General features: G+C 33.3%; 1 protein-coding gene across 6 annotated transcripts; it reads right to left on the bottom strand.

Annotated features, from left to right (window-relative positions):
• Positions 1-26,093: 26,093 nt before the first annotated feature.
• LOC149542874 (eukaryotic peptide chain release factor subunit 1-1-like) lies at positions 26,094-33,243 on the bottom strand. Of its 6 annotated transcripts, XR_016355543.1 has the most exons (6): positions 32,859-33,243; positions 31,451-31,538; positions 30,805-31,246; positions 30,445-30,503; positions 30,249-30,339; positions 26,094-26,571 (listed from the first exon to the last, which is right to left on the bottom strand). XR_016355543.1 is itself a non-coding variant. In XM_089797789.1 (5 exons), exons 3-4 carry the CDS (start codon positions 30,933-30,935, stop codon positions 30,252-30,254), a joined length of 219 nt encoding a protein of 72 aa, XP_089653915.1. In that variant the 5' UTR covers positions 30,936-31,246; positions 31,451-31,549; positions 32,859-33,243; the 3' UTR covers positions 26,094-26,571; positions 30,249-30,251. The 6 variants fall into 6 exon arrangements, 3 of the variants coding, with proteins under 3 accessions (XP_089653915.1, XP_089653914.1, XP_089653913.1); XM_089797789.1 differs by lacking the exon at positions 30,445-30,503 and having other exon boundaries at positions 31,451-31,549; XR_016355544.1 differs by lacking the exons at positions 30,805-31,246; positions 31,451-31,538.
• Positions 33,244-72,089: the final 38,846 nt, after the last annotated feature.

The following is a 72,089-nucleotide window of genomic DNA, read 5'->3' as shown; positions in this document are numbered from 1 at the left end:
CACCACCCTCCCGCCACTCGGCCGCTGCTCCACCGGTGGTGGAGAGTTTTTTTTATTAAAAAAAAAAAATTCATGCATTCCGGAGGCCCTGGTGGTTTTTTCTCTATAACTTGAGCATACGAACGTATTTTTTCAATCTGAAAAATGCGTCGAAAAGCTGGTTCCAAGACGAAGATGCTAGTATATGTGTTTTTGGGTTTTGATACAATTTGGTTGCCTATTTTGGTAGTCAAAGCTAGATGTTCTGTTTTGCACTTCGAGAGGCGTATCTTGAGCATCTGATCTCTGATTTTGGACTTCTTTATATCGCTAGAAATCTCTTTCTGTGCTCTTTCCAGTGATGCTAGTTGTTGTTCTAGATTTTGTTCCAGGCACATCCTATTTATTCTTTTGCATTTTAGCATTCTGGTGGATATCCTATTTGTTTCAAGTTTGGGGATCGATTTTGTTGCTTCAGATATTTCGTTTTGGGCTCTACCTTCTGTTGTTTCAGCCTTTTTTTTTATATCATTGTTGATTTTCATTGTAAGCATCTTTATGCAACGCACTAAGATAAAGTGCTACTCTTGCATTTTGGGATCATTTTCATCATTGTGGTTTGTTGTACTCGCACTATTTTGTAAAGTGCCATGGGGAGGTTAGTTGTTTTCCGCTTATAGGCCCTCTTTCTCTTTTGCCTCATGCAATGTCGATGACATGTGCCTTTATTGGTGTCTGTACCTCACTCTCGATGTGTCTGGTTCCTGTGTTGTAGGAGATTTTTTGGCCCACCTTTTCAGTTGCCTATCACCTCACCTGCATTAAGGGGGGGTTATATTATTGTTCTATGCTACTTTGGTTGATGGTTCATTGGTGTGAGCTATGTATTTAGTACCTGATCCTACATACTAGGCGATTGCAATGGCTAGCTACCTATGCATTTCGGTGAGATGGATCATCTACCATATAGACACGCTCGGTTCATGCCTTCTATTTCCATGGAGGTTCTACAGATCAACATTTTGACAGAGTTTTGTGGTTCTTCATGCTTCAGTGATTCTCTTCTGATCTCTTTGTTCCTTCTTCTGGAACATTCTTTGCTATCTCTTTTTGGAGTAGGGTTTTTCCCATGTGGTTTTCTCTATTTCTCCTCTTTATAGAGATTTTGTTGTGATTGGGTACCTGATCAGGCCTTGTTGTTGGGACCCAATTTTCCTGCTTTCATAGCTGTGCTAGGTTAGCTTACCTCCTGAGCTTCGCTTAAGGGGGGGTGTTAGAGTAATTATTTGTTCGCACTTATTAATTAAATCACTTTGATTTAATTAATTAAGTTGCCTATTACTCTAGTTTTCTTAAGCTATCTTGTAGGTGCATATAATTAATATTTTATTAATTATATTGTGCAACCTAGCTTTTTTAGGCTTTAGGTTACCCTTTTCGGGTTTCGATCTCCTTTATAAGGATTGATCTCTTTGTATTTTTTATTATGAAGATCCGTTGAATAATATTTTCTTCATCTAAGTTTTTCAAATCAAACCCTTGCCTCTTCTTTTCTTTTTCTTCTCCATGACAGGTTTTCTGCAAGCAGATTTTCTTGGGCTTTGTGGATTTGTTGTGCGCTTTTTCTCAAATCCTACAATGGGACCTAGTTGACAGGGGCACAATACACCCATGATGGTCCAATTAGAGGTGCAGTGTGCCCCTGATGGGCCAATCAGGGGTGCAGTGTGCCCCTGATGAGCTAATCAAGGGTGCAATGCACCCCTGATTGGAAACTATTTTGTGTCTATTCTTCGAGTCCCATGTCTAGGTATGTTTGGAGTGTTAATTCGTAGACAGGTCGACATGCAAGATTTAGTAAATTATAAGCCCTTTATAAACCCTTTCATTTTCTCTTTTTCACATAAGACATCCATAATTTCAAGCACTCACACTCAAGATCTCAAGTGTTCAAGTATTCTTCAAGCATTCAAGGCATCCAAGCAAACTCTTTATTAAAGATAAAGTATTCATGCATTCAAGCTATTGAAGGAGTTTACACTAGATCTTCCATAGCATTTCAACATTCAAGATCTCCCTTCATACATTCAAGATTCTTTCTTGCATCTTCCACATTCATCCTCTCAAGATCTACATTCATCTACATGCATTCCTAAGGTGGATTTCAAGCACATTTATTCATGAAGGTTTTGATGTCACTTAATTTTCTTTCTAGGGTTTTGAAGTTGAGTCAAAGCTATTACATCTACACACTTTATTACATTCCAAATTCAAGAGCATATTTATAGATTTACATTGCTTTTATATTAGATCTATCACTACTACTTGCTAGCATTCTATCTTTCTTTCAATTGAAGGTTAATTTCTAAATTAAGGTTTGATTGAGGCAACCCCCCCCCCCCCCCCAAAAAAAAAAAAACAACCAACAAACAAACCCTTTAGTTTGCAAGTTTCAGATCTCGGATCGGCGAATAGGTTGCGAATTTGGATACCCTTTTTTGCTCTCCATAGAATTGTGAAACTAGAATCAACATCATACATAATCAATCAGGGGCGCATTGCACCCCCAATGCTCCATTTTCCCCTCAATTATCTAAGTTGCCCCTGATAGGTCACCCAATGATTTCTAAGTTTTGTCGGTAGCGTAGTTTTCAATCCAAAAGTAAAGGAATCAACCAGGTTTTGGAGGTTGTTAAATAATCCATTTTCAGGTTTGTATTCACAAGGTATATCATCTTCCTCTCTTTCATTTCTACATACTTTATCATTTTGCCATATCCTTATATCTTTGCTCTACATTGCATATCATCTTGCTCAAACCCTCTTAAGGTGGAGGTGAGAAGGAAATAAATTTGAGTTATTCATCCCTTTTACATTAGGGTTTGCATTGATACTTCCTTGTGTATTAATCAAACCTAATATAAGGGGTGGATCTTGGTCTTCCCCCTTCATTAATGTATGGTTGGATTGCTTCCATTTTCCTACCCTACAATAAGATTTACCTTTCATTTGTTGGCACAAATTCTTCACATGTTCCAAATTGTGGGTGTGGGTGTGGATGCATATATGGTGTACCTATTTTGTTGGGTATTCACAAATGGGTGTGGATATGAGTTGGAAAATCCATTTGCAATCACTTGTTGGTGTGAGTATGATGTGGTCTTCCTCATCAATGACATTGAAAGCTAGTTGTGTAACTTGAAAATGTTGACTTTGAAGTTGTGTCATGAGCCCAAATTGATAAAAATATTTCATTAATCATGTATCAAGTAATAAGCATATCAAATAATATGATTATTAATATTTGAATATAATAATTATCACAATTTATGAATGTACAAATAAGAATACATTTGTTGTTATTGAGTATCTAAATGATATTCATTTAATCAATTATAATCACATATGTTTACAAATGAATTATAAAAATACTCTAATTAAATATATTACTTAATTAAATGACTAAATCATATTAAAACATTCATAAGGAGGAATATCGATCTACTCAACATTAAAAGATAAATTATTCCAACCTAGGGTTGCGACCCATAGTCTTATCACATATATAAATGGGATAGCATAACAAAAAGAGGGACATTCCTTGCCACCTATGCATAGATCCACATACTTAGAAGAGCATACATAAACCGCCCACGTCATCGGGAAGGATAGGAGGACATCAAAGGAAGGCTATAAAAAGAATAGCAACCCACTTAGAAAGTATCTCCATTTATATATATGTGGTGATCAACTCGTTGAAGGGGAGTATTCAAACTATTGTTGAGAAACGTGCTTCCAAGCTAGTCATCATACATGTTGAATGAGGAAAGCGTCAGCTATACCATGCACATAGAAAGGAAACACTAATATGTCATACCTTGCCACACATTTTTATAGACCAAGGTAAAGGTGATTATATTCCATAAAAGGGCAAGACAACAAAATCAAGACCCACATCAACATCACGTGAGGTAAGTGGAAACAAAGGTCATTTCCTTTATTATAAAGTAATAGTATTTTTAATTTAGTTTGTATATTATATAAGGATTTCTAAAGGATCAAAATTGGGATTTATTAAACATAGAACATTCTAATTATAGGGAATGGTCTTAAATTATATTTAATATAATATGATTCTAGTCAAGTGAAATGTAGCAGATTTGATAAGAAACTTTGTAGATCTTTAGGGATGATCTTTAAGGATGATGGCTAACTAATCAAGGGTCATTCTAAGAAACACAGGGGGTCCTCTAAGAAGGTTATGAAGCTCGACTTGAAAGGTAGTTTATGCTAGAAACAATAGTCCAAAAATATAACTGAGAGGAAGGGGGGGGAGGGGGGGTGTGAATCAGTTATATGACAATTTATAATCTTGACCATTCAACCAAAGTAAAAAAAAATCATAAAGAGATGCACATAAACAATTACACCAGATATGTTGATTAGGGAAACCCTTGATCAGAGGGAAAACCCCGATGGAAATGATGCCCACAAAATGATGCACTAATATGAATATTCCTTGTTAGAGGATAGACCCTGTTAGGAGTCTATTACAACATTTAGTACAATGAGTCCCTGTTAGGAGACTTTGAATCCCTGTTAGGAGATTCCAACCCTGTTAGGAGTTGTAGAAGGCAATTGATCCCACTATCCAAACAACTTCAAGATTAGATCAATGAACCCACTATCCAATTGACCTCGGTACTGTTCCTTTCAGAATAATAGATGTGTAACAAGATTTTACTTCTTCCACTATCCAGTATGTTGAACTCCTTCACCTTTAGATCATGCAATTAGATCTGGAACTTTGAGCTCAATAACAATAACCCTTAAGGTCACTTACACACATAGGTAGGTTACTTTTCTTTTGTATCGCTTTGCTGCTTAGTAATTCGCAAGTCTTCTCTACTTTCTATATGTAAAACATAGAAAATGTCTTTCCTTTATACCATGCTCAATAATAAATTGCTGAGTTAGCTTTCCACATGTTGATTAAATGAAATACACATTTAATTAATGTTGCCAACTCACAGTTATATAGAAACTTTCACATGTGTGACTTTCGTACATGCACACTCTCTAACATCATCAACAATCATTATACTATCTCCACTTAACTACGAAACCCTTCACTACAATTGTAATGAACTATAGCAATCATACAATAGGAACTACTTTCCTAATACTCTATTTCCATATAGTTCTTTGTAGATCAACCATATCTTTCGTACATTGTTACATTAGGTTTTGTGTACTTACCCTTGTAACAAATACACACTGTGGTATGTGCTAGTAATTGCACATCATCAGATAAGTAATATAATGTTCTCAATACATAAATCATAGTTTGTTGCTCTATCAATATTTTATAAACTTATTACTATGTTGTCATCAATGACAAACACAATCATGAAAACATCACATCAATGTTCAACAATGCTCCCCCATAGCATCAACATTCATGCTAATAGTTTCAAAGAGGAAGGCCAAATAAAGGATTGTTCCTAAGAATACAAGGGATGAGCTCATAGAGGGTTAGGAAGCTTGATTGAAGGAACCCTTAAGGATGTGTAGAAATAATAGGGTTTCTTGATTATAAATCACTAAATTGATTTTTATAGTCTATGTTGCTAATAAAATTTTATAGGTAAAGCTGTCCCAAGGAATGGGGACATTACAAGTTGTCCATCCAGCATGGCATGAGTTGGATCTAAAATGAAATTATTATAATTGTTGCTATTGATCTTCCACTCCATGATGCTTCTAATGTTGGAAATGCCACTAATTTTTTTTTTTGCAAAATCAGAATTTTATTTCTTACTTATTTTTTCGTACACACCAAACTATAAATTCAACGATTATGTTGACATCAAAAGTTGAAAAGAAAGTCATAATCTATTTATTTATTAGAAACTAAATTTTCAATATCATTTCTCTTTGTAATAAAAATATATATCTTCAAAATATCAAGAGTACATGTATGATTTTAAAAGTTTTATTATGGAGATGAGTAATTCATGTACACAAAACTAACTTCTTTAATTTCCCTCCAATACAATCACCTTCAAAATTAAATTATCTTTTATTGAAATAAAATTTATAAGAATATAACACATTTTTTCTCATATAAAATGTATTAATATAAAGAAATGCGAGCAATTCTATGGAAAAAATAATATTGGAGTGGACAAAACAAGTTGTACAAATAAGTCTTCAACATTAATGTTAAAAAAAAAGGTTCAATTTCATTTTATAAATAGCAAATATGAGATTTTTTTTTAACAAGTTAAAATTTTGGCAAGTCAAATTTCATGGTGAATATTTTTTCTTTCTTCCTTAACGAAATCTATTAATGTTGACTTTTGAGTGAATATTTGTAAAAGTTTTGGTGAATTTTAAAAGAAGCCAAAGAGATGATAGAGAAAAAATTGAATATTTTAATTATATTGGTTGTCAGCGAAAAAATGACAATTCTAGAATTGTCATTGCTAATGATTTGAAGAAAGAAAATCAACATATCATTGATCCCCCTTTTATTTTGTTAAAAAATAATAAAAGAAGTTGGCCAGAATAGATGTTATGCTAATGCTAATATGATGTGGTGATTGTTGAGGGTAAAGAGATTAGGGAACAAGTGGCAGTTAGAGCTGTTAAAAATACAAATATGGTCATTACAATAGTTGTAAACACCCTACAAACATACAAGAGAAAACAAGTAGCTCATCTTTGAAGGAAGACGAAGAGGAACACCATAGCAAGGGGTAGCTAGTTTCCTATTTGTAGTATTTCTTAATTTTATGCTTTAAATTTATTGCAATTAAAAGATATTTGTTTTATTAGGTTGGAACATTTGCTTTCTAGGGGAAGTTGAAAAGACTATTTAAAAAGAAATGAATGACAAAAGAAAAGGAAAAAATGAGTTAATGGTGCTGAATAAATTAGCTTAATTTTAAAAGTTGTTTGTTCACATTGTGATGTTTTTTCTTGTTATTCATTTTATTGCTATTGTTGGTAGACTTAATTTATTTACAATGGAGATTAATAGAGAACTAATTAGAACTTTGGTCAAGGAGAATAAAGAGGGTAAAATCCAAATGGAGGAGTTGATTGATCGAACCCTTGTGATTTTTAGTGACACCACTAAGGAAAATCCTCAAATGGATGTTCTCAACAATGCTAAAAACAACATGGTAGATAGCTTTCACACCACAAATGGATTTTCCATGAAATAAAAGAGCTCAAATATAGGGTGAACAACTTGGAGAGGGAGAACTACAACTTGAAGAACATGAAAATGGAGGAAGAAAAGAACATGGATAATAGAGTGGAGGAAGTGAAGAGTAGGGTCCAAACTATGGAGAGCTCAATGCATAATATTGTTCAACAAAGCTATCACATTCTCAAAGAGGCTAATGAGAACATAAAGGTGCTCATTAACAAAGTGGAAGAACATAGGGCCAGCAAGGAGGATGATATTTCCCCCAACAACGCCAAGGATAAGTCTCTTGAGGACAGCTTGAGGAAGTGAATCAGATCCAACATGAAGAAGAAGGATATCCAGGAACCTGACAAAGATCTATCTGACATAAAAGGAGGCGGCTGGAGGAATGTCAGAGCTGGAAATCCGTGCAGCAGAAATACTCAGAGAAATCACCTGAGTTGCCTTCTTGGCTTTTTTAGCCGCTCTTGGTTTTATGTCCTCCTCCCCTAGTTTTATCAAGTTTATTTCTTTTATTTGTGGGGGGTTGTTTCAGTTGGTTGCTTTAAGTTAAACTATTACTTTAAGCGTTCCTTTTATGTCTGACTTTTGTTGTGTTTGGGTTTTAGGGCCCTGTTAAACCCTGTTTTCCTTAATCAAAAACTTATTTAAATTTTAGAACCAACATTATAATTTCATCTTTGTGTGGGAATAACAATGATAAATCTTGTTAAGATTATTAGATATAGGCGGAGACTTATATTTTCACATCAATGTTTTTCATTTTTCTATTCTAAAATTCTAAAACTATTTCATTAATGAAAAATTAGCACAAGAAAATATATATGTTAAATTTCTATTGTTTTGAAAAAGAAAAAATTATGTACATCTTGTTATCTATGATTTTATTATAAACTTAATTATTTTCGATTTTGACAAGCTTAATTTTCTTTAAAATTTTGCAAACATTTGACAAACTTCACAGTCTATTTATTCATTAGGCAAGACTCTAGTTCTAGAGGGCTCTTGTTATTATGACTGAACTAAGTAGCTTTTGAGTCAACCTCATTTACATAATAATTGTTCATAAGAACTCATCTCTCATGAAAATGAATGAAATATTTGATATTCATTGCTAAATGACGCTATGAGAAATCCACATATAATTTTGGAAAAGGTCCACATAGAATGACACGTGACCTAAAAAATAAGAAACAAAATTGCCCATCTAATGTAGACCCTACATCGCCACCCATAAGATTCTAAAAATGCGGACTATGTTGGCTTAAGCGGGCTGGAACACTTCACCGTAGGATATGGAAGAGTGAATGAAGCCATGTTAATATAAGTCGTTGGGTTTACCACGTTTACCTAGTTGCATGGGACTGTAAAGAGCTTATCGCCACCCTAGCTACACTTTAAAATTCTCCACTATTTTGCATTTCACGTTGAATACGTTCTCCATGTTCTCCCTCCCAAGGAGTTGATCGCCATTTCTATCATGCTTCATCATTTCCACCTATTTTTAGCTCAATTGAACCTTCTTTTTGGATTCATTTTGTGAAGCTCGTGCTTTCGTTTGTGGTGTTACTACCAAACATTCGGAAGGATCGTGGGTGGAGGTCTTTGATGCTTTGTTTTCTATCTCATTTTCCATTCGTGGTCGGCTATTTTGATTGTTTTTTTATTAAAGCTTTGTTTGATTTTGTCGTTTGCATCTATGTTGAGGAGAACATCTATATGTATTCATAAACACAATAATTTTTGAGGCGAATGTACACCTTTGTTCAAGTTTCGTTGCGATCTTTTTATGGTCTTTTTAAAAAATTCACATTTTGCATCACTGCTCAAACTATTCATTCTTAACATGTATTAAATGGTTCTATTAGAACTTTCCCACGACTATTTTTAATGTTAAATAGTAATGTTAGGCTTTTTTTGCGACTTTTCATAGATGTCATCCTATCATACCAGCTAGAGATGAACAATTCTAGCATCTACGTACGTGTAAATATATATAATAGTTTAATTGACAAAATGTACATATTGTACCATTAATATTATAGTTTTTTGGTAGAATTCTAGCATAATTTCAATGGTTGTGTTAGGGTTCATTTGTTCCTCCTTGTATTTAATGTTTTTGTTATAGTTTTCATGCAACACATTTAAATGTTCAAATAGTTTTTTAGGGGTTGGATTTTCATGTGGCACTTTCATAGATATTTTGGTTCATTTTATACTCTTCTATATCAAGTGAGACACACACAACAAAATTATTTGCTAGCTTCAACATGTGCACGCGCGCGCACGCGCGCGCACACACACACACACACACACACACACACTCTAAAGGGGGTAGTTCCCTTACACATATTTGATTAGTACATATATTTCATGTGGTTAGATAGTCATCTATCAATTCATGGAACCTCTCCAAGTAAGAGGTAGAGAGAAGGTTGCCATTCTTTGCCAACATGTTTAAAAATTTAGGTCTTTCAACAAAACCTTGTTTGTTTTTGGTGTTGGATTATGAGCATATCTATATGTATTTGTAAACATAATAGATTTTGAGGGAAATGTGCACCTTTGTTTAAGTCTTGTTGTGATTTTTTTATGGTCATTTAAGAAAAATCAGATTTTGCATCACTCAAATTATTCATTCTTGGCATGTATGGTTGAATATTAAATGGTTTTGTTAGGGCTTTCATGTGACAATTTTTTAGTGTTAAATGGTTATGTTAGGATTTTCTAGTGACAATTTTCATAGATGTTACTATGTAATACTAGCTAGATAAACAACTCCAACATATACATATATATATATATATATATATGTGTGTGTGTGTGTGTGTGTGTGTGTGTGTGTGTGTGTGTGTGTGTGTAAATGTCTATATTAGTTTGATTGACAAAGTGTACGATTCATATTACAGTTTTTCTTTGTCGAATTGTAGCATAATTTTAATGCTTATGTTAGGGCTCATGTGTTCGTTCTTATATTTAATATTTTTATTATAGTTTTCATGTGACTCTTTCATAAATATTTTGGTTCATTTTATACTCTTGTACATCAAGTGAGACACACACAATAGAGTTATTTGTTATCTTAAACGTGATCTCTCTCTCTCTCTCTCTCTCTCTCTCTCTCTCTCTCTCTCTCTCTCTCTCTCTCTCCACACACACACACACACACACACCCAAACCATTTCCACAAATATAAGTATCTACCAAAGGGGGTAGTTCCATTAAACACACATTTGACTAGTACATATATATGGCTATGGTTAGATAGTCATCTATCAATTCATAGAGCCTCTCCAAGTTAGAGGTAGAGAGGAGGTTGCCATTCTTTGCTAACATGTTTGAAAATTTGGCAATGTCCAAATCAACAAGGCCCTCCTTATAGTGTGCAAGAGCTTCAAATATCTTCTTAGTCTTCTTTATTACAACTTGAGCATCAAAACCTCCTATAATAAGGCCATTCTTCTTGTCGATGGTAAAACCAATCATAGATATGGTTATAATTGTACTGTCTTAAAATGGATGCACTTTCCTTTTAAGATAGTTGAGCTTCCTCCTCTTCATGATTCCCTCTTCAAACCATGGATATGCTTGTGATCTCTCTTTTTTACCTCTTCTTTCTTCCATATTTCCACCTCATCTCTCTGGCATCTACCCTAGCTCTTTGTGGCACCCAAGACTTGTCCTCTTAGACCAAGTTGACCCAAGTCGACCTAGTCCCCAATAGTTTTTAGTTTCAGGGAACAAAAGTCCTCGAGGGTTTAATTAGTTTATGACCATTATCCAGTCAACCTGAATTGTTTTCCCACTCAAAAAATCTTATATAAGGAGACTTGGAGGCTTCATTTTCATATCTCATCTCATTTTCAATCTCTTCTCTCTAGTGAATGTTTCCAATCTTTTGCATTCAATAGTTTGAGTATTCAAGCCTTTTTCAAGCATTAAAGCAAGGATATTTTATCTAGCATTGGATAATCCTCTAAGAGCATTTCCTCTTTGAGATCTAGTATATCGTTGGCCATTAAGGGAGGAGATCCACATTGAAGTATTCATCCTCTTCATTGATGAATATTCATATCCATGACACCGTGATGGAGTTATGATAGATCCATTACAGAGTGTGGAGATATCCTACACCCTAATTCAAGATCTACATTGCATACACATTACATACACATGGGCAAGGTGAATCCTAACATTTATCTTGTTCTTTATAGTCCTTTACATTTACATTTCTCATATGGTTAATTCTTTAACCTAGGGCTTGACCAAGGCAAGCCCTCATCAAACCCCAACTCCCAAACCTTTCTTTATGTGGTGATTTGCAGGTTGAGAGCGAAAATAATTATAGATATGGAACCTACAATCTGCAAGATTTCTGGAGTCATCAGTTTTGGAGTCGTGGACTACATCAACTTGGTTGTAGGACATCCTTCCATGTCGATCTTGTCCTTCAGTCTCAGATTCCAGGGAGATTTCTAGATTTTTTTCATTTTGTCATTTCATTCCAAGATTCATAGAAGATTTAGATCTAAAAGTTCTTGAGTCATAATACATCTTCCTCTATGCATTTCAAGGTGAGACTTTCATATTTTATTTCCCTTTTCATTTCTTTACCCCATAAATTTGCATCTTAATTAGGCTGATTGTATTCACATAACCTAGATACATTTCCTAAATAATTAGTTCAATTTCACATTGACATTATCCTATCAAGAGCCTAAGAGAGTATATTTCTTGGTATTGCATTCCTCTTTACAACCTGGATTTAGTATTAGTACCCTTCTTCCTTTGGGTCCTAACTAATCTAATTCAGATCATAATTGGAATCATTCTTAGAAATTACCCTATTTCCCTAACATACACATTTGAATGGCTCAGTGCCCCATAAAGTAGAGGTCTACGTCCTATTAAGGTGCTTTCATTTTACCATTGAACAACAACATGCTTATATTCATCTTTGGGGAGTGTTTTAGTCATTCTAGGGGTTATCACACAAAACATGTATGTCTATAACATAATAATTTAAAACATATCTCTAGAAATACACCATTGTGGCAATGGGTTGAATAAATGGGCCCAATAACCTTCTTGATTTTCTTAAATAGATGAGGGATCTTGTATTTTGAACAACATACCTAATTGGTTATCTACATTGGTCTCTCTACAACTATAATAAATTCTAAAGTGCATTGAGGCGGCCATACCATCACTTCCAAATCCACGTCTTCTCTTCTTTAAGAAACCTCACCAATATGTTTATATAGAAAACTCCATTCTTCTCTTGTGTCCTCCACAAGTCAAGGGTTATATTGAATCTAGTGCTCTTTTTAGGCCTATAAAAACACTTCCTTAGACACCTGGAAACCTTCCTTTTTCAAAGTGGAAAAGACTAGACTAACATTTATTGTCACATGGTCAACCTTTTCAAATATAAGTACCTTCCCTACAATAGTCAACAATACTTACTATAATTCTACCCACATCTCTATATAATATCTAATGTATGAAATTGAAAGACATCATATTATATACTTAGTAAAATACAACATATCCACATATAAGTATGAAAAAATGGTACATATATGGATAGATCATATTTAAGTACACAAACACAATACTTATAGACCTATATACATGCATACATGTGTTTTCAATTAGGATTGCACTTAAAGCATGATGCAGTCTCAAGCTATCTTGTTGGAACATCGAAACATTCTTAGGTTGTGGGTGAGCTTGTAAAACAAAATTAGACCAACTTGGCTTTTTACATCTATTGGACATAAAGTCAACTTCTAACTTGTATACTCAAAAATTTGAAACCTTCACAAACTGAAAATTGAAACTATAACACTAAAAACAGAAAACTCACACAAAATTTGAACCAAAATCTACAACATGTTTTATGGAAATTTGTAAGTGTCTTTTTTCACCCTCATTGTATGGCTATAATGGATGATGTATTGGAGTGATTGCTACCTCCTCATTTTGTATTTCTATTTTTATGAGGTGTATCACTAATACAATGATGATAAAAGAAGGCATTTGCTAGTTTTTATTACATATTGCAGAGTCATGTGTTTGAAACATTCATTAAAAATCAAAATGAAGATGACTGAAATATTTATTATTCGATGTCTTAATTAATGGGCTAGAATTCTTGATATAAGACATCGTATTTCATTGCATGTCTTATGCTAGCGATGTTGGTTCATTAAATGTGAAAATGACATAATGATGTCACAAATGCTAACTAAAAACTTGAAATGCACTGAAACTGAAAATAAATACTAACTACCAAAAGCTAAGAGAGTCTAATCTCTTAGCTCAAATAAAACCACCATAAGGCTTGTCAAAATGGTTGCCCAACCTCTTAATCCAAGACAATTCCACTCTTTCACCAGCAACTAATAGAATCTTAAGAATAAAAATAACCTTGATTGCATTATTTAACTAAATTTGAAAAATAATTGATTGTTTGCATTGGTTGTCTGGAATGCTACTAGAATAAGCATTAATCTTTTAGATTGAAATCTCCTCTTTAGGCTAGTAAATAGAATTAGGTAGCCTATTGGCTTTTGATCTAGAAATGTGCCTAATTGAACTTCCTCTAAAACACACAAAAACTAAAATTTTTGCATTGGTCTCTTGCTGATATCCAGCTCTTTTATGTTTTTATGCTTGATTAGGACCACTCAACCCTTTGTCAACCATTTTGTTAGCCTCTACTTGTTGTTTCAACTTGTTTATCCTAATTAGTGGATCAAAATGAATAGAAGGTCTTTCAATCTCATTTGTTTGAACATCACATGCCTTAACCTTGCATGATATCATACCATCAACAAGATGCAAGCAAAATTCTTCTATGATACTAGTAAAATACTCCTCTTGTAGTTGTTCACATCCTTTGTCATCGACATCATCAAAACTATGAAAAGTTGGCAAATGTTGATTTATACATTTCATAATAGGACATTGCTCTAGATTTATTTTTTCTATATCTTTTATTAGATTTGGTACATTAACATCTAGTTTTGTCAAAAATAGGACAGCAACACCTTGCTTCTACATTTCGCAAACTCTCTACATGTTTTCTTGGAATTTGTTAATATAATATGGAGGTTCATCAAACATAACAACTTCAATTTCACTTTTATGCTCAATATACCCTGTTAAGTTTGCAAACATGTCTAACAAACCACTTGCGCCATCACATAACTCCAACTCACTATTATGAACCCCTACATTAACGTGTAGCTTATTTAATAAGTCATCTTCAACCTCATTAATACACATCTTATCAGCAATGACCTCTGTTACCACTTGTAACTAACATGCCCTATTATCTTGAACCTTATGCATATGCAAATCAACTGGTATAATAACTATTTTTTCTTCATACACTTCAATGTTATACACTTGCTTTTGAGAATTTTAGGCCATCCTTCAAAATATGAGGCTTTTTTGAACTAAAAGGCACTAGATTTTGAAGTATTTGAGCATCATCAACTTTATCATATGATAGTACTTTCTCAAGAGTAGGCTCTTCACACAATGTTGAACATGTAAAATTTGAATATCATTAGATAGCTTAGAAGTCCTACCTTTCAAGAACCTGCGATTAATGACCTTACAAACCTACTTTGCAAGAAGTAGCTATTGCATTCTTTCATGTTGTATATTCATCTCCTCCACGAAAAGTGCAAAACCATCATCTAGGCTAATAAAAAAACTCTTCAAGTTCATTGGCTACTGCATATGTTTTTTTATCAAATTTGGAACAATGAAGCCTTCATCATGCATCATGTAGCTACATGTGTTGGCTATGTCCATATCATTGAATGACTTATTCTTAGGAGTACCTTGGTCATACTATGCATTTTTTTGAGCCTCATGCATCATGTAATTCAACTCAGGTACTGGCTCTCTTGAGGTAGAAGTATTTGGAACCATAGGATTATGATGTTGACTTATCCTTTGATTGAAACTTCTATTCCAATTTTGATTACCAGCCTAATAGTTACAAATATATTATTGATAAATAGATTGATTAGTCACATTACCTTGATTCTTGATGCCATAGGTCTATGTTGGTAAACATATTGTTCTTTTTTATTTTAACTCTTCAATGCCCTAATTTGTGAACAACATCTGATTACAACAGTTGGAAAGTCGCTTCTGAAAAGACTTACTTTCCTTTGAATTATTAGGTACAACTCCATATTGTGAAATTTGCAATGAATTTTGTTTACTCCTAAATCTAAACATGGTATGTTCTTAACCAAAGAACAAGAGAGGTAAACTAAGTCAAACCTATATAGAATTTAACTCAGGCAAGAAATGATATTTTAAGGGTTAATTAGGTTTATGAACTCATACATCTTATGAACTCATGGTTAATGTGTACTAAGGCTAAATGATCTATCTAGAAACTAAATTGCAGAGAGAGAGAGAGATTAAATTGAATGAAAACATCTAAAGGATCTCTTTTAAGCCTATAATGTCAGTACTTATCATATTTAGCTCAATGTTTCACAACAGGGGAGTGAAGCTTTGTTTGTTCCTCGTTTCAATCTAGAATAAAGAGAAAACAAACAATTAACAATTAACCAAAATGGAACAAAAAATAATTGATACAAAAATACCATTCAATTGACTCTACAACATCAAGTACTTCACACCAAAAATTTGCCAACTTTTTATTAATCTTTAGTAATCATACATATAGGATCCTGAGATTATCATTACAATGGAAGTTCAATCGGTTCATCTCCTCAAAAATGACAAATGGCAAGGAGCCAGTTCACCTATTAGAATGATTACATTAAAAAATGAAAAGGTGGAATATGAATCACTTCACCTTCTTTCCTTTTTCTGCCTTTGCCCTATAGGCTTTGGCAACAACAATGATTGGAATTAGGAATTCATGTTTATGGATGTGTACATTAGTGTATCTCAAGAGCCATTTAGAATTTTATTAGGCAAAATCTTTAACGAAACCCAATGGTTTTTTAATTCTTCCATGGCCACATGCATGCATCCACCAAGCCTCTGAAGCTTGAAGATTCTATCCTGGTGACTAGAAGTCATTCCTATCAAATCATCTATGAAATTGGAGAATTTTTTCTGCATGACAGTTACTCCAGTGATTGCCTTCCCTTGCCCACTAGACTATGAGTCTATATGCAAACCCCTTAGTAGTTCATAATCTCTATCTTGCTCCTTCTTTACTTTGAATTCAGTTTCTTTAAGTCCCTTCTCTACCACCATGATTATTTCGGACTTGAATTGCATGCTCTAAAACCATTCAACTAGGGGCTCATCTCCTTTAGGTAAAATCTTTGCTTCAATATCCTCCTTTACCTTCATCTGGATGATCATCTTCAACAAGGAAACACAATCATCTCTCTTGGTCTTTTTGTAGCCAAGGTGGCTCTTTTTGATGATATGTTATCTTTCTTTGTTTCCAATCTTAATATAGCATTACCAATCTGCTCTATAATGGAGAATCCTTCCAATTTAATCTTCTCGCTCCACTCTCTACCAATTCACCCAAAATGCTTATCTTCTTAGAGTTGGGAGATAAGTGCCTGGACATCTACAGTGGTGGGATGTCTAGTAATGGGCATCCCAGAGATGCCTTCCAAAGGGGTGACTAATTGACTTATGAAACCATTCAATTCCTATATTTTTTCTTTCATCTGAACCTTTGACAACTTAAGTCTTTCTAGCTGTCCTTTGATCACCTCATTTGTGGACTTCCACAAGCTGACTTTGGTATCATGTCTGGCTTCCCCAAGATCCACCAAATGCATGGTGAAATCATCTGTAGTCATATCTTCAATCCTTCCTTCTTTAGTAGGTTTTTATATTTCCATTGTCAAATGCCTTGTTTCAGGGTCTTGTCCAAGGATAGAAAAGGTCTTTGTTTCTTAACCTTAGTCAATGCAGATCCAGAGTAGATAGCAAGGGATAAGGTATCCTTGCTGGGAGCACCTTCATCCTTCCTCTTTCTCTTCCTATCCAGAGTATCTTCCAACCATGAATCTGTGCCTATTACCTTTGCAGCTATCCCAAGATACTATATGCCAAACATTTTCCTTTTGATTGGGGTGATTGCTTTCGTGGTCAAAGAGAAGGGATTCTTTTGGGCTTGTGAAATGAGCTTTGTGGACTCTTGGTCTTTCTTTGTCTCTACAATATTCTTGGTTGCTTCATCTAATTCAGTGGACTCGCTATCACTACTTCCTCCATCTCCTAAGTCCACTACTTGCACATGAGGGCTACTTGGTAGGAGAAGTGCGACACTTGCATATGGAACTGGACTACTATGAGGTGAGGGAACCTGAGTAACAACACTATCTTTTGATTCATCCACCTTCTTCTCAACCTCTGGTTGGGCACCAATCACTCAGGGGAGCCGTCCTGATAAGTGGACACCTTTTTTTTATGAAATCAGGTAAAACTAATCTTAGAAGACATATTTGAGGATCATGCACTCAAAATGTGAAAATGTGTAAGACACAAAAATTGTACTACTTTTAATCTAGTTTCTAAAATGGTAAGTTTTTTAAAAAAATGGATAAGATTAAAAGGGTCAAACCCTGCACACATAGAAAATTATTCATGTTTTTTGTAGAAAAATATAACGTAGTTGTATTTGTCCACTCACAAAACATATAGTTATATTTAGTATTATGAAAAACCTTTGGTAGGATGATATGTAAGAGTGAGATCTAAAAGTTCAATATTTTTTCATAATTTTGTATGAGTATTTTTTTCTATGATTTTTTGAAGTGACCTCATCCTTAAATTCTAGTAGCTCTTCATGTGATGGGCATAACTTGCATCAAAATAATCTAAAATTGACATTTAAAAAAAAAAAAGTGTATAGAATCAAGTGTAGAAAAATAATATGTAATTTATTTTGTATTTGGTTAAGTAGATAAAAAATTATTTTAAAAATGGTAAATGTATGTCTGAGAGGACTATCAAGACATTGAAATGAAACAATAACTTCACAATGCTAATCTTGTCCAAAAATTAAAAACATTATATGGTTAGAAAGGTAAGAAAATGTGTAAGATTATGGTGGTAATTTTAGAGATATCCACTTTACCATTTGCAAACTTGGTGAAGTCAAAGATGCGAATTGATATTAGAAGATGAAAAAATGTCTAAAGAAATGAAGATGGAGGGAAAACAAAAACCCAAGCATTTGGGTAGTTTAACAAGCCTATTACCAAGCCTAAAAATGATCACACTTTTTTGTTAACAAAACATAATTGTGTTATTCTTAGTAAGAGTAAATTGTCATACTAGACATAACATGATCATGTTATATTGAGTAAAACTATACTAGCAATAACATGATCGAGTTATATTTGTGTAAAAGTAAAGTCAATTGTTCAGAGGGCTAGGCCTAATTAGGCTTAGTTAAAGAAGCAACTACCCCAAAATGGATTGATTTAACCAAATAAATAATTGGATCAGCTAGGGCACTCTAAAAAATGTCTAGATCTTGAGTTTCATGCTTTGAATCATACATTAGAACCATCACATTTTTTAATTGCTTCATCGTCTGGTTCATAATATTGTGAGAGTAATTGGAAAAAACACTCTAGGAAAACATGTGTAATACCAAAGACTATCCAAAGCCCACCATAGAAGGAATGTGGTAGAGGGATGATACATAGTGGGTTTTATACAAATATACAAGTGCCAATTCCATCAAGGAAAGTTTAGCTTGTAGAACAAGGACTGTGGATCTTGAAATCATTCAATTTGTTGTTCTTCCAAATGGCATCCCTTACAGGGTAGACCTAATTGCAATGCAACCATACAATGTAAGGTTAGTGTGTAGGAGAGAGATTCTTGTGGTTGAACCAAAAGATAAAGTATCTTGTGAACAAATGACAGAGACTGTCTATGAAAGCTCTAAGGTATGTCAATTCATTTTAGTCAAGTTTCTCTTTATTTTTTGTCATGTAGGAAAATTTAGTGATGGGTTTTTGTGTTTATGTTAAATAGGAGGTAGAATGGTCTGAAATTGAGCAAAGGGTGCATTACCATGATAAACAAGGAAACCTGCAATAATATTCTTCTTGAATGGCCAAACAAATTATTAGCTTTTTCCTAGATGAAATGAAAATTGATGGTTGACATTGATAGCCAATTTAGTGTAGATCTTGAAACAATGAAACATGTTGATAAGCACTGTGGTGAATGTATGGATATAATTGTGGAGGTGCCCCAATTCACCTCTCTCTCTCTCTCTCTCTCTCTCTCTCTCTCTCTCTCTCTCTCTCTCTCTCTCTCTCTCTCTCTCTCTCTCTCTCTCTCTGTTCACACTGATAAAATTGTGTGCCAGCTTCATGACAAGTTTTTCATGACAGTCTAGTAGTTGCAGGTGTCATCTCTCTCTCTCTCTCTCTCTCTCTCTCTCTCTCTCTCTCTCTCTCTCTCTCTCTCTCTCTCTCTCTCTCTCTCTCTCTCTCTCTCTGTTCACACTGATAAAATTGTGTGCCAGCTTCATGACAAGTTTTTCATGACAGTCTAGTAGTTGCAGGTGTCATCTTTATCACAAGTTTTCCATGACAGTCTATTAGTTGTAGGTGCCAACTTCATTAGAAGTTTTCATGACAGTCTAGTAGTTGTAGGTGCCATCTTCATCACAAGTTTTCCATGATATTCTAATAGTTGTAAGCTTCATCACACATCTTCCATGATAGTTTAGTAGTTGTAGGTGCCATCTTCGTCACAAGTTTTCCACGATAGTCTAGTAGTTGTAGGTTCTAGCTTCACAAGTTTTTGATGAAATTCTAGTAGTTGCAGGTGTCAACTTCATCAAAAGTTTTCCATGATTATGTAGTAGTTGTAGGTGTCATATTCATTACAAGTTTCCCATGATAGTCTAGTGGTTTCAGGTGCCATCTTCATCACAAGTTTTCCATGACTGTTTAGTAGTTGCAAGTGCCATCTTCATTAGAATTTTTCCATGATAGTCTAGTAGTTGCAAGTACCATCTTCATTAGAAGTTTTCCATCTTCACAAGTTGGGTTTGATATGGTTTTTGAAAACTGGAATGCTTTATATGTATTCATCCTTCTTATATCTTTTTAAAAGAGCATGTTAAGTTGTGTTTCAATGCACCTATTTTATAAAGGTATATGTAGAGCTTATCACTGGACTTTAGATTTTTGTTTTCATGTAGGTATTGTAAAAGGAAAAAGTCTAGTTAGAAGAAAGCTTCAGAACCAATGACATCAATTGAGGTGAGATATATATTATCATGCTTTCCTTATTGATTTTTGAAGTAGGGTGATCCTTGCTATCCAAATTATACCATTACTTTTTATTAGGGTTTTTCACAATTTTCTCTCTCTAGATCTCCCCCACTCCCACTCCCCTTGTACCCCTACCCCCTATTTTCTCTCTCTCCTTCCTTACCCTTATCATTATCATTCCCCTCTCTCTAGATATAAAGTTATTGAAGATCCAATGGATGTATCTCCTTTGTTGACAAATATAAGTGCTTCCAAAGACTTGTTGGCTCTAATGGACCCCTTAAGATCCCTTAAAATTTTGTTTATGAGTACATGTGCACTGAAGACCAAAATTTTGTTTATGAGTACATGTGCACTAAAGACCTTTTGTCACTACTTGAGCTACTAGTAGATGGCGAGTATTCATCATCATCATCTGACATAGGCTTATGTGCATATCTTATTTCTTTCCTTTGTCACTTTCCCCTTCCTAGGTCTTTAGGTCCTTATCTATAACTTTTTTCATGGGTCTAATAAGCCCTTCCCACTCATTCCCATTAACCAAGTGGGCTTTGTATCTTAATTTTGGGTAGTTCGTTAATAGTTTCATTCTTAACAAAATTCATAACCATATTCTCCATAGCCAGTTTTCTTCTTGATCGCTACAGTATTTTCTCCTTAACTAAAATTTTTGTAATCAGTTGATGTACAATTATAGTTTTCTCTTGGCCAATCCTTTAGGCATGTGATTGAGCCTGTAAATCCACAAAAGGGCTGAAATCTAGATCTAGTGGAAGAATGGTATTAGATCCATCAAGTGTGCCTTAAGGGGTCGTAAGACCCCTTAGGGCAACACTTAGTGGCTATAATGTGTCAAAAGAGGCCAAAAGGGGTCCTAGAACTTCTTGAAAGGGACATTACCTAACCCCTTATGACCCCATATGACCCCTTAGGATACACTACAACCATCAAGTCTACCTTGATGGGATGACCCCTTAAAGCACATCTGATGGATCTAATACTATTCGTCCACCAGATCTAGATTTCAACCCTTTTATGGATCTACAAGCTCAATCATGAGCTTAAAGGATTGGCCAACAAAAAATCGTGATTGTATATCAACTAGTTACAATATGTTCAATTAAGAAAAAAATATTGTAGCGATCGTGAAGAAAAATAGCTATGGAGAATTTGGTTATGAATTCCATTAAGAATGAAACTATTAATGAATTACTCAAGATTAAGAGAAAAAGCCCACCTAGTTAATGGGAAAGAGTGGGAAGAACTTCTTGGACCCATGACAAAAGTTACAAATATGGACCTGAAGAGCTAGGAAGGGGAAAGTAGAAAAGGAAAGAAGCAAGATATGCATGTGAGCCTATGCCAGATGATAATGATGATGAATACTCACCATCTACTAGTAGCTCAATTAGTGATAGGTCTTTAGTGCACACATGTACTTAGAAACAATTTTTTTAGATAGAGAAGTGAAAAGTGTTGTGGAATTATCCAAAGAGCAATATGAACTCTATCACCCTCCACCCTCCCCACCTCGCCTTCCCCCCCCCCCCCCACACACACTTCCTTCCCCCCTCCCTCCTCCCTATCCCCCTTTATCTCCCACTCATCCCTTGCATCTCCTCCCCACCTCTCTCTCTATCTATCTGTCTATATATATCACTCTCAATTTCTCTAATTACTTTTGGTTTTGCATAATCCAAAAGGGTTATGGAGAACTCGATACAATGCCTCTAGTTCTTCACAACACGATTGCGGTCTATTAAGCATATCATGATCATGTTTAAAACGTGATTGCCTTGTACCTAAGATTTAAAAAAAAAAAGATGTTTTTTTTTGGCTTGTTAATGAGCCAAACCCCATTTTGAAATTTGATGAGAAGTACACAGTGCAATCATGTTATGTGTAGTTTTCACTTTTTTTCATAGTGTCCAATTTTTGGCACATCATCATGGTCCATATGCCATTTGCTTCTAGTTTGACACCACTTATGTCACCATTTACTACTTCCCTTATTGCCTTTGATTTTGCTTCTTGTGTTGTTTCCAAGTTTGCTCTTGGATTTTCTTCCAATTTTGCTTTTGATATTGCTCCCTTTTTGGCTTCCATTTTGTTCTAACAATTTTTGCTATTTTTCTTTCATCCTTGTTTCTTCTTTTTTTTCTCATTTTGCTTCCACCTTTGCTTCCCTTTTAACATCTTTTGTTGCTTCTATAATTGCTTCCACTCCTTTGTTTGCTACTTCAATTGCTTCTATTTTTGCTTCCTAGATAATGCCAAGTTTTGCTTTCAATATTGCTTCCTATTTAGCTTCCATTGTTGCTTAATTTTTTACATCTAAATATTATTATTATTTTACTTTTGTTTATTTTTATTGTAATATATTTTATTCCAATCGTGAAACCCATATCGATTCCAAGAAGGTGTACACCAAAATATTTAAAAATTAATTGATTGTGACAACATCCACCCTTAGTAGAAAATTAAAACCATCCCATGTAATAACTAATAACTATTCATTCAAAAATCATCGACTATTTTTATATATATATTGACAAGTGAATACTAATAAGATCATCATACCTAACTAAAACAAGGGAAAGCTTAATATGTCAATAGATAAAATACATGTCAAAATTATGCATGTCCAATAACATAAGTCAAAATGATACATCTGTATGTATTGCAAAAATGATAAATTATGGAATTGAAAATGATACAAATCAAGACGATACATGTCAAATTGATATAAGTGAAAATGGTACATGTCAAAATGTTTCAACTCCACAATATGGTATTACATTTTGTGAAAATGATACATATGATACTAGCCATGAAAAGAGACATCATCATATATTAACAATCATACATAATGCAATCTATATGGCCATGAATGTCGTTGGCTACTAGCAGTAGCTGCCGCATCATAATCATCATCAATATCACACTCATCATCAACATGATTAGTGTTGTTACCATCATCAACTTTAATGTCTTATGTATTTGTGTCATCACCATCCATTGTTGTGTGATCTAGACTAGAACCAACATATTTTGGATTTGTATCTTGAGGATCATCTTCATCTTCAGGAAGACTTGAGTTTTGTCCCAAAAAATATTTTAATCGAAAGTCATTATTTATTTAATGCAATAGAATATGCTTCTATTATATATCTAATATTACAACATATGAAATGAAACCATAATCATATTACTTGAATCAACAACTAAAGTGGATTGAAACAGATAAAAATAAAATTAGTTCTTAGTAAACAAACCAAAAGTTAATTTGTATTACCTTGGCTACATGAACAATCACAAAACAAAGTTCTAATGACTTCAAGATACACTAGTCATAGAATAAATTTCTTGTTGAACCATAAAAGATGCAGGTCATCTTTGTTGTTATTCAAATTCATGTCTTATGTCGACTTATCTCTCAAGAGCAAATAATAAAAAAACTATACCAATTACCATTTTGCTTAGCACTAAATCCATTTAACAATGTTTTTTAGGTGCAACTCATACAATTTAAAAAAATGTTTTTTTATCAAAAATAATGTTTTTTGTATTAATAGAAAAGATGAAACTCATACATTTACTTAAATAAAATAAAATAAATTTGTTGAGTCTTATATTAGTCATAATGCTCAAAAAAATTATGGGACGGAAAAAAAACCATGCTATTTAAAATACAAGAAGGAAAACAAAAGTAAACTAAATATTTACGCAATAAAAAATGTGCTATTTTTAATTAAAAAATCACTAAATTTGATGCAAAAAAATTAGTTTTGTGCATGGAAGATAGATAAGATATTTGATTTTTCAAGAAATAAAATAAATTAAGAATACACAAAATAGACCATTAATATTCTACATAAAAAATCTAAAATAAAAGCTGATATAAATTTATATTAAATTTAATATCTAATAATAGTAAATAGCCTTGCCAATTAGAGTACCATATTTTCAATACTATATAAAATGAAACTAGACGTTGATTGAAAAATTCTTGATTGCTAGAAAGCAAGTGATTCACAATAAGATGCATGAAATATTTTACATCTAAACTGACGATTAACTGCATGAGATAATGTGCATGAGAGTTGCAAGCCGTTCTCAAATGGGCGAAATCCAACGGTCAAAAAAGTTTCCATCGTCATGCATAACGATGGAAAATTCTTTAGTTTTTTTCATTTAAAAACTGAAAAATCATGAGTTGCATTAAATTTAGGAGTGAAAAGAAAATATTATTTACAAATACTCAAATGCTGATAAAAATAATTCTCCACTTCAGACCTACTAATCTGGACGCTAATGTTTTATGAAAAAGCAAATACGCTAAATTTAGGAACTGCATTTTTTTATACCAAAAAAGCAATAATATATTTTTCGAATTAGGATCATGTGCTTTTTTTGAAAAGTATTATCTATAAAGAGAGGAGCTCTTCTGAAAGCTGATATCTCTGAGTGAGTTCTGCATATTATTTTTCAAAATATGGCAAATGGAATTCTGCTCGGTAATTTACAGTATCTGTTTTCCAAAATATTGTCCACTAGTGATACAAATACGCTGTGCAGGATCATAATTCCCAAAGCAAATGTGGAATCATACATTTTGCCGAGGTTATCAAGCAATGAGAGAGAGGCTATTATGGAGGGAAGAGAGGTTGAGCTACACGTTTTTGACATTGATTCAAACATGTTGGAAAATTTTGAGTTTAAGTTGTTTACTAGAAGCAGCAACTGTTACGAGCTGAAGAAAGGGTGGAGTAAATTTGTAAAGCGGAGACAATTGAAAGGGAGTGATGTCTTAACTTTTTATTTAATAAGTGATACCAATCAACTATGTCTAAGTTGCAGTCGGCCCCAGCAAAAGCTGGACCTGGAACTGAGGCTTTCGTCTCCGGCGATGCTGACTGGGGAGGAATACATGAAGAAACCAAAGATGGAGGAGAATGGTAAACGGTCACTCAAATCTAAGGATATGAAGCTTCATGAGCTCACAAGGAAAAGAAAGGGACTCGACCTCGAACTGAGAATATATTCAGAAACATCATGCTCCCAAGAATCTAAGAAGCTGAGAAAAGATAGATCAACTACATTGCTTTTCCTAACGCAACAAAACTAAATTAGTCCGCATTTGTATTTCTTATTCTATCACTCCATATCTTTTCAATGAATTAATGATGTAATACACGATTTGGTTTCCTTTTTCTGCTTTTGGGGCATAAGGTGAGGGAAGCTATTATCATCTCTCTCAATCATTCTTTGACAATTTTGTAACCCTGAGGACACGAATATTTCAATGTATACGAGATGTTAAACACGTGTGCTATTGAATCTTACATAATGTGATTTGTGTGTGTGAAATAAATTCAACTGCCTTGCTTTGAATCTCTCTAATGTAACATAGATGTTAAGTATATTGTTCAAACCCAATAGAACAAGAGCATATTGCGCCAGCGTAGTTCTGGCCATGCTTGGCAGGACATATGTTTGTTGGAAGCTTGGCCGTGAAATGCAAGAAAGCTAAAGATAAATTGTAATCCCCCAATGGTACAGGGTAGACACTAACACATCAAGATCAAGGCATGAATATTGTCTTCCACAGATAGCAATAATAAATTCAAATAATAGATTCATGACATTGCCAATGACATGCAATGTGCACAAGGAACACACTATATATAAATTAATTTTAATTTTAATTTTCTTTCTAGTTCTATTTCGATATGTTCCCCTTCTCTAGTAGAAAATCACATGTAATGTACTAATATCACCATAACAAACGTGATAAACATATAGATTCCACAAGTTTCTCTTGCCACTGACATAACAACCAGAAACTACTGTGTTTAATAAAATTTAACCTCGTCCCTGCTGATATTTCATATTACGATTCCCCAAAAGTTCATATCGCCAGCTCCCATTAACTTTTCAAAGCAGTAGAACAAGTATCCCATTTCATGGAAGCTCTGTTGTGAAATTCCAACAAACTCACTTTATCAGATATTGTTTCCAGTGGGTGCTACATCAGTGATGATTGGGTTTCGCTTAGCAACTCGTCTAATGTACCTGCTGCTCCTTCATCTATCAGCACAAGTATTCACATATTAGAACAATACTGCAAATAAACACCCTGCTAATAAACCAATATTAAGCTCATATTAACCCTAGTTACAAACATCCATCACATGCTTTGTCCACATATTATAGACAGTGGCAGCTGAAATTATTGGCCACGCCTGAACTGAAAATCCTGGTATTAAAAACCCATTCTAATCCCTTGGTAGAAAAGGTAAGCATAAATTGCTTAATGTACATGCTGTTTTCAGAAGTTGGTCATTTTTGTTGGATTTAATTTTTGGGAGAACCCTGCATGGAATATTTTGGACAAGCTTCTTTGCCTGTTATTAGATACGTATCAAAATTCTTAGTGACTCAGACAGAGAGAAATAGAAAAGCATTAGGTAACTTGCATAAAAGAGATGATGCCAAAAAATCTTACAGATAACCTATATAAAGAAAAATTAGAAAAGATTACGAATTCTTTAAGGGATATAAAGAAAAATTAGAAAAGATTACAAATTCTTTACGGGATCTAACATCATGGAAAACCAATGCAGAAAGAAACGAAATAAGGGCTCTTATAGCAAAGAAACACTTTATTCTTGGAAGAAGTCCACAATAAATATTGTCGAGGAAAATCATTGGTGTATTGCCCATCAATTACCTCATTTCCTTTGTAACGTATGGTGGCTCAATCTCTTTAATATTGTACCGACCCTAGTGGTGAATGCAATGACTCTAACCATGATATGAAACACGATGATGAGAAAAAAAAAGACATGTTATCTACTAAATTGTGCTATGCACTTGAAGATTGATCATCAACTGAGTGTGGTGTTGACTTTGACATAATATGACAACAGGTATTTAAAAAGTAACTACTGCGAGCAATTTTTTTGATGATATGGAAAAATGCAGTCATTTGATAATATTTAGTCTCTTGGTTTAGCCCTCAAATTAAGAATGCTTTGTAATGAAGCAATAAAAATCTTCATTTCTGTTTGAATTATCTAATTGGAAAATTCAAAATAAGTATAATTAAGCAATTAAAGGTAATAATTCAAACTAGGGAAGCACAGGCACATTTTTATGAAACAAAAGAACTGTAATACAAATGTACAAATGTCCAACCATAGCAAAGCGTAACGAAGTAAAAGGTAAAGTTTGGAAGAAAATTGTACCTTATGAAGAAGCTTCAAGACCTAAACATAAGACCAAATATCAAGATTGTAAGGATGAAATTGTTCCTAAATAAACCTCATTCCTAAGAGTCGTGTAAAAGAAAATGAAAAGACAACTCAGTCAAATGATGGCAATACATGTACTAGATGTGTAATCCAGTACATATGGCACAAGTCCTTTTTCGAATTGAAGTCTTAATTCATTTATAAGAGATGACCTGAGAATTAAAGAACATAAGGCAACGGCTCTCAGTCACGACGTTGTATTCAGTTCTCTCTAGATATACAGATGAAGGTAGTCACACCAAGAAACAAGTAAATGGGGCTGGGAATAAAGATTGAAGCCAAGAACTCCTAGAGGTTTATTTGGGTACCACTCCAAACAACCATCCTTCCCAAGTTGACTCTGTAATCTCTTGACAACTAAATCTGCTCCAAAAAAGCTTTAGGCGTTGGAGAAAAAATAGCATAAACAAAGTCGTAATTAACAGGTTTATCAAACTCCATGGGATGTCAAGTTGCTCAAAATCAAATACAGTCGAAAAAGAGGTTCTGTGTACTATTCCATTGACGGGATAGACAAATATTATTATGAAAATTGACCATATAGTTGCCTTAGGACAGCAATCCTACATCATTCGGTGCACTAAAAACAAGATAAATAAAGGAAGAAATAAAAGTGGTGAAACTGTGTAATCTGTAAGTAAAGTACGGTGGGAATTCACAACCAGCAATCTAAATTTATGCAAGCCGAAAATCATTTAGCTCTAGGATACTTCATACTTTGACATCGTAACACATACAGAAATGTGTCCTAACCAAGATGCCAAAAGCTAAAATGCCTTGGACTAGGACAAATTGCTAGAGCCTCAGATTATGACAAACGTTACCCAATCCCCACAAAAGCAATAAGTTAATATTGTTTCAACTTAAGTTGCCCAATCAAGAACGGGTATGGGTATGAAGCGCTGGTACAATAGAAATTTTTGTATTCTACGTTTTTGGTATGTTCATATAAATACAAATATATACATGTATATATGTATATGCATGTACAATTTGCAAACTCTCCAAATACTCTCTGAGTTGTCCAGTACTCTTTATTTTTATTTGTCGGGCATCTATTCACATGTTTAAGTTTGACATTTTTATAGAAAAAAAAACTTGGATAAAAATATTGATTCAAGTAAAATGCTAGTTAAAATGTATTTTTCACATACATCTTTTTGATAGAACCATACATTTTCTCTTTCAAGATGTCAATTTTTACTTAAAAAGTTTAATACATTTTGTCATTGAATTTTACAGAATGTATATGTTTCTTTAAGAGATTTTCATTGTTTTGTTGAGTTGAAAATCTTGGGAGTGCAGAGTACTCTTTGAATTTGAGTCTGCAGAGTATGCATGTATGTATATGTGCATGTGTCTGTCTGTATCTATATATGCAGCTTTAAAATAGAAATAAGTTTAGAATGTCTTGTACCTATACATATGTTATACAAAATCATTATAATTTCAACTTATGAAACATATCATTCTAATTTAAATTCAAGTATCTATATCAAGAAGATCAAACCAGAATCTCATGGTAGATAAGTTCAGAGCTCGCTAATCAGCACTCTAGGTCTTAAAAATATCTAAAAGACCAAACTAGAATCATCAAACATTTCAACATTTAAAACATAAATCCCAAATGTGTACCCACAAGAGATTCGTTTCAGCTTAAAATATGTTGAATACCCCAGTAACGCCCAGAAAAGCTTCACAATTCAGCAACTTAGGTTTCAACATAGACAATTCCAGCTCATCTTACATAAATACAAATCTTTATGATAACAATCTAGATTGGATATGAATTTCAACTTCTATACGTTCAAAATACTACAGAATCCAGCATAACTTCCAAGAATAGAAAAAGAAAGATTAGTTTCCTTTAAAACATGGGCTATGTTCTTTAAGCTACACAAACCTCATATCGATTCAGTACAAAGCCAAAATTTAATAATTTTGCGGAAAACAGAACACAGAAATGCCAAGGTCAGCAAAAATTAAAACGTATTAAAGTCAATACAGGGAAAAACTCAATGAAATGCTTTAGATATGACGATTTAATATGTTGAATATGCCTATATGCACCATCCAAGATGCCTGTTTCATTTGAATGGTCATTCTCCACATAAAAATCAGAACAAACAAAACTATCAGACAGGGTTGAATAGCCTGGACAAAAATTGTTGCAAGGCAAATGTGTCGCAATACCTGGACAACAACCACTTGAAAATAATATGTTGAGTATGCCTATATGCACCATCCAAGATGCCTATTTCATTTGAATGGTCATTCTCCACATAAAAATCAGAACAAACAAAACTATCAGACAGGGTTGAATAGCCTCGACAAAAATTGTTGCAAGACAAATGTATCGCAATACCTGGACAACAACCACTTGAAAAAGTCCCCTGAAAGTCCTAATGATAAATAATGTGATCATGTTTTCAGACGGTACCAGATGCCTACCTGTCAGACTAGTGCGTACCAAACACTAAAATTCACTGTTGAAAGTTTCTCAGGTCCCACATACAAACAGCTGATACAGAATATCGACCTCCTACAAGGATATGCATGCTTAGCATTAGTTTTTTATAATATTAAAATATGGCACTCAAGTATCAATTTATGATCTATCTATCTCTTCAATCAAACAATGACTTACTATAGTTTGCCCAAAGATGGCTTTAGTGGTCGAACCCAAAACAACAGACTCTAATCACCCTAGAGAAGGATGATCCGCAAAATGCGCATACCAATGATATCATAAACAAAAGTTAAAAAGCATTTGAGAAGAAAATAACATATTTCTCAAAAGCATGAATTTGATATTTAGACTCTGTCCGTTTTTCAGCTAATTATTATATGATTAACATAACTTTTAATGCATGAAGTACAATTTTATAATGATTAAGATAGCACCTAAGTGCTGCACAGGCACTCTATGATAACATAATTTTTCAAGTAGAAGGAAAAAATGCCACAAGACAATACTTTAGAATCTTAGATAATAAAGATAACAAACCTTGTGCCCCCATAGCCTAGAACAGAAAAAACAGAAAGACACAGGCTTAACTCCAAGCTGCAGCCTGCGTCCTTAAGATGATTGCGAATTGATTGATTGTTCAAATCATAAACACCGCCATCATTAGACATCTCATCAAAGGTTCTCGTGTCTAGTTGGAACGAAGAATGCCACCAATACCGCCAAAACCCCTACAAAATTGAGAGCCCTTCTGGGATTTGCTAGTGACAAACTCCAAAAGTGCATCCAAAGTTGCTTATATTCCGAGCCATTCCAGTAGAAACAATCATAGGCATTTCCCCCTGGAGACGTCTCGAGGATGGAGACATGTCTTGGAGACCTTGCGCGTACCCAGAGACTTCAAATTTGGATAGAGACTTTGTATTAAAGTTTCTCAACGTCTCCAAGTTTCCCACTGTGAATTTTGGCATTTCATGTGCATCTTCAAAGGAAAAAAAACATATTGATTAAATATATTATAATATTTTTTATTTGTTTGTATTCTGAGTTTTGAACTATTCAATTCTATATGACACAATATTGAATGACCAATGTTCTTGCTTTCGAAGCTTTATGTTATGATTTTCTTGGAAATTATTAGATTATATTAGAAAAAAATTGCCAATCTCCAAACAGTTGTACCAACCTCTAAGACCTCCAAGTATTGTAGTCTCCAAAAAGCTATAGAAACAATTTCTCTTGAACTTCCAAGCTCAGCAGCAGTGCCTGAATCCCTGAAATTACTCTGATCGGCCTCTTGATTAGTATTCAAGTACTTTATTACTACTTCTCCAGGCATATATTTTATCAAAAGATATCTGTTAACATCTAAACTCTCGCATACTATCAAGATTTCAAAAACATCCATCTACAATACTTCGAGAGTTCTTCAATCCCAATTACATACTTTCCTGTATCCTGGCTTATCAAAGTCCTTCGCTTTAAAGCGGTTCTCCTGTATTAACATCACATTAGATATTATCTCTGATCATAGTTCCATAGAATGATTGAATCTCATAAGAAACATCAACGCTCATAGTTCCATAGAATGATTGCATTGCATAAGAAACATCAACTATATTGAGAGTCTTTGCCTATAGCAAGGGATCAAACAAGTCAGATTGGCTCAATTCTGTCTAAATATTTGCAGACCAGCCAATTTCAGACTAGCAGGAGTAATAATGTGTTTGTATCCAATGCTTCTGGAAATTTGATTGTGTTTGAGTTTTTCAGCCACCACTCATATAACTGTGTTGCCAACTCTGTGGTCGTCCACACATAGTTGTGTCATTTCTTCCTTCTAATTAGTGCAAAATGTAAGGCTTATAATTGTCCTCCACTTCCATGTTTTTTCTCCAAAAATCAAGAGCAAATTTGTGAAGAGCTGTTAGTGGCTGCCAGAATAAGAATAGGAGAATAGGAATATATATTCTAGAATAGAAAATAAGAATATGTAATCTTATTCTTGTTTGGTTCAGTCAGAATTTGATGGGAAATTTACGGACCCAAAAATTTATGTTTTCTAAGATAAATAAAAATGAAATAGGAATCCGTATTCCAATTCCACCTATTTTGGTGGAATAACAAATGCTCATTTTTGGACCAAAATTGAAAACAAATTCATAATTCCAATTTGATGCACCAAACAGAAAATTCAAAATTTTAAAAATTTACATGTGCCTATTCCACTTATATTCCCCCTGCCAAACAGGCCCTCAGAGTACCAAACATTGTACCATTACCATCCATTACTGTAGATCCGAGCTTACCATTAGATTCCAATAGTTCATTCGACGCTTCACTGGGGACATTGTTATCACAAAGGTACAGAGATGCATTGAAGGGATTGAAGTGCTCAAAATCCATTGTAATTTCTTTACTTTCCCATCTTCAGTGTCGATTGTTCCAGCATAAAATGATTATTACAGTTAACCAAAATGCCTCGACATATTCATTTCTAGGGGGAAAAAACGGAAAGACACAACATGAAACCCACGACAGAATGACAAAGACACTAAATAGTTCACATGAAAAAGGGTTTACAGGAAAGCTACCTTGACAGATAAGAACAATACCATAGCAGAAAACTTGTTTGCTGTCTCAGAAATCTCATCGACATATCACTGGATTTGAAATCTGTGGGTAGCCTCATCCTTCAAGCCCCGTGAAGATGAAATTGTCCCTGCTCTAACGTTAAAAACATAATTGCTATTTACAGGTCTAGCCGAAGTGCAGCAGGCTGGGTTGTAAGGTGTGGCTCAGCATTACTATCGCCCTCATTAACAATAGGAACAAAGGAAATCCTCGGAGATCCCTCCCCTAGTCATTTCTGCACCGGCTCCATGCAACGCCACACAAAATTAGAAATTTTCACTGAATCCGAAGATACCCCAACCTGGCCTTACAAAGTTGTCTGTGTATGTGACCTTGACCTACATGCTTAAGGTTAAAGCCCGACACAAGCTCATTGCACATATAGCCTTATTACACGTGTAATAGTCAAAAATGAAAAGTCCAATTTCAAAATTAAAAAGTACTTGATATGGATTCCTTTACTCGTGTCACTTTGATATAGGAAGGGCTATTAAACCCCGACGTCCCTTTTATGTCCACCATCGGCAATACATGCCTCCGGTTTTTCACACATATCCAAACATTATGGAACCTTGACAATTAAAGCTTTCGACACATTTTCATCGCTTTTGGGTTTTTTGGGCATCCTTATGTGAAGCTTCTTTTATGCAATTTTTCGACATCTATTTTACAACTTCCAAACAAGAGACGCAATGCGTCATTGTTCTTGCCTAATGCATAATGGTTGTAGAGGTGTAGATGTGTGAGAATAAGGTTAAATAGTTCAAAATTAACATTGTGAATGCATTAATTTTTGTCTAGAAATGCACTTGTGATCTGATAGGATGGCTCATATTTTGTTGTTAAGTTCTAGGATAAATGCAGTTGTGATCCAAAATGATGGCTCATATTTTGTTGTTAAGTTCTCGCGTAATATTATTATATGTTTGGGCATTTAAACCCAATAATAAGAGGCTAAAGTCCCCAACTAGATATTATTCTCATCTTGATTACCAAATGGAAGTCACACTATTTTTAATCATTAGATAGAGATAAATAGCAATATAGAACAATAACAACATAAACATATATGCAGAGGAAAAAATGATAGATAATATATAAGAGGAAGAGGAAGAGAGATAAAATAGTAAGATAGAGTGATACCAACATAAGTTGAGAGAGAGAGAGAGAATTAAATATAATTATTTTTCTTAATAAAACAAATAGTCAAAATAAAATCATGGTTATAATGAAAAATTAAAATATATTATATTTTAATTAATGAAATTAAGAATTTAATTTTTATTATTAAAACTCACATTTGCATAAGAAAAAATGAAATGTATTGAAATATAAAAATATTTTATAAGTAAAACTAATTGTTTAATTTTACATAGTTAAAGAAGGTTTACTAGTTAATGTTTTGTATTTCTAATTTTTTCATAAAATTAAGTAATTTTTAATTATGAAATAATATCTTAATAATTTAATATGTACATTTGTAAATAATAAATAGATGTAATACATATACAAACACTATTAAAAAAAATTAATTAAAAAATAATATTGTTTAATTTATTTTTACAAAAGTAAAATAATAGCAATAATTTAACTACTTTTATTAAAAAATCAAAGGTTTACAAAAATTAAAAATTTAAATACAAGCGACTAAAAATTAATATTGATTAGACATGTTGTGTGAGGTGGAAGATACAATGATTGAAAAAAATATATATCTTGTCAACTTGTCACAAAGATAAAGTTGTAATTAATACAAGATGAAGTTGTTAGAAAATATTTGTATTTTTGTTGGAGAAAATTAATTTTCTCCCCCACCAAAAATAATATGAACCAATAGAATGAATGAAAAATTAGAAAAAGATATAAACATTTGAAGTTTCATATAATCTTTTAAATTCTTTGATTTGATTGGTGAGTGTTAATGTGATATTAGCATGACATGAATTCATAAGTATTCCTGCCCCTGGCAAGAACTAATAACATGTGCCCATCAAACCTGCTTCCTCTATTGAATTGAATGTACACTAATGAAATATGCTTTCCTCTTACTTGTAGCTTGCTTTGTTTTTCATCATATTTTTGAATGGCGTCCAGGGTTTTTCTACAATGAATTGTCATTTTTTAAAAAATTGGCTTTTGGGGTTTGAGTATGAAATGATTGTCCCAATGGCATTGTAGGTTTCATTTATATATTTAACATTTGATGTATGTCATGGAGGGTTACATTCTCTTGTTAAATGATTATCCATGTGCTCAAGGATTATATTAAAATAATAAATTGTGTTTCTTTGTATCGACATTTTGCTTTGTTTTGTTATCTGCTTTTAAATCTTTATCTTTGTACATGTGATAGTTTCTTTTGAGCACTAGCTATCATGATGCAAAAAACTACATGGGTCATGCCTCACCTTATATATGGCATTCATGCTTCAACGACCATGCCCCGCCCCCATACATAACATGATAAACGAAGAGTTTGATGGATGAAGTTAAGGAAGTTTTGGTCAGTTTCGTACATGGAACTTTTTAGAGATTCCTACACAATATAATTTGAAATCTTTATCCCGTCCATCATAATTTGAAACTATCTTGCCTTCATGATTCAAAATTTGTATTCCATCTGACATAATTTGGTATCACTATTTAGTGCTTGTTTAAGCTATTTACAATGATTATCAAAGAAAACATGTGTTGGAAAGAGAAGATGTTCACAAATTGAAATGGGAGAAGCTATCTGGGTGTCTATTCATTTATCGTAAACCTTCCCAACAATTATGATACATAGGTATTTTCAAGTTCAATCCATTTTCAAGATTATATATTAATTTTTAATTCTTTTGGCCTAATTATGAACAACCATATTTATGCAGGATGGTAATTTTCTTTGATATTGCACGTCCAAATATGTATATGCAATTTTTTCGGATGATATTTTTTTGTGTTTTTACAGAGCCGTAACAAATGAAAATAGTTGTTTAGCCCAAGGGTTGGGCACAAGTTTGTTGAATCTTCCACCCAACAAGAAGAAGGGCAAGCATAATAGTGGATCATCTTCTACTTCACAACCCACTTCTACAAATGCCCATGCTGAGACTCTTGAAAAGCTTGCCTAGCAAACCAGAGATACATTATACATTACATGAATAGCAACATTATGCTCAAAATGAAGCTGCTGGTGAAAAGATGATTGAAGATCTTTTTAAACAATTTGAGGATCTCAGTGGATCACAAGTCAAGAATTTCCCTTTGTAAAGAATGTTGGTTTGTGTTTTTCTTTTTTAGTGTGGAGTTGGAAACATGGTGTGAATAAAGTTTGGGTCTATTCTTCATATTATTAAATATTGGTCGAGCTTGGATGTTATATAGGACAACCTTGCCACATTCCCATTGGTGTTTGAGCTCCCTTATTACAATTGTGGGAATAAACTTGGTTCATGTTGTTAGGATTTTGCCTTATTTCCATTAAGTTGTACAACAATGTCTCTTTTATGTTTTTTAATATTCTTATACTATTCTTTGAAAAAAAGATGTTCATGGTTTAACATGTTGCATTTTGAGTTTGAAGAATAAACAAATTTCGTTTTTAATTTATTATGATGTCTTGGCTTTTTTTTAGTAGAATAATAATGAGATATAAAGAACTCAGCTTGTTGTTTGATTGGAAAAAGCTTCATGTTAATAAAATACATTTACTTAGATTGAAGGAACTACTATTTTTCTTTAAATTGAACCTTATTAATAAAGAAAAGAATTTAAGATAATATTAATCTTGTTTTTCATATTGAACTATCACAAACTATAACAATATAGAATCTTGTAAAAAATATATGAAAAATATTAATTTGATGATTTATGATTATAGAACATTTTTTAGTTTTTATGAGTATGAACTTATGTATTATTTAAATTTATATCGTTCTTTTGAGTTTTAGCCCATCTTTTTCTAAATGTGATTTATTTCTAAATTGAGAATTGTGATTGAGTATCATTATGTTCTTCAAATGTGCTTGCTACATTTTATTTGACATTTATAATATAAGTATATTCATTATACAACAAATATTCATCACATCCTTGATGATTTTCTATACAAATATTTATCTATTTTACAAATATTTGAATATAAACTCATATATATAAGAGATATTTTAAATTTAGTTATTTAAATAAAAATAAATAAATATGTTTTTTTTCTCTAAATTAAATGAGAAGATTTATGAATATTAGGGATAGGAGGCAACTGTCCTTTGAGATGGTGCAAGAATTTGATGATCTTGTTGCTCAGGATCGAGCTCCTTGTTGAGCTCTCCTTGTTGTATTCCTTTCCATCTTAATAAATTTTTACCCCTCTTTTTGCAAATGAGAAGATCTATATTTAGATGCACATGAATGAGTGCAAAATATTTTAGATTACGTTATTTATGTCACTTATCTAAAAGAATAAGTTACATATTAAGAAATAAGATTGAATAAATGAAATGAGTGCAATATTCTTTTTTATAAACAATCCAATATTTTTTGTCATTATTGATGAGAGTTTTGAATTCCAATGTGTTAGAGATAAAGATAATGAGATATATGAATATTCTAAATTCAACTAAATATAAGAAGATATTGAACATGCTAATTCTAGAACTCTACTATAAATTCAACCATATGTAACCTTTACACTACCAAATTTAATCCTAATTAAAACCTAAACCAAAATGAATCCTAACAATGAACTAAATTGCATCATAACCTCAAAATAAACCAAAATAAAAATAAACTAAAAAGCTTAACCTAATTGAATATATTAAACCTAGCACTATGTAAAATTAAATCCTAACCCTAAGCACAATTGAACGCTAAATAAAATAAGACATTAATCCTAACACCAAACCAAATTTGATACTAACCCCATCCCTAATTTGTAATTCTATAACTAATTTGTTTTTGTAATTTGATAGGGTTTGGTTGTAAATATAAGTTCTAGAGATAACTCTATACAATAAGGAGGAGTCAATAAGATACCTCCAAGTCAACCTCAATCACAAACCAAAGTAAATTACCTTCTTATAATTTCACTTCACTAGTTAATAAAGTAAATACAAATAATTACATCATTAACTAGTTTTTAATTTACATTTTAAAAAAAACTTAAAACATGCATAATTTTAAAAAAAAATTCCAATCTTAGTAAAGATAATAAGAAAAAAATAAAGGATAAAGTTGATGTTAATTGATTTCATACAACTTAGTGAAAACTAGACATATGAGCATTGTAAAATGTTCTAAAAATGGATGGGATGGATCTAGAAGAACATATGCACCAATGCAATTATAATTTGTGCCTAAATGAAATCCATGTCAATTCTACTAAAGCTAGATGAATAAAAGAAACAATCTAATACAAAAAATAAATTCTAAACATATTTCTACCAAGATAATCCTTCTTGAATCACACTTGAATGAAGAGAATGAAAACTATTTGGTAATGTTGCTATTTTTGGCCCTATTCAGCCCATCATAGATAACTAATCTAAGAAATCTTCAATGGGCTAAAATATGTTACTATGGGATATTACATCATGTTGGCACCATTTCACTATTTTGTCAGGTTCATTTTTATCCCTTGCAATATGGCGAAACCATTTTGCTAATTTGCAAAGGGCATGAAAGTGGCACTAAGAAATAGCAAAAATAGACAACACGACATGTTAACCTCCAATTATGCATGTTAACCCACCTATGACATATAAGGAAGGAAGCTTTGCGAAAGAGTGAAACTTAGAAGAGATGCTTTTATTTATGGATATGTGGGAGATCAGAACATTTTTTAATGCAGTGATTATTTTTCACATACACTAGTATTCCCAATGGTCTAATCCCATATTATAAAGCACTTCAGATAAAATTGTCTTGGGCCCATCATAGGTCAGCTCGTGCATGAGAAATTGGCCATATCAACTTCACTATTTTGCAAAGGCAAGGAAGGAAGCTTCATGAAATAGCGAACTCTCACTAGCTTGCAAAGGGCATGAAAGTGGTGCTGTGAAATAGCAAAAATGAACAACACGACATGTTAACCGCCAACTGTGCATGTTAACCTAGCAAGGAAGGAAGCTTCGCGAAATAAAAAAAACTTTGCTATTTCACAAAGGGCATGAAAATGGCACTGCAAAACAACAAAAATGGATAACTTGACATGTTAACCACCAATTGTGCATGTTAACCCACCTATGACATATAAGGAAGGAAGAGGCAACGAAGGAAGCTTTGCAAAATAACAAAATTTCACTATTTCACAAAGGACATGAAAGTGGCACTGCAAAATAGAAAAAATGGACAACCCAACATGTTGACTGACCATTGCGCATGTTAACCCACCTATGACATATAAGGAAGGAAGCTTTGCGAAATAGAGAAACTTCATTATTTTGCAAAGGCAAGGAAGGAAGCTTCACAAAATAGCGAAATTTTGCTATTTTGCAAAGGGCATGAAAGTGGCACTACGAAATAGAAAAAATGGACAACACGACATGTTAACCCACCTATGACATATAACAACCAATTGAAAATATGTCAACTCAGTTACTATGATGGGCTAAATGGGGTTGAAAATAGCAAGTAGGTACTTGTTTCAAGATTGGAGAAGGACATAGTACTTTTGAGTGTAGATTCTCTAGTAAATTTGAAGGTAATAATAGAAATGTTATAGTTTAAGGTGAATATGCAAGTCCTCTAAGTGGTCTAGAGGATGGAGAAAAATTGATGGGAAGGAGAATTTTGTGTAGTGAAAGAGTTGATGGAGAACCTATCCTGAAGAGAAGTCTTGACTCCTACACCTAGTTGATGTTTAATCTCTCTATCTTCTTGTTTACCACCACATGATGATCTACAGAGACTGTATTGATTAGAGGTAGTTACATAATCAACAAAAGAAATTGTGATATGGGATAACATGCAATGTTAACCCTACCACATGGAAGAGCCTAACTAGATTTGCCATTTTGCTAGGAGAAAAAAAATGGGATAAAATGAAATGTTTGCCCAATGCCACATGGTACAAAACTCTTGGTTGGAACAAGTCCCAATGTACGATGGAAGAGGCATCATTGATTTTGCAATTTTGCAAGTCACCAAAAATGATCCTTGTAAAATGGAAAAAATAGGGATAACATGCAAGTTTGCCCACTGCCATGTGGCACAATCTCATTTGTATAACCTGATGTCACTATTTTGTGGAGGTAAGGAAAGAAGCTCTCTAAAATAGCAAAATTTTCTATTTTGAAAGGGCAAGAAAGGAAGCCTTCCAAAATAGAAAATTTTATTATTTTAGAAAGGGCATAAAAATCACTTTTTGAAATAGTGCAAACGGGTAACCCCTGAAAAATCGTGTGTTAACCCACAACAAAGAATCCAACCCATTGAAGATTTCTTAGATCGATTATCAGGGATGGGTTGAATGGGGGCAAAAATTGGCCAATAATTACTTTTGCAGATCATTCTCATAACAAAGGCAATAATGGTCCCATGGCTTTCAAATACAAAGGCTTAATGGATTTGTATTACCATTGATAATTATTTATATGCTATCTTGAATTAGTGAATTATTTATATTTTATCTTGAATTATTCATAAACCTTTAACCCTTATCCTTACTGTAAACCCTTATCCTAATTGTAAACCAAAAATCCTAACCTTAAGAAAAATACTAACCATAGCTATAATACTTAACCCATCTCTCTTATCTCTCCCCCTCTAGGTACATGCGATATCTCCTACACTCTATGCTTTTTTTCCTAGGCCTCTTACTCCATCCAATTTTACCTCTTCTACTTTTCTTCTTACTCTTCTATCTCCCTTTGTTCACTAAACACAATAAAAGAGAGAGAGAATGAATGGTAGAGTTATGAGATAGTTAGAGGAGAAAGAGGGGGAGATGAAGATATTTATACAAGATAGTATATGGAGTGCATAGATAGAATCCATTGTGTGCAATAATTGTAAAATTCAAACTTATTAGAATAACTGCCAATTAAAAATATAAAATTTCATAACCTCCACTTAGCCTTCCACTTTTGTCTCCCATAACCTCTATATCTCCCTCTCTTCCTCTTTTTATATGGTTTAGGGTTCAAGATTGATGGTACAAGAGTTAGGGTGCACAAGGTTGAGGGTTTTCCTTATGTTGATACTTATTTGTATCTAGAGAGAGGTGAAATTATCTAAAATTAGAGACAAAAAATGTAAGAGACAAATGGAGATAAAGATATAGGGAGAGGGGGAGAAATAGATAAAGAGAGGTAGAGGGAGAGATGTTAATATAGTGTTGGTCAAAGAGAGATAAAAATATAAAGGAGTAGATGTCTAGAGAAATAGGTAGAAGGAAAAATAGAGAAGAGAAGAGGAAATGGTAATATATAGAATGATAGATATATAACTATAAAACCTTCTCTCTCTCTCTCTCCCTCTCTCTCTCTACCATAAAACCTAGAACTTAAAACTTAAATCCTATAACTATAAACCATTAACCATAAATCCTTTTTCTCTTTTCCCCCTCTAATGCCCCTCTTCCCCACTATTTTTTTCTCTCCCCTATCTACTTACTCACTTTCTACTTCTCTCTCTCTCTCTCTCTCTCTCTCTCTCTCTCTCTCTCTCTCTCTCTCTCTCTCTCTCTTCCACTCTCACTTTATCCATATCTCCCTTTTCTTCCTCTTCCCCACCTATCTCCTACTTTCTCTAAAACTATAAATTCTAAACCATATTCCATAAATATTAAACCCTAAAACCGTAAGCCCTAAAACCTAAATCCTTTCTCCATTTTTTTGATCTAAATATCTCTTGCCCCTCTCACTTATTTTATCTCTCTTGATTTATCTCCATTTCTCTCTACATTTCAAACTCTCTTTCCTCCTCTCGTAATTTCTCCCTCTTTTTTGTCCATCTTTCCTGCCTCTCCCCCTCTCCCAATCATTCAAAACCATACAATCATAAGGTATAAAGTGTATATTAGTAGATAATCCTTAACCCTCTTAACCTATTAGTATCAAGGAAAGAGTGAGAAAGGGAGAAGAAAGGGAGAAAGAAATAGGGAAAATGTATCTCAGATAAAAGAGAGGGAGTATGATAGGATGAGAGGTTTGGTAGAGGGAGAGAGAGAGAGAGATGGAGGGAAGGAAAATAGGGAGAGAGGGTGGGAGAGGAAGAAATTTGTTATTGTTAGAGAGGTGGAGGGAGGGAGAGAGGAGGGGGAGAGAAAGAGTAGTGGAGAGAATGTGAGATAAGATAACAAAAGTTGATATAATAATAGAGAAAATAAGATCTTAACAAAGTGTGGGGGAGGTGGATATCTATAGTATTAAGGAGGGAGGCGAAGAAGATAAATAGATAAGTTGATACTATAACCTCCCTATTAAGTTAATAAATGTGCACCCTAAATAAATTATATTTCTCATTTTAATAATCGTGTAAAAATCCGCTTCATCAATTCTAGAACTCATCAATATACTTTCTTCAAATACTCTTCATCAATAAAATGATATGGTAATCTACTAAATTAGCATAATGACATCAATGACAAGATAATAATAATATGACTCTTATACATTCGATTCATAACATTATCAGTTAAGGCTAATAGGATCCACCTTAATTTAGAGAACATATCACATTATCATCCTCATCATATGATACATGCTTCATCATATGTGTATAAAAAATCATAAACCTTAAACTCTTATCCTTATTGTAAAACCTTATCCTAATTGTAAACCAAAAATCCTAACCTTAAGAAAAATACTAACCATAACTACATAATACTTAACACATCTCTCTCATCTCTCCCCTTCTAGGTACATGTCATATCTCCTACACTCTATCTTTTTTTTTTTCTAGGTCTCTTACTCCATCTAATTTTACCTCTTCTCCTTTTTTCTCTCTTTGTTCACTAAACACAATGAGAGAATGTGTATTTTTGTGTGTGTGTGTGTGTGAGTGTGTGTGTGTGTGTGTGTGTGTGTGTGTGTGTGTGTGTGTGTGTGTGTGTGTGTGTGTGTGAGAGAGAGAGAGAGAGAGAGAGAGAGAGAGAGAGAGAGAGAGGGGGGGGGGGGGGAGATATTTATACATGATAGTATATTTAGTACATAGATAGAATCCATTATGTGCAATAATTGTAAGCTTCAAACTTATTCTAGAACAAATGCCAATTAAAAATATCTCTATTTTTTTGATCTACATATCTCTTTCCCCATCTCACTTATTTTATCTCTCCTCATTTCTCTCCATCTCTCTTTACATGTTTCAAACCCTCGCTTTCCTCCTCTCACAATCTCTCCCTCTTTTCTATCCTTCATCTTTCTTACATCTCCCTATCTCTCTATCTTTCTCTTCAACCCTAAAGCCTACGTAATCCTAACATCCTAAACCATACAAACCTAAGGTCTAAAGTGTATATTAGTAGATAATCGATAACCCTATAACCATAATCTTTAAACCTTAAAACCATTTTCTCTTTCCCACTCTTATCCTCTCTCCATTTCCCTCTTTCCCACTCTTATCCTCTCTCCTTCATTTTCCTCCTTTCTCCCCCCTCTCTATAATTTCCCTAATTTTTCTCCCCCTCTCTATGTCTCCCCCAACTCACCTACATCTCCCCCATTAAGAGAAAGAGAGGGAGATGGAGATATGATTAAGCATTGTGGCTTAGTAGCTAGGACTCATACTACATCATGAGTTTAAGTGCAAGTTGGGGTGTTGGTGTAATCAATTATTCACCAATTACCATTTAATTAATCTTAATCAAGATAATTAATTGCACAATAGTTCAAATATGACACACATAGGAGTCTGTACCTATATTAAGTACATGGTATAAGAGATTTATACTTTAGGTGGGGATACTTGTTATCTCATTTCACTTTATCTGTGAGATCTACCTTTAGTGAAAACATCACATCATCATCCTCATCATATGACACATACTTAATTATATAATGAAGAATGATTGACTCTAGGTAGACATCATAATTACACATCATAAGAGAGGCATACAGAGAGAAGGGCAAAGAGAGAAATGATTTAAAGTTTAGGGCTTATGACTATATGGTTTAAGGTTTAGAGAGAGAGAGAGAGAGAGAGAGAGAGAGAGAGAGAGAGAGAGAGAGAGAGAGAGAGAGAAGGGGGGGATAATGGATTATGATTAACTAGGGGTTTGTAATTAAGTTTTATATTTTGGAGATTACAAAAGAGAGAGAGCGAGATATAGAAGGTAGAGGGGATGAAGAGGGAGAGACTGAGACAAGGGGAGAGGAAGCAAAAGAGGGAGAGAGTAAGGGATGGTAAAATAGAGAGGCCCATATGACTCTCTGCTTCTTCCCTCCACCTTCAAGCCTCTCTCTATCCCCTTTGCTTCATTTTATCATCCATTATTGTGAATGCAATCCTTTCTATTTGCAACTTATCCATTTTCATATATCACATGCAAGTAATCCACATTTTCAAGCACATAAGTCATCATTTACAAGAAAGATTACATGATGCATTCAAGAAGTTCAAGTCAAGCAAGAAATAACTCATTGAAGGCCCTCATTTTATATCAACATTCATGCATTTTCTTTTAAATATCTATCTTACTTATTCATTAGTGGATTTTTCCATCAAGTAATGAGATCTTCATCAACCATGCATGAGCATATATATATATATATATAGAGAGAGAGAGAGAGAGAGAGAGAGAGAGAGAGAGAGAGAGAGAGAGAGAGAGAGAGAGAGTATTCAACGTAAAATTATCAATCAATTTCTATGTTAATATATTATTATTTTTTATTTCCAAATGACTTGATGATAAGGTTTAGGGTTCAATATTGATGTTAAAAAGTTTAGAGAATATAAATAATTCACTAATCTTCCTTCCCTAATTCACTAAATGATTCATTAAATCATTTCTCCCTTCCTTCCCTTCCTATTCTCTCACTCTCTCTCTTTATTCACCATCTCCTTTCTAGTCTTTCTCTTTCCCCTCTCTCCTTTCTCCCACATCTCCCTAATTGAACTTCAATCTTAAGGTTAAACACAATTGAACACTATAACAAGTCAAAGCCATCCCTAAATCTAATTCAACACTAAAAACAATCCAACCATGATCATTACTAATATACAGTTAATATTTTAATCCCTATCCTCAATCTTAATTTATGTCTAATAAATTTATTTTAATCCATGTAGATCTCTTTATCTATCTACCCCCTCTTTATTTCTCTTCCTCTCTCTAGACCTCCCTACCCAAAAGCCTTACCCCTATCCTCCTCTCTATATCTCCCTTACCCTTTCTTCATAGGGTTTAGGGTACAAGAATAATTGTACAAGGTTCAAATAATATAAAAAATCCTCTAATTGATATGGCCTAATCCTTAAATCCTTTCTCCCTACACTAGTCCCTAAATCCTAAGATATAACGCTATAGCCTTGAGTCTAAAATTCTAAATCATTTCTCCATTCTCCCTATCTCTTTCCCAATCTTTAACTATCTCCCTCTTTTTCCTAAGGTTTAGGAGAGAGAGAATCGGGATGTAGTCAAATATGGGGTCCACCTCTCTAAAAATACATCCATCTCTCTAACAATATCTCATTATCTACCTCTTTTTGTTCCCCTTTATATATATCACCCCTCTATTTTCCCATCTAGGTCTCTCATGTCCCTCTACCTCTCTAGGATTCTCACCTCTTTATCAATCCCCTCTCTATTTATTTCCAAGCCTATAGACCTCCTTCCCCCACCTTCTTACTCATCTTCTCCCTCTCATCACCTCTTTATATATCTTTGTCTCTCCCTCTCTAAATAGATTTTATGATGCAAGATTGATTGGACAAGGTTTATTCTACATAAGGTTCAGAGTTTTTCCAATGCCCTGCAAGATAGAAAAATAACCCCAAAATGTAAAAATGGAGTGTTACACATTGGGTTCACCATTTTTTCTTCTTTTTTTTTTGGTGGTGGTGGGGGGGAGTAATGAATTTAACAATGTAAACTAGATGAGATCAGTTTATTAGTTAAAACAATTCACCGTAATCCATTCAATAAAAGAGAAAGATGGGGTTCCAAACATATCTCTTGTTGGATTAGAAAAACACAAATAAGATGAAGGGATGCCAATACTAACTCTAAATTATACTAAGCTCATAAGTAAGTCCTATTTCATGCACTATCCATTAACTTTAGATGCACAATGTGAAAGTAAATTGATCCAATTGATTAAATTATAAAGATGAATAGATGTAGGAACAATATTTATCTCACTCCCTCCAATTTTACCTCTCCTCCATCTCTTATTACTCTTCTATCTCTTTTTATTATTTTGCCTCTCCCCTTCTCCATCACTTCCATCATTTTTTTTCCAAATAAAGCTTATTAGTTAGCATTAGATCCTTTAAGCCTTAGGCCCAACTTCAACCATAATCCCAAAAAGTTAGCCATCATCAAATTGGTAAGTTCTTATACCCTCATATTAGTAGATTCTTATATAATTTCTAAATAATCTTAGTCTTACGATTTTGGGCTTAGGAGAGAGGTAGGTAAACCTCTCTCTCTCTCTCTCTCTCTCTCTCTCTCTCTCTCTCTCTATAAATTTTTAAATTAAAAAAAAACATATATATATATATATATATATATATATATATATATATATATATAGAGAGAGAGAGAGAGAGAGAGAGAGAGAGAGAGAGAGATCTTCTTTGAAGATGATTGGTAACATGTAATTTTTTCTCAATTGATTTCACCTCAATTTAAAAGTTGGATATCAAATCATTTCTCTTTAGGTAGACATCCACACCTAAATGGTATTTCACTATATATAAAGCTCTAGGTTGAACTACACATTGTATTGTACAACCTATACAAAATTAAATCATGGATCATAAATACACTATTTCTTATTATTTGATGTCATCTCAAATTAAATAATGGGTATAAAAATAATCCTTTTAGGTAAAAGAGGCACACACACACACACACACACCTCAATATGATTACATTCTATATATGAAGATTTAGGTTGAACTATACATGTTCTTCAACCTACAAACACTTTAGCTCATAGTAGATAATATGTTATTCTTTTACTCATTTTATGTCTCCTTATTTAAATTTTTTCTTTCATCAAATTGATAGGTTCTTGTAACTTTGTATTAGTATATTCTTATACCCTATGCTACTTAATATATTTCAGTTAAAGTATATGAATCTATCATTAGAAAGATAAACATGAAAGAACATATACAACAACATAATGAAAACTAGACTTTACATGTAAATCTCAATTAGAAAACCCATGAAGAAGATAATTATCATGAAATATTAATAGAATTGGTTAAGGTGGCACTAATTAGGTAATTTTGTACAACAAGGCCAACTAACCAAACAAAGGTACTACTAATAGCCTAATCACCTAAGTAGCCATGCCTTGAAATATAACAAGGTCAATTGTCAATATAATAAGGCTCACTACCAACAAAGTGAAAATGAAACCAAAATATATACTATTGTCAAGACTATGTAAACTATCATCACCTCCTTGATCAATTATTTGAGTAGTCTTACATCTCCATTATATAAATACAATGTTATACATTCATTAGTACACATCCACAGTGAATTGATGTTACATATATTTTGAAAATTTGTCATAAACTTGTGAGCAAAAATAGATTTAAGATGAGAAATACCACCTTAAGAAATATAGTGAACATTGAACATACCAATATACTATCATGATATTTAGTGCTAATGGATATGATGAACACAGTAGAAAAAATTATTGGGAATTAAAACATGAACATGCTCCAAAAAGGATTGACGCAAAATATATGTTCCATGCAAATAACAAGATGATCCAAGAAACCTCTGAGGCATAAAATGGTAATGCAATTAATTCTCAACAAATGGCTATGAACCATGCACAAAGAACATGCTATTGGAAAGTAAGATAATCAATACATAATCAATTGATACACCACAATCGCTAGGAACCCATAAGTGTACATTCATTGATACACCAATGGTTGAGACAAGGATGTTGACATCAATAATAACTGTCAACCTCACATTCCAAAACCATATAGATATCCCAATCTATCTACCCCCTCTTTGTTTTCGCTTTTCCTTCTAGACCTGCCTCTCTTGAACCCTTACCCATCTCCTTATCTTCTCTCTCCTATCAACTCTCTATATACAAATTGTCCTCTCTGTATATTTTTTAGGGTGAAAGATTGATGGTACAAGGTTTTGGTAAGAAAAATAATCCTATTATTTGATACACCATAACATAGTCCCTTACTATAAACATAATCCTCATTGTAACCCCATTCCTTATAGTAAACATAATCATGATCTTAAATACAATCCTTACCCTAACCCTAACCATAATTCTAACTATAATTTTAACACTGTAATTCTATAGTGTGTGTGTGTATATATATATATAGTTATAGATATTAAGACAAAGAGAGGGAGAGAGATTAAAGAGGGGAATAAACCTAGAAATGGGAGGAATATATGAGTAAGAAGAGATTGGGGGAGATGTAGACATGGAAAAAGTGAGAGACCTAAGGAGAGACAAGATAAATATGAAGAGATATGAGATACCTATAAATAGGGAGAGAGGTAAGATGGGGGTTAAAGGAGGGGGAGAGAGAGAGAGAGAGAGAGAGAGAGAGAGAGAGAGAGAGAGAGAGAGAGAGAGAGAGAGAGAGACTTAAACCTTTCACCATAAAACATAATCCTAAATCCTATGTAGAGTGGGAGAAGGAGAGATATATAGGTGATGTGAGAGTAGAGGAGGAGAGAGTTAGGTTGAGGAGGTAGGTTTAGATGAAGGGATAGAGCTATAGGAGAGGTAGATAAGGAAGGAAAAGGGTGAGACATATGGAGGATGATAGAGAGAAGTGGGTAATTATTTATTATTAAAGAGGTGGAGGGGGGGAAGGGAGAAAAGGGAGGGTGAGAGAGGGAGAGATGGAGATGATGGAAGATAAAAATAATAGAAAGTGACATACTAATTGAGAAAAGAGAGAAAATGAGAGGTTAATGAAGAGTGGGGGAGGTCGAAAGGTATAGTAGTAAGAAGGAAGGGGAAGACGATAAATAGATAAGTTTCATACTACAACTTCTCTCTTTAGGTAATAAATTTGCACCTTGAAAACACTATATTTCTGATTTTATTTTTTGTGGAGAGAGGGACAAAGGTGGGGGAGAGAGGGGGAAGAGAGAGGTAGAAAGGATTTAAGCTTAAGGGATTAGGTTTGTAGGATTTCGAGGAGAGAGAGAGAGAGAGAGAGAGAGAGAGAGAGAGAGAGAGAGAGAGAGAGAGAGAGAGAGAGCCCTCTTTACTTTATCATCTCTCCCCCCTCTTCCTCTCTTTGACATATCCCTTCCCCTTCTTTCTCTTTCCCCTTCTTATATTTCCCTCTCTCCCCTATCCCCCTCTTTGTTTCTCCCCTAAACCTTTCCCCTCTCTTTCTTGCTTTCTTTATTTCCTTCATCTCTTTCCCCCTCTCTATTTTTACCTCTCTATTCCCTCCAAGTTTTCTCCTATCCTTCCCCCTCTCCTATTCCCAATCTCTCTTGCCCCTCTCCTACTCTTTTCATCTCTTCCCATCTCCCTCTCTTCCTCTCTCCCCTTTCTCCCTCCCTTTCCCCCACTTTCTCCCTCTTTCCATTCTCTATTTCTTCCTCCCTCTCCCGATTTCTCTTCCCATTAAAGACTAAATTTTAAGCCCAAAACCAAAAACCCTATAACCATAAAATATAAACCCTACACCACTCCCTAAACCCTAAATTATAAACCCTGCAACCTTAATCTCTATACCAAAACTTCATATTTATAATAGAAACTTATCAAGATGGACATACCCCTTTTACCTAAAGAGGGAGGGAGGGATTTTTTGCTATTAAATATATGATTTGAGATAAAGACAATGATAAATAAGTGTTGTGAACAAATATAATTGGCTTGTAAATATCAATGGAAAAGTACCCTTTTATATCAAATAATGGATCAAATTTTGAAGCTAATGACTACAGGATTTTTACAGATATCTTAAATAAATCTAGAAAAATATTATGTATTCTTTAATTTTTCAATGATCATTATATTTTATTTATCTATTATTTAATAATGATTATATATTATTTTCTTTATTTTACTATTTTTATAAGATTATAGAGCTTACTATCAATTATATGAAAAGTGTTATTCATTAAACTTACAAGCTAAAGTTTTAACATTTATATTAAAAATTACAAGTAAAATTAAAATTAAATCAAACTTGTTACAAAAAAAATCAATTTATAATTTATTTATTTAAGTAATTCAATTCATATACGATAATAAGTAATATCATTTTTTAAAGCTGTTATTTACTTATATATTTTTAAAATTTAAATAACATATTATTATAATAAATAATTATTAACATCAATTATAGTAATAATTTTAAAAATACTAAACATTTAATTATAATTACAAACTCTAAAACCATTCTTACAAAATGGCAGGCAAAGTTTAAAAAACTTCTTGTGACTAGGTGGGAGAATTATAAACATAGTTAAAAAGTTTGTCATAAATGGGGCCCACAACAATCTCTACCACCTTTCACTTTCTGCGCTAACACATAGTGATGTATATCATAGATGTTATGCATGTATATTTTAGTATGAGAAACATGTTGTTTTTGCCTCCCATGTCACTTTTTGTGTTAGGATAGATGACTTTGTTTCTTTTGTGGCAAGTTTGGCAATTGTGTCAGTACTCTTATAGATCATTTTGTTAGAATTATGATGAGATGTCATTGTTTTACTAAAAATATGAAAGCTTCTTATGGTTAGTCATTTCTAATATTGACTTTTTTGGAAGTGCAACTTCTAAGTATTTATCAGAATTTTTGATGAACAAATAGTGACAAGATGCTATGCCCTTGTTCGTCAAAAGATTGATAAGTTTGTTTGTCAAAATTTTGATGAGCTCCAAATGAAAATTGACCTCAAATGTACTAATTTTTTGATACATAGAAGCAACATTGAATAAAAAAACTCAATCTCTTGCCTAGGGATAACTTTAAGAAACCCCCTTCCAAAAAAATTTATAAAATCATGGTGAATCCAATATTATTTTCGAGGGAAAAAATAAATTTTTATTGGAAAATGTTTTTCCAATGTAGGAAAAACTTCAATTTAAGTGGTGATTTTATTATGACCGTAATCAAATTTCATAAAATTGAGGTGATTAATGCATTAAATTGGGAGAAAGTATATAATGTATGAGGTGAATTGTTCCCTTCTAATAGAAAAAATATATAATGTATGAGGTGATTTTTCTCATTTGATGGAAAACCATAGTTACATGCCCTAGGAGATGAGGGGACAAGTTTCTAGGATGGGGGGACAAAGGGGGCTTAATTTGGGGATGATGGGTATGTATATATATATGATACCTAAAATGCTAGTTATGAAAATATGTATTGCAATATAAGATATGAAGATGTAAAAGAGTAAATACTTGAACATTGCATTGAATTGGAACATCGAACATTAAACATAAACAATTGAATATGCAAATAGTCAACATCGCGATGTCCCCCATACTTGGTGGAGGTGGCAGAATTTGGTGGCGTCACTAAGGACGGGGGGAAAGAGTCCCCAAGTCCCCAGTGCATTGAAGTCTCCAGGATGTGGGGAGAAGGTGGGGGGATGCATCCTTGTGTTACTATGTGGAAAGCATATGATGTATGGGGCAATTTTTTTCTTTCTTTTTAATGAAAAATATGTATAAATTTTTGGTGAATGTGTTGTCTATTAATGTAAAAGAAATTAACTATATTGGAAAACAACCACTTTTTAATACTTTCTACATGTAAATGCCTAATGGCAATTGATCAAAGATATCACAATGGTTAGTGCGATGTGCACCTAACATCTGCTTATTGTTTGATGATTATATATCAATGGTTGATGTTTTATTTTGGGTAAAATGTCTCAAATGAATCTCAATCTTCTTCAAGTCTCTAGAATGGTGACATATCTCCCTCCACCTAGTTTGACTTGTAGTGGACATTAAATAGTTGTCTTGTCATTGTTAGTGACATTCTCTCTTCCGTTCTGCTATGCACATATCACTTCTTTTTTGCTATTGAAGATAATATAAATTTGCATTTATGGGAAAGATTTCCAAAGAATTGATCATTTAAAGCAATTTGACTATAATGACAAAGAGTTAGGGGAGATTCAAGAAATTTCCATGTCAACCAAAGTTATTTTTATATGCAATCTAACTTCTTTCTTCTTTATTTCAATTTTTCCTTGGTAGTCACTAGTTTGGTAAGTAAATTTTGTTCAAGCCATTAATATTAGTTTGTAGAAAATTAGTGAGGTTTAGTGCATTGCTCTCTAGCTAATTGTTTTCTCATGTTTACCTAAATTAAGATGGGCATTCCAATTTTTCTGACATGCAAATTGGAAGAGAGTCATAAGGCCTTTTTAGGTCCATTCCCTAATGAAAACCTGTGGTCAATTTGTATGAAGTTGGGTCATTCATCTTTGAGGTTGTTAAAATTATGCTGGGATATGAGTTTCTAGTGAATGATGAAAGACATTGAGCAAACATGGATATTACATCATATATTCTTGCCTCTCTCCTCGACCTTAGAGGAGAAAGGGTTGACATTGTGATGTTGTTGAGGAAGACCTTCAAAGAAGAATACCTAGGCAATGACATTAAGGTTGTCATCTTTGCAGAAATAGAGGTGGTGATCCCTTGGGCAAGTCAAATCTCCAAGCTTCTATAGCCTAGATAAAATGTGACCATACAACATTTTTTATTGGACCTAAATGTTGGAGAGTTGAAGTGCCATAGGAAATGGGGGCGAATCACCGAGGATTTTCTCTTGAAACAATTTATTTTGGATGAAGTGGAGGAGGGCCAATATGACTTTCTTCATCAATTCTTAGACTTAATCCTATATGGAGAATTTTACTTAGATTCAGGGGAAAATCATTATTGTTTCAAGGTGTGTCACCCCTAGTCGATATTTTTAATTTCTTTTTTGTTATTACAAATTACAATCATTTTACATACCTCTGGTTATAGATCACAATTTTCTTAAAAGAATTTATGAAAATTTTGCAATTCCATTTCGAATTGTATTTTATAGATATGTTGACTTCTTAAATGTTTTGGCTTATATTTTCAAAGGTTCTAATTTTTCTTGTAAATTTTTAAGAAACACAAGGGGTCAAGATGGAAATTTAGATTTATCTTTTAATTAAAATTATAAAATTGTAACGAATCATAATAAGATTATAATAAAGTTTAATGTAATATTAAAATAGACTACCCTACATAGTTTACATTTATACAAATCAGTATCATAAATATGCCTTCATTAGACATTTGTTTGATTTAAAACATTAAAGGTTCAAAGTGTATTTCAGGCCAAAGTTGAGAATGAGAATTGAGTTTTCATACTCCTTTGAAAATGTGACACGTATCATATTTTATTTGTAAAACACTTCTGGAATGTTTATTATGTCCAGTGTCACTAATCACTAATCTTGTGGCTAGAGTTACTAACAACTGTTGGGAAATTTTCACACATTTTTGCAAATGCCCCCCAAAAAGAAGACACATGTCTATTGCCATATATTAAACCTTGATGACAATTCAATATCATCATGTTAAAGTAATAATAAGCATTTTTGTATGGATAATAACAATAAAAATATTCATAATTTTTTAAATCCAAAATTTGCAAAACACTTCAAGAATGTTTACATGTGCCCACTGTCACTAATCACTAATGATGATGATGTGTGCAAAATGACATGGTAAATGTTAGAGGGACATTTGACATCTAAATGAACTATAGTCTACGAATTAGGCAATGCACCGACTAGTGTTCGATCAACATAGATCAACAACTCGAGATATACTTCAGGCCAATTTGAGGAATGCTCACCTCTTTTGCAAATGTCCCCTAAAAGAAGACACATGTCCACTATCATATATCAAATGTTGATGACAATTTAATATCATCACGTTAAAATAATAATAAGAAATTTTGTATCAATAATAACATTAAAAATATTCTTCATAAAATTAATCCATGTTATTATTAGTATTTACTATAGGCTACATACTGTTGCAATCACTTTTTCTTAACAAGTTATTAACATGTTTTATCTAAAGCAATTAAAATCAAATATTTTATATTTTAATTTTTTAAAAAGATTTTCCCACAGTATACATGCGTAATATAAATATAATATATGTCTAATGTATAGAATTAAAAATATGCTAATTAATATTTTATTTTATTTTATTAAATATGAACATAAATACTCAATATAGAATCATTTTTTAGTATAAAATTCAACTTTTATAGTACTAAGATTCATAATGATTCTTCACTTATATTAAAATTTAACTTTGGAGCATTACATTTAACTTTGTAGTATTAAATTTGTAATGATATATATATATATATATATATATATATATATATATATATATATATATATATATATATATATATATATATATATATATATATATATATAATTTAATTATTTAATTTTTACCTTCTAATAATATCATTCCTACTTTACTTAATTAAATATATGATAATGTAATATTATACTTACAATAAACCAAATTAGTTCTTGTATAATTATTATCATAAAAATTCATGTTCTATTATACCTCATTAAATTATGTTTAATATTATAGTTTGGTGCACCATGTCTTGTGCAAATGAACATTTTAGTTCAATATTCATTTGTCTATCCAATTTGTGGTAGTCTCATGATTCCAAATCATCCATCTAGTTCTCATCTTCATGTTGATTTTTGAATTTCCATAGTCAGAGTCCTGAGCTAAAAGTTAGGTAAGTTTGAAGTTGAGGTGCTATTTTTCAATTGTTTGAAGCTAAAATTTTGAAACTCTTGACCTTTTCTAAAATAATAAGAGTTAATGGTTTGGGTTTGAGTTTTTCTTAACACACAAAAAGAAGGTTAATAAGAAGTTTAATGTCTTAACTAAAAAGGTTAAGACCTTAACTAAAAAAAAAGTTAATGGTTAAGGGTCAACATTCCATCTCTCTTCCAAACTACAACTTTTGAAAAGTTAATGGTTAATGGTTGGGACTTGGATTATGATGAAGAGAAAATAGAGGGATTAATGGTCAATGAATTAGTTCCCCTCAACATTTGAATCTTTCCCCCAATTTAGTGCCTCTCCCATTTAATTTCTATAAGTCATCTCGATGGATGCAACCTTATTGATCTTTCATTGTGAAGAGATCATGATTGGGACCATGAGTGGTCTACACCCTTGAGGTGATTGGATTTATGTTACCGTATCAGTTGCTTTGACTATGCTTATGGCTAATTTATGAGATTATGATGTGTTATATGGTTCACCGAGGTTTGCGCCAGTGGTTACCAGGATCGATGTTGTATCATGATGTTGTTCCATGATTACCTTGAGATGTGTCCAAAGATTTCACTATGTACTATTATCTTACTACACTGGACTAGGTTCTTGTAGTAGTGGTTAATAATGTGTTTGACCATTCTCACTTATGTATTTTAAGTGCCTTTTAAATGTTATTTAAACAATCATTATTAAATGCTTAAATAATTAGAAATGGATTGTCCATGTTGGATTCATTGGTTATGTGTTGCAGATATTTACCTTGTTATATTTTTCTTCTAGAGATATTTGTTACTCATGTTATGTTTTACATTTGAGATGACCTGAGGGTTAGGTATTATACTTGATTTTAGTATCATAGATGTTAGACTACTATGTTGTCCAGTTGATAATATTTGCATGATGATGCCATTTTGAGATGACAATGTGTTTTATGATGATATCTGGTTATCTGATATTTGGACATATCTCTGATTATGTTATGTGATGGATTTAATACTATGGTTATTTACTTCATTCTTGCTTCATTATGCTATATGTGAATGTGAGTGATGTAAATAGATTATTTTAGTATAATTGAATAAATGGTTAAATTAGGTAATTTAATGCATTTATTACTTTAGCTAAGTTATTATATGCAATTACACTTGATCATGTATTTTAGTGTGCATGATTTATATCCCTAACAATGGCACATGGAGTTAGTGATCTAGCTATTCATATTTACCAATGTCATATGTGTATGGTTAATGTATCCTATTTAAATATTTAAATTAAACCTTCCAGTGATTTGATAAATCTAAACTCATTTGCATTATCTAACTAGACCTGTGATCATGTCTATGCATTTATAGGTTCGCATGTCTGATGAAAGTTATTAGGAAATTATGTGATTTTTGGTTTAAGGGTTAGGCTTTATTTTAATTAATTGTAATTTCTGACAACTTTTCCATAGATGAATTTCAATTACTTGGAATAGCCTATTTTCATTTGGGTTGATTCAGGATTTAACTCGTTCTCCTGGTTATTTGCCCCAATCCATTATTCACTCGAAAAGTGAATAAGTATCCAAAAAGGAATTTAATTCCTCACTTCTCACTTTTGAATTAGAAAGTTTGAGAGTAAAACCCAAAATTTTCTTTATGAGGAATTACTATTCTATTTTTTGTGGGAGCTACAGGTGTGGGATCATTGCGAGATTAGTCTCATTGAATCCATCTTAGGAAGACCTTGGATTACCACAATTTTTGGTTACTTCAGCGAGATTTTTATTTTATGGTTCAGATTCTTGTTTTGTCCCTTTTGACTATGAGATAGGGCTCTCTTATTTTATTGTTTTAGCTTCATTTCTACTTCTATTTTTGGTAGCCATTTGTTAGGAAACTAAGAGCTAGTGTTCCCCTCCATTTCTATATGCTAGCTCTACCTAGTTGGGCAGCTATGAGCATTTCCCTATTTTTCAGGATGAGGATTTGGGGTCTTACACCATTATGTTGGACATTTTTGCATACATAATCCAAAACTAGATTTTATTGGATTTTTGTGGCTTTTGTGCCCTAAGACTAAATGAGCTTTATTTTTTAAGTTTTGAAGTTTTGGGGTTTTTACCTTGATTTGCATGCCACCCAATTTTATTGAGTTTTCTTGGCATGAAATTGGTCGTGGACTTGGATTGCACTTTTATGTTGCATTGTGATGCATGTTGCATCTGTACTCCTAACTTTGTGTTTGGTTGAGTGATTTTATACCTGGTGTTATTGTTTCTTTTGAACCTTTGTTATTATTCATGGACATTAGGATTCCTGTAGAATCCATACTCCTAGATTGAGGCCAGTTGAGTGAGTTCATGATGTTTTGTTTTATTGCATCTTTAGGATTCTTGTAGAATCCATACTCCTAGATTGAGGCCAATTGAGTGAGTTCATGATGTTTGGTTTTATTGCATCTTTAGAATTTTCGTAGAATCCATACTCCCAGATTGAGGCTGGTTGAGTGAGTTCATGATGTATGCTTTTTATTGTTCTTTGGAATTCATGTAGGATTTGCACTCTCAAGCTTATATTCAGTTGAGAGTTATTTTTCTTGTGTTCTCATCCAACCCTTGTTTTATGATCTTCATGATGGTGGTGCACCACACAAGAGCTTGCATTTGTTGGGTGACTTGCGAGGCCTAAACTCAAGGTTGTTTTTTGTTAGAGTTATGTTCATTGGGGTTGGGTTAGGAATATGCATGCCTACGGGAACTCATTGTGCGATGAGCATGGATATGTAGAGTAGGCAGTGGAGGGGTTTCTCCTGAGCCTTGATAACTATTTCCTAGAGGGTTGGCATGAAGAAGTTTTAAAGAAGTGAAAACTAATTAATTTACTAGGTAATTAAATTAAGATAATAAAATGAGATGCCTATTTAGTTTATCCAAGGGTAGGTGTGTTATAGTTTGATTCTGAGAACACTCAATGATGGCCTCCAAGGGAGTACCTTGAGAGTATTTTCGTACTAGTGTGATGGCCTCCAAGGGAGTACCTTGAGAGCATTTTTGCATTAGGTTAGCTTGGGATTCCCAAGCATATTAATCTCCACTATGGCCCCTACATAGTTACCCATAGATTGTCTAACCAGGACTTGTAGTACTTGCATTATCTCATGTTCTTGGTTTCAGTCATCATTACTATCTAGCGTGAGTGTTAGCCATGGATATTATTTATTTTATGTGTGTTTGGGGTTGGATCATTATCTCCATCAACACAAAGGGAGTGAACCTATGAGTTTCATGTGGTTGGGAGGTGTAGCTACCTATACCACTGTTGTGGACTAGTGTATAGGGATGGTCTATTATTCCAGTGCAATTGTTGGATGTTTTCACTTGGTACTTCAGGTTCTGGAGTATGACTTCTTTTGCTTTATGCTTTCATTGGAATGCTTGGATATCATGTTTAGATGATGTTATTTTATTTGATGCATTTGAGTACTATGATGTTTAGCATATGGTTAGATGATGATTTGATTAGTTAAAATATCTAATGCTTTACTTTTTAGTATGTTAGATTTCATTATTCTTAAGATGCAGCACATTTTAGTAACGACGTCCACATAAGATAGCTTTGACAATTTTGTTGGTATTTTGGGATGTTACGCATAGGGGATGGATGGGGCCTTTGAGGTCTCATGATGCTATTATGGTTGGGAGGAACCACACACGAGTTTTAGTTGTGTGGTGCTTTATTGTTTATGTTTTCCTTCATATGATATTTGGTTTATGAACCATGTATGTTCATTGCAATGTTTCTTTTTGCATGTTCCATCACCTACTATTATGGATTAGATGGATAGTTGTATTCTACTTCTTGTTGCATGGTGTTTTGTATTTCATGTGTTTGAGTGTCCAAGCCTCAATTATAGTGGATTTGGTATTCCCCAATGTGGAAGTTCTAACTCTTTTACCCTTCTGATTGTTTGTTGGATTGTTCTTTTCAATATTGGGTGATAGTGGTTCAACATTGGGTGATACTAGAATATTATTGCATGCCTTAAGGAGAAAGCTCATATGATACTGGAAAGTATCGCACCATAGTAGTGCAAAATATCATACAATATTGGTAAAGTATCGCATGGCCATTTGAGAACTATCGCCTGGCCACACTAAGAAGTATTACTTGGTTATAGTGAAAAGTATCACCTTCAAAAAAAGTATTGCCTGACTATAGTGAGAAATGTCACTTGGCTGTATTAAAGTGTCACTTGGTTTTCTTGCAAAAACTTGGTCAGCCAAAGAGCAGGTATCTCTAGACTTTTTGTTAAGGAGTTGATTGGTGTTTTGAGTGCCCTTTAGGGTTCCACTCCTTCCTAGTTTAGAAGATGTTTCTATGGGGTTTAAAATATATCATTTAAGATATATTTTAATATATGTGATAGTTCATTTGAGATAGGTTCTTGACCTCTTTGAGATAAGATATAGACTCAAGGAAATTTTAGGGTTTTAGACATTCAGACTTAGTCAATTTTCAAGGCTTTAGGATTTTAGACTTAGCCAAATTTAAGGAATCAACATTTATCTTTCAGCATGGTGTTTAGTAGATGAGTGGTGGTAACTTTGAGCTTCATCTTTTTCTTGACTGTTGTTGGTCTTTACTTGTAAATCATGATTATGATTTGATTTGTGTATATGGACTTGTATGCCTAACCATGCTAGATATTTTACCTTGGGATTGAATGAGAATATCCCCTTGGTATATTCTCATGATTTGTGTGGTCTTGGTTTGTGAGTTGTAGTTTTGAGCTTGGAGATCTTTGGAAGTAGTTGTAAGACTTCTACTAGTGTAGGTGAACATGCGAGTCTTACCATGTTCCCTATTCTCATTACCTTGTCCTAGTGTCTCATTATTGTACTTGGTTACTTTTCTATTGTTAAGTAGCTTATCTTAAGAAAAAAATTATTTAGTGCATGTTTTATCCTTATGTTCCAAGGATCTTCGAGTAGGACATTACACCCAACCTTAACTTTTGAAAATGTTAATGTTTAGGAATCCCATTTGGGGCCAAACATATTTTTTACCCTAATCATAACCTTTTCAAATTCCAAGAACCCCAAAACAAATTCCTATTCTAAAATAGCTAGCTATTGAAAATGAAAAGAAATGATTTATCACAAGAATAATATAGGACAATGGACATTGCATAGAAGTGTCTTAGTTAGCATGGATACAATTATGAGATCATGCATGTTAAATGTTTGACAAAATGCTTTGAAAAATTAATATTAAGTGGTAATAAATGAAAATGATGTTGGTTTGATTAGGGTGATGGTTATGGAGAATGAATTTTTTTTAGTATCTTATGCCTGTCATTGAGAATGTGAAATAATCTCATTAAGAATATGATGAGACAATTTGAGAATGCTAAAACTTGGTTTTGGGCCACTTAAATACCAAGTCATACCTCAACAAGTAAACATGGGGTATGGTGCTAAGCTATTTCATTTGGAAGCTTCAAAGAGGTTTCATCTAATTTGGTGAAGTGGGGGTCATACTTCATAGAAATCAAGCTTGTTGAAAGTGGAATTAAAAAAAAAAACTTCAAGCAAATACATATTGCCAATATTCTTCTATGCCAAAATGAACCTTTCCAAATCTCATAGTTGCAAGATGCCATACATGTAGAAAATGGAGACTACCAAACTATTTACTAGAATACCTCAAGTGGAGGTCATCTCCCACAATGACATACTTGTGGTTTTCAAAATGTTGTTTTATAAATTATTATGACAAAGTTAGATCTAAATCTCAAACATTTCCTAGCTTTCCCATTTTTGTAGAAAAATGGGGATTTGGTAATAGAGTGGAGACATTCATTGAAGCATAAAGGAAAGATGAGTTTGTAAAATGTATAAATTGTAGCAACCTTAGTAAAAATGTGCATAAAAATGAAATCATACACATGGCATGTTAACTATTTAATAAGATGCTTAGTTGTAAAGACTACACCTACAAAACAATCAATAATCTCCATAAAAAGTAGAAAATTCAATGAGTGTTAAGGCCATTTGAATATTGAATAGTGAACATTAATTTTTTATTATAATTAAATTTCAAGGAAATCCACACACACACACACACACACATGTTCAAGTATGAAAATAAGAGATAAAATGAAAAGTTCTAAAATAAACCATACCATAACCAGATGCCAGAATACCATCATGTTTCAAACATGTTGTCCATACTAACTAAGGCTCTAGAACTTGTCCAAGATCATAAGAGGTGAGAATATTGTAGGAGTGCTTTACCACCCTCCCACAAAGCTATTAATCTTCCTCATAATTTTTCCTAACATGAAAGATAACTAATCTAGTAACAAGGAAGACTAACCAAGGAAAACTATGAGTAGTAATGTAATGTGTACGACAATAGTGTTAAAAATGCTCAAGTGTCTGAGAAAATCACCTCTTAGATCCTAGTTTGTGAAGCCTTTTTTGGTTCAAATTGACTCTCACAAAAAAATTCATTGAATACGAATCCCCTAGAATAAACTCCATGGATTAACAAGTAAAAATACAAGAGGCAAATTGTTAGAATGATTTAGAATAACTTGGCGGGGGGGGAGTGAATCAATTATCCTCAGGTTCAGATGTACCAATTAAACATTTCAACTCATCCAAAAACTTAGATCTAATCATTAAGTGACTCAACCTCTATACCAATATATTAATAACATAAAATTGTAGTCCACTGTCCCAATAGTAACAAACTTGGAAAATGTAAAACATTAATGGAAAAACATCTCAAATAACATCCACATAAGTAAGACACCAAGGTTTAATGTGGAAACCCAATTTTGAAGAAAAATACCAGCAACATGTCACCAATTTTCCACTCTTATGAAGTGAGCTTTGTTAGGAGCTAACCCTATTTAAGGATACAATACACACTATTAGGTGTGATCCTGTTAAAGGGTTTTATCACCCTATTAGAAGACTTAAGGACATTCCATTAGAATGTCACCTTGACTAAAGGATTTACAAATGATTGTTTAGATTAAGGCAAAAATAGGTTTTAAAGGGACCCAAAACCCTTTAAAAAAAGCTAAAGATCAGAAATAAACACCACCAAGTTTTACAAGGACCTGAAACCTAAAGTTTACCATAAAGCATAAAAAACTAGGTTTTACAAGGACCTAGAACCTCAAAAATAAAAGAAAAAAACTTAGGTTTTACAAGGACATGGAACCTAAAGTTTAAACAAAAAGATGGAAATAAAAAACACAGAACTAGGAAAATAGTCCAATCTAGAAACCAACACAGTAGTGTCGCTGACCAACACCTACAATAACTCCTTAATGATCTTCACTACCTCCTTTCCTACCTTCCTAGTGCTCTAGATAATATCAACCATGAAAAAAATAGGAGCCTCAGTACCCTTTTTCTTCAAGCTCTACCTAGTCCTTTTGCTAGGCCCACTTGGACTCTTCACCCCAATAGTATTAGGAGACATAATCTCCTAATTGCTTTTTTCCCCCAAACTAGCCACCACTATACACAAACTAGATGTTACAAGCTCCATCCTCTACCCACTATCCTTGAATAATTGATGGATTTCCAACTCATATTCCTTAAGTATGTCAAGAATATTACCAATTTGTCTTTCTAGATGGGTTCTCATAACACATTCCTATTCTAGCTCTTTTTGCATATCTCCAACTTTTTTCTTAAGCACCATGATCTCATTGTACAACCATGAATCACCTTGAAGAGAAGTGTCAACCTTAAGCTTGGAAGTATGAAGGAAAGATAAATTTGCTTGATGAGAGTCATCCCTACACCTATCATCAACCTTATTCATAGAATCAATAGTAGTCTCCTTGTCCTCCTTCATATTAACCTAGATTTTGGTGTTTGCATCCTGCTTCTCATTCTTCTCCACTTTATTATCCTTGCTCAGGCTATGATCTTTCATGATAAGAGGTTTTCCCTCATAGTTCTTTTCAGTATCTAGATTCATTTTATCCTCACTAGATATCCATTTAGTAGGAGATGGGTGAGCACTTTGTTTTCCCTCTTCTTCCCCTAAAGCTTTTGCCCTTGCATTAGACTCAGTTTTCCTATCTTTACTTTCATCCGCATTGTTGGTAGACATACCTTTTCTTCTAGAGGAATCATCCAAATTTGAGGTGAGCTCCCCCATTTTTGTTTTATCATCATCTTTAGCAAAAATTTTAGACTTTGTTATTTCCTCCACATTTTTGTTCTTAATCTTCCTTTTGTTACCATTTTTGGTGCCCTTACTGTCACTAGTTCCTTCCTCAATTTTAACCTTAATTTTCTTTGAATGAGGGCCATTACTAGTCAATTTCCACTTCTTCTCCATAGCCGAAGAGGGTTTAATAGCCTTGTTTTTGTAGTAATTTTCAATAAGTAAAATTAACCCCTCATGGAGCACGAGACATGACTCCTTCTTCCTATGGGCTTGGAGACTTTGAATCAAAGAGTATTTTAAATAAAATGGGAAAGGTACTCTATCTTTGTATCTAATGTGATTAAAAACACAAAATTAAACTTGTGTACCCTCTTAGATCTACCATCGAGGATGAAATATTCATGAATGCATGATAAAAAATCCCTCCAAATGACCTTGATCTAGCTCTGGTCATAGAAGTCACTAATATTCTTGAGCTTTTTCTCCTCTTCATCACTTTTTGGGAATTTCTTGAAAGAAACATTTGTAATGCTAGTCTCCATACTAAATTTGAGTCCCTCCATAGGAAGATCCATAATCTCTGCAATAAAACACTAGTAATCAAAATTTTGACCTAGGTTGGTCAAAATTTTGACCAAGCAGTTGGTGGCAATTTTTCTCATCAAAATTTTGACCAACTTGCAGGTAGTCAAAATTTTGACAAATACATTTGTCAAATTTTTTTTTCTTTGCCAACTCTGATTTGTCATTTTTCGTTGAAATTTTGACCAATTCTTGGTGGAAAAATTTCAAGAATTGGTCAAAATTTCCACCAATGTTTGGTCGAAAACTGTCTAGAATTGGTGGAAATTCTTGGTAGAAAACTATCAAGAATTGGTCAAAATTTCCACAAATTCTTTGTTGAAAACTTTCAAGAATTGGTGAAAATTTTGACCAATTCTTGGTAAAAAACTTTCAAGAATTGGTGGAAATTTCCACCAATACTTTGTCAAAAACTTTCAAGAATTGGTGGAAATTTTGACCAATGCTTGGTTGAAAACTATCAATAATTGGTTGAAATTTCCACCAACTATTTTTCGAAAACTTTCAAGAATTGGTGGAACTTTTGACCAATTCTTGGTAGAAAATTGTTAAGAATTGGTTGAAATTTCCACCAAATCTTGGCTGAAAATTTTCAAGAATGGTCAAAATTTTAACCAAATTTAGTTGTTTCAAAAAAAAATAGAGTGAGTGAATCCCCCAAAAAATGCCTAGTAATGCTTTTAAAGTGATGTTGTTGGCATGCGTAAGACAAGTCACCATATACTGTGATAAAATAAATATAGAGTTTGGAAGATTTGATTTGGAAATACATCTGCAATGAATTCTCATTGAGGCAAATAGATTTATACACTACAACAATAATAAAGACAAGTAATGATGATATACAAGGAGCCACATAAGATTTAGGACAATGTTTAGTTTAGCTAAAAACATAAAATTGAATAGAGTTAGAGTTTGATGAGAACAAATAAATTTATCAACCTCTTGGAGCCATGTAGAAGAATTAATGACATACATATACACAAATGACTTAAGGTATAAAAAATGATTATTAAGATGGATCAATATTTGGTGTAGATGATAGTAGGATAATATTGAAATAAAAATCAAGATGTTATAAAAAATGTATAGGTACGATACATTAAACAAAATTAAATTGGTAAGACACGATCAAAACAAAGTTTTCCTAACTTATTAGTATTATTTTAATTAAGAAAAGACATGACTATAAATTTTAAACAGTCTCTACTACTAGATCTAAACACTGGGTGTAGAAATATTCAAATAGTCTTAAGTAGGGAGTGTTTCCAGTCATTGCTTCAAACTTCAAGAGAAATAGTTCTTAAGCAGGGAGTGTTTCTAGTTATCCTTTGGTCTTGACATTCTAATGGACGATACAAGAGAAATAGTTTTGTATCCAAAAGGGTATTAGATTTCATCTTGTAATAGTGGATTATTTATTGATGAAGACCTTTGGGCTATAGTGGAAGTTTCTAAATTTGGACACCAAGCTACTTTTCTTTGCCAGAAGCATATACCCAAGTATGTATATTGCATAGGCTCCAAGAAAAAAGACTCCATAGAAGACAACAAGCTCTTACAAGAAATTAAGAAGAAAAGAACTAATAAAATAGCAATACCTTCAAATCCTACAACTTATGATTCTTCAATCAATTATGATGAAGGTAGCAGGAAATTGATTTCTGGAGGTTCTATATTGCTCACTACTTCTGCCTAAAATCTATCTTTAAAACACTACTACACACTTCATCACATATCACCACTCATTCCAGAACTAATAGTTGTAAAGGATATCTCCAAAAATCAATTTCTTGCTACTTTCAAAGTTAAGCACTACTTAGAAACTAATCATAAAACATTACCATTATGCCCCAAGCCTCTTTTATCTGAGGCGATAAACAATTTGGCATCATATTTTGTGAGAGGATTGAGAGGAGAAACAACAATGGGTGATTGGACTTTGACTGGGAAATATTTATAATGTGGGTATCAATGGAAGGAGGAAAGCGAGCTTGCAATGGGGTTCTATCAACATTGGGGATGATGGAAATGATGTTTTTTGATATGAGTAAAGCAAGATTCTTCATGAAGATCTCCACACTTATTCTATCCATCACTCTCTTCCCATCTATACCTCTACTCAGATGGTCTCGTTCTAGTTTGTGATCCTCCTATCTAGGAAAGGTAGCTCCCCCTTCCTTATTTCATTTCATCTTAATGTGCATCACATAGAACTTGAATTTCATAAGACAATGCTACAGAGCCTTTAGAATTTCTTTTTCTTGGAGAAAAAATGTCCACATGACACCTATGCTCAACACTACTATTACTTACCAGATATACTTTGGATTCTTGACATTATAAGAGTGGATGGTGTTCATAAGCAGGGGACCTATTCAAAGTTAATCATGACAATGATCTACTTGAAATCTATCTTTAAAAAACTACTTCTACACACTTCATCTCATATCACCCCTCATTCTACAACTAATAGTTGAAATAGTTGAAATTTAAAAGATAATCTCTGCTAGCCATGAGGATAATCAATGACCAAGTGACTCACTTTCTTTCAAAAATACTTCTAATATAGGGATACAACACCTATTTTCATTGGAGGAAGCAATAAACATTGCAATAAATTGGCCACCACAATTGAAGTGGGATAAACTGTAATGAACCCAAATTGGGGGTCCATCATTTATCTACGTCTTTCCTCTTCTATAAATTATTTTGCCATATTTTTCTTTGGATCCTTTTGATAATTTCTATCTAATTTCGTATGATCCCTTTTCAAGTTACTATTCCACATATATACATTTTAATAGTAAAAAATACATCTTTTTTGTTGGATACAATTGTTAATTGTGTATTGTCTTTGATGTTACACAAATGTCATATCAGTCATCAGACAGAGTCTATCAAGCTTAGATGATTTGCAAAGCAATTTATAGTGTCTACCGAACATTCCTAAACTTAACAAAGAAAAGTTAATGTTTACCAAGCTCACTCGAGCATCAAAGGATTTTGTAGCAAAAGTTAGTATTTACCGATCTCCCAAGGTTAACAAAGGAAAGTTAATGTCTACCGAGCTCCCAAGGTTAACGAAGGAAAGTTAATGTCTACCGAGCTCCCAAGGTTAATGAAGGAAAGTTAATGTCTACCAAGCTCCCAAGGTTAATGAAGGAAAGTTAATGCTTATCGAGCTCTTAAGGTTAACGAAGGAAAGCTAATGTCTACCGAGCTCCCAAGGTTAACAAAGGAAAGTTAATGTCTACCGAGCTCCCAAGGTTAATAAAGGAAAGTCAATGTCTACCGAGCTCACATGGTCAGCAAAGGAAGGTTAGTGCTAACCGAGCTCACTCAGTCTCCAAAGGATTTTTGCAGAGTTTACCAAGCTTCACTTGGTTAACACCAGAAAACCATTCTAGAGCAGTAGTTACCGAGCTTGGTCGACCAGCAAAAGATTTCACTATTTTGGTATTAAGTTTAAATTGCTTCATGCGGCCGACTGATGTAATGATTTTTTTGTTATTAGAACCTATATTTAAGCCAACTTGATAATCTGAAAGGTATATATATATATATATATATATATATATATATATATATATATATATATATATATATATATATATATATATATATATATATATATATATATATATATATATATATATATATATATATATATATGTGTGTGTGTGTGTGTGTGTGTGTTCAAGTTGTGAATTTGTGTGTGTGTGAAAAAAAGAGAGCATATGGATAAGGATGAAATAAGCGAACTAAGCGAGCTCTGATGAAGGATTAAATATCCTGGAGGAAATGCAAAGTTGTATTCGATCAGCTAGGATCTAGTAAAAATAGAACAAAGATCTGTAATCAGCAAAAGATAAGTTGCATATCATTCAGGTCACCTCATTGTTTCTTTCTAATCATTGTAATAGTTAATCTAGAATCTCTTAACAGAGTTCATTTAACAACCATTTTATAAATCCTCTAACACTAGGTGACAATTCAGTTGAATTGTTCTCAAGACCTCTAACCAGGCCACTCTTAATAGGGTGATTAAATCCTCTAACAAGGTCACACCTAATAGTGTGTTTTGTAACCTTTAACAGGGTTGGCTCCTAACAGGGTTCACTTTAGAAGAGTGAAAATTGGTGACTAGTTACGTGGTGGTTTTTTCCATATTGGGTTTCCATGTTAAATCTGGTGTCTCTTGTGTTCATTTATTTTAATATTTGCAAGCATATTAATGACTATGAATGCTAGGTAAATAGTAATTAATTTATCTACAGAGTTATAGTTTTCCTGCACTATTTACTAAGTATCAACAGTATGTAAAGACATCTAAGGAATTTTGGAATTGATTTTTGTGGTAACTGATTCACCCCTCCCCTCTCAGTTACTTCATCTATATTTCCAACAATTGGTATCAGAGCTTTTGGTGCTTGCAGGACAAAATTTCAAGGATCTAAGCCAATGATCAGGATGTCTTATAAGAGGGAAATTCCAAGACTTAATTGGGACAACTTCTCAGCATGGCAAGGGTTGATGAGACTTCATCTAGCTTCTATTGGAGATACATGACTAAAATACCTTGATGAAAAATATGCAGAACCATCTGGTACATTATCTGTCAATGATATTGCTGAAAAGAAGACCCACAACATTATGATGATAGATATAGCATCTTCTATGAGTTATGAAGAATTTGATGACATTAAAGACTGCAAATCTACCTTTGAAATGTGGGAAAAGCTAAAATAAATCTATGGAGGAGATGATAATGTAAGAAGAGCCAAAGCAGAAAGTTTGAGAGGACAATTTGATCAAATGAGGATGAGAGAGGATGAAAATATTGCAAAATATGTTGAAAGAGTCAAAGCATGTGTCAGTGCAATCAAAGCATCTAGAGGAGATATCAAGGAGGAGAGAGTAATAAGTAAAGTTCTTAGAACTCTACTTCCCATTTATGCAATTGAAGTTTTTGCAATTCAAGAAAGAAGATGTGAAGCAAATCACAAGATAAATCTAGAGGCCATAGTTGGAAGATTGACTGCATTTGAACTAGACAACTTTGACAACTATGTTCCAGCTTCCAAGAAGATTGAATCAACATTTGAAGCTAAGTTTTCACTTAAGGAGAAAAGCAAAAAGAAAAAGGAATCTTAGTTAGGAAGTGAAGATGAATCAGACCAAAGTTCAGATAGTGATCTTGAAGTGATTGAAGCTCTACTAGCAAGAAAATATTCTAGAGGCAGAGGTAAATTTAAAGGTAAAGTTCCTCTAATATGCTTTTCATGTGAGGAAGTTGGTCATATTGCTACTAGATGCCCAAACAAGAAAAACAAAGATGACAAGAAAGGTTACGAGTACAATGGCAAGAAAGACTTCAAATCATTCAAAGATAAAGGTAAGAAAACATGTTTTATGGCTAAAGATTCTAATGATTCTAATAATGAAGAAGAAGATGAAATTGTCTACATTGCTGTGAAAGATGAATCTAACAATGATGAGAAAATGACACTCATTTCTCATATGAACAAAAATATACATGGATCATAGATAGTGGTTGTTCTCATCACATGACTGGTGATAAAACTAAGTTTGAATACTTTGAAAACTATGATGGTGGAAGTGTAAGATTTGGTAACAATGAACCTTGTTGTATAAAAGGAAGAGGAAGAATCTCTCTAACCAAAGAACTTATATGTGATAATGCCTATTGGGTAGAAGGACTAAAGCATAACTTGTTGAGTGTGGCACAACTACTCAATAATGGATTCAAAGTAGAATTCATGCATGGAAAAGCAAGACTGTTGGATGGCAAAAGAAAACTGATTGGATCAGGCACTCAAAAAAAGGTAACTTATTTTATCTTGAACTTGGTGAATGCTCATGTTTTATTGCTTAATTTGAAGAAAGTTGGTTATGGCATAAAAGGTTGTGTCATGTCAATTTTGATAACTTGGTAAAGATAAGCAAATTCAAGAAAGTAAGAGGCATTCCTAACATAAAGAAACCTGAGGTTGGTCTATGCAAGAATTGTTAGATTGGTAAAATGGGAAAGACTAGTTTTAAAAGTAAAAACTATCAGTTTGAAGATATATTAGAAATTGTGCATACTGATTTATGTGGACCCATTGGAATTGAAAGCTATACTGGAGAAAAGTTCTTCATTCTTTTTGTTGATTATTACTCAAGAATGATGACTGTAAGGAACAAATCAAAAGCATTTGAGAAATTCAAATGGTACTTGGCTAGAGTAGAAAAGGAAACAGGAAAAAGATTGAAATGCTTGAGGTCAGACAGAGGAGGAGAATTCATTTCACATGAGTACAATAAATTTTGCATTGAAAGATGAATCAAAAGACAGGTATCGGCCCCTGGAACTCCTAAACAAAATGGAATAGCTAAAAGGAGGAACATATCTATCATGGGTTGTGCAAGAACCCTAATGATTGAAAAGAACATTGCTATTAAATATTGGAAGGAAGCTATCAACACTGTAGTTCATACCTTGAATCGGGTACAACTTAAGAAAGACTCATTCAAAACTCCCTATGAGCTATGGTATGGCTACAAACCTAATGTAAGTTATCTAAAAGTGTTTGGAAGTAAATGTTACATTTTGAAAGAATCTAGAAAAGGAAAATTTGATGTAAAAGGTGATGAAGGAATATTTTTGGGATACTCTTGCAAAAGTAAAGCATATAGATGTTTGAACTTGTCTACTTACAAAGTCATAGAAAGTGCACATATGAAAGTTGATGAGTTTGTAGAAAGGACTGAAGAAGAAAGCAAAAGGGAACTAGAAGACTATATAAGGTTTGTTTTCACTGAACCTGATACAGTACCAATCAATCAGAAATCCTCTACTCTCGAGTCATTAGTAATCGAGTTACAGGTAGTTCAAACCGAGCTACAACAACCCGAGTTACATTCAGATACTATCAAGCAAGTGTCTACCAAGTCTGAAGGACCCAAGCCAATATCTACCGAGCCAGAACCAGAAGTTAAAATGCAAGAAGATAACAATGAAATTGTTTCAAAAGGCAAGGAACCTGTATTAGCAAAATATGTCAGGAGACATCATTCAATAGATCAGAGCATTGGAAACAAATATGAAGGAACCATGACAAGAAGTAAGTTGAAAAGTACTTGTTTACTTGCTGATTTTGAACCTAAAAATATCAATGATGCATTGGAAAATGATAGTTGGATTGAGGCTATGAATGAAGAAATAGAACAGATAGAGTAAAATAAGACATGGACTCTTGTATCTAGGCCTAAAGTTAAAAATGTGATTGGAACCAAGTGGGTATTTAGAAACAAGTTGGATGAAGATGGTAAGGTATTAAGAAACAAAGCTAGACTAGTATGCAAAGGATATGCTCAAGAAGAAGGAATAGACTATGGAGAAACTTTTGCTTCTGTTGCAAGATTGGAAGGAATCAGGACCTTACTTGCATATGCTGCTCACAAAGGATTCAAAGTTTATCAAATGGATGTCAAGTCAACATTCCTCAATGGTATACTGGATGAAGAGGTCTACATTGAACAACCTGAAGGTTTTGTTGATCCAGATAAAAGGAACATGGTCTGCAAACTACACAAGGCATTGTATGGTCTAAAACAAGCCCCTAGAGCATGGTATGAAAGATTGCATAACTATCTTATTCAGATTGGTTTTCAAAGAACTAATGATAATAGTAGTTTGTATATAAAGAAAGGACCAGATAATAAGATTGTTTTGGCAGAAATATTTGTAGATGATACTATTTTCACAGGAAATGACGATCTTTGCAAAGAATTTTTAGAGCAAATGAACAAGGAATTTGTAATGTTTATGTTTGGCAAAATCAAATCCTTTGTTGGTCTTTAAATTAAGCAGAATAAAAATGGTATCTACATCACTCAATCAAAATAGATCAAGGAGATATTAAAAAAATTTGGTATGGAAGATCGTAAACCAATTGGGACTCCTATGTGTAGTAGATTAGAACTTACCAAGGAAGATGAATCAAAAGAAGTAGATCAAACACTGTATAGATCTATGATTGGAAAGTTGCAGTATGTAGTTCATACTAGGCCGGATATTGCTCCTATAGTTGGTATTGTAGCAAGATATTCAGCAAAACCAAGAGAAAATCATATGATGGCAATCAAAAGAATAATGAGATATTTGAAAGGAACTGAAGATTATGGTTTATGGTACAAATTTGGAGATAATCTGGATTTGAAAGCATTTACTGATGCTGATTGGGCAGGAAAACTTGATGACAGAAAAAGTACAAGCGGAGGAGCATTCTTTCTTGGAAAAAAGTTGGTTTCTTGGACAAGCAAAAAGCAGAATTGCACATCCCAATCTATAGCAGAGGCAGAGTATGTTGCTGCTGCAGTAAACTGTTCCAGTATTGTTTGGTTTAAATAGTTGTTGGAAGGCATGAAGGTGGAAATCAAAGAA

The sequence above is a fragment of the Cupressus sempervirens genome, chromosome 8 (assembly GCF_028749045.1).
Source record: "Cupressus sempervirens isolate cs-2001-9-10 chromosome 8, ASM2874904v1, whole genome shotgun sequence".
In the NCBI taxonomy this organism is placed as follows: Eukaryota; Viridiplantae; Streptophyta; class Pinopsida; order Cupressales; family Cupressaceae; genus Cupressus; species Cupressus sempervirens.
Note: the sequence above shows the minus strand (reverse complement) of the source record. Positions and strands in the feature narration are given on the sequence as shown.

Coding starts and splice junctions, on each gene's coding strand:
- LOC149542874 (XM_089797787.1), bottom strand. CDS start 32,956: ATGAGGCTACCCACAGATTTCAAATCCAGTGATATGTCGATGAGATTT. Junction 32,693..32,858: donor TATTGTTCTTATCTGTCAAG/GTAGCTTTCCTG, acceptor TCGACACTGAAG/ATGGGAAAGTAAAGAAATTA.